Here is a 72,089-nt window from a genome sequence, read left to right on the forward strand (position 1 = left end):
TAATTCTGCTTCCTAAAATATATCAATCAGTTATCTTTTCTTCCAAGAATTCCATTCTTCATAGAATTTCTTCTTCATGCATATATCTTCTTACGTTTACCTCGATCTTCTTTCCTTTCAATCAGCTGCCTTCTTTATCTGAAAGTTTCCTTTAAGTCCTGATATTATCTCCTGATAAATATCTCCTGAACCTTAAGTACTGATCACTTAAGTTCTGACTTCAGTATAAGTGCTGATTTCAGTTAAGTACTGATTTGTCCTATTTAAGTAAGATCTGAAAACTAAACACAAATCATATTAGACATGACATTATCAAATATATCTAACAATCTCCCCCAACTTGTAAATTAGCATAATATACAAGTTTAACAGATATTTGATGATGTCAAAAACATTAAGTATAAATGCATGAGAAATTGACTAGATAACTACAACTTACAGTCCTTAAAGCTTTACCAACTTTAACTTCTGATAACAACTTCAGTCTGTATACATATCAGAATTTGAGCAGTTGAAGATCTTGACTTGGCTTCACTTTCTGATCTCTTTGAGGTCAGGAGTTGTTCTGAGATAGTTCTTTAACAAACATCTCTCAGCATATCTGAGTTCATCAATCATCCTCCTTTTAGCATCTTTGAGTTCTGCAGTATCTTCACCAGTTTGAAAGATAGCATATCTGAGATCATTAATTTTTGCTTTTCTCAACTCCTGATCTAGTCTTATGACATAGGCTTTGTCATACTCTAGATTGAATTCAAGTCCCTTAATACCAAGATATGTTCTGATCTGTGCAGTATTAGGCTTCATATCAACAATATCACGCATGTGATCTCTGTACTTTAGACAGTATGTGCTGTCAGACTTTACAGAATAAAGCCTTTTTTGTCTCTGAATTTGAGTCTTCAAATAGTTTGCAGCACTTTCTGTTATTCTGTCATTCACTTGAAGTAAGAATAAAACATGTTCTAGTTCTTCAAAATACTTCAGTATAGCATTTTCCCTTATATGGTAAACCCTACCATCTGTCATGAAATATAACAAGATATGTTATTTCAAGAAGGTATGATAGACCATCCGTACAGATTCTAGTTGATTCAATCTTTCAGGAGTTGCTCCAACACCTGGTTCACTTAAGGAAGTTGGATCATTGGTTGTGTTCTGCACTCTTCTTTCATCAGCACTACCCAATCCAGATTTATCTCTTGCTTCCTTTCCAGTAACCACTCTTACTTCAAAACCACTTGCTGCAGTCTTCAAAGGTTGAGTCTGTTTGGCTTTCGTGAATCCTGGTAGGAGTAACTTTGAGGATTTAACATGAGCAATGTCAGAGGTTTCCTTTGACTTATCTTCTTATATTAAGTCAACTTGAGCTATGTCAGAGGTTGCTTGCTTCATGGTTATATCAGAACTAACAATATCTTGACTCTGAACAACTTGATCAATGTCAGAGGTTGTCTTAGAAATCTTCCTTGAAGTCAGAGTAAGATCAGCATCTTCAACAGAAATTTCTTCATCCATAGGAGGCACATAAACCTTTATAGGTTCACCAACATTTTCTTTGCCCTTGGACCTTGGATCTATCTGCAATTATGATTTAGGCTTAGTTGCCACATGATTTGTCCTTTCTTTTATCACAATGCCTTTAGCCGTAGGAAGTTTCTTTTTACCAACAGAAGCTTCAGATTTTGAGTTGACTTTTTCTGACTTAAGTCTAGCTTCTTCTTCCATTAGACTTTCAAAGTCCATTCCTGGATTTTCTTTTAGAAATAACTGTCTTGAAATTTCTTCATCAAGATCCAAAAGTTCATCAGAACTTATCCTTTTACCAGTATCAGAAATTATTCTTCTCCCAGTATCAGAACTTGTTCTATGACTTGTAGTTCTAGCTCTTCTTGATGAGAGACCTCTACCTTGACCATGACCTCCACCCATTCCAGAGTTTCCTGGGTCATTACCATCATCCTTTTTCTTCAGTGTCTTATCAGGTTTGCATTTGGACTTAATTACTTTCTCCCCCTTTTTGGCATCAGCAGGTAAAAGAAGAGAGACAAGCAATTCTATTGAGGATTGGATCTCATTGAGTTGAGATTGCTGAGAAGTTTGATTTTGCAAAGTTTCATCAATCTGAGATTGTTGCTTCTCTTGGGTTTTCTCAATGTAGGCAACTCTGTCAAAGGTAGGTTTGAAAAAGCTTTTCTTTTCAAGTTTCATAGTTGTTTCTTGCTTGAGTAAAGCTTCTTGAATTTTATGCACCTCGGCATGAGTTGTTGAGTTCCCTGGAGGTGGACTCCGGTCTTTTTGTGAAGGGCGCGGCCGCTGCCCCAACTTCCATATCTCCCTCTACCTTTCTCTTGAGGTCCCGGAGAGCCCGGGCCATCTGTTCTTATTTGGATTCTTTTTCTGGCTTGGAGTCTGAGGAGACATGAACTCTGCGTGTCTTTCTCTTTTGTTTCGCTTCATCCTCTTGGATCCTTTTTTCGATGTTAGCTTTGGCCTTGGCCTCCTCTTCCTTCCGGATATGGTCCCGAAGCGCGGCTCTCTTAATTTCGTCTCGGGCGTCTTTAGAGGGCCTCTTGGTTTTGCCAATTCGGTCCAGGACTGAGCCCCGAGATTCTCCGGAATGCTCCTCTTGGTCTTCCGGGCGGGTTTCGGGGTTCTTGTGATTCTTTTTGTAAAGCATAATGTAATGTAACATGTAATAGAGGATTTATAACTCAACATGAAAATAGAAACAGATAAACAATATTAAACTGTGAAGCATAGGAACCCTTCAGATGAAGACAGGATAAACACAAAGAACAAAATGATGTGATTGATTCATTAAGTCCTCCAACCGATCATGGAAAGAAGTTCATTGTTATGTTCAAGCAGCCATGAAGAATAAGACATCAAGGGGCTTTAGACATCAGTTGCATGAATTGATTTCAAGTGTTACAGGTCAAGGGTTCAGTGAAAGAAGCAATGGATAAACATCAGTCTGTATCAACTCAGAAACACAAGACAAATTAATGAATTGTGTGGAAAAGAATTGGCCACCTGTCCATTGAATTTTGAAAGACTACAAATCAAATTGAATGAATAATTCATTCAGTTAGTTATCTTCTCCAGCAACACATTTTTGTTTACAAGAGCTACAGTAAAGCTTCACATTTATTATCCTTGTAAACATATTGTTATGCTTCTGAATTTATTGTAGCTAATCAATACATTGATTAGATTGTAGCAACCTCAAGATTTATATTAATAAAACAATATATTCCTCGAATTGTTTTGTATTGTTTTTGATTCCGTACTTTTAACGAAGAACTTGAAACGAATCGAAAAAGATTGTAGGTATCGTATTCAATCCCCCCCCCCCTCTATGATACTTTGGGACTAACAATTGGTATCAGAGCTTGTTGATTGACATATAAATCAAGATCCGGAAAAAGAAACAAGTTCTTGAAAAATTCTTGAATTTTTTTAATTTTCAAAAATTCTCATTTCTTGAAATTTTTGAATTTTAAATAATTTAATTCTGCCAAGATGATGAATAACCAAAGATTTGGAAGTATAAAGGTTCCCCCATTTGACAGAGAGAATTACAACCTATGGAAGAAAAAGATGATGTTATTTATGAAAGCTTCAAATCAACTTTACATTGGGATATTACTGAATGGACCTTATGTTCCGATGGAAGTAGTTGTTGAATCCACAACCGCAACTGATGTGAGAATTCCTTCCTCATCCACTCCCAGGGATCCCTCTAAATATACGAAAACTGATAAGGAGTTGATAAATCTGGACACAAGCCTTCAACTCATAATTGTGGAATCGACCGATAATGATATGAGCCATCAACTTCTAGGATGTAACAGTGCAAAAGATATGTGGGATACCATTGAGCTTCTGATGGAAGGAACAGAGGAAGTCAAAGAAAACAGGATGGATATTCTGACGACTCAGTATGAAGCATTCAAACTTCAACCCGGAGAATCACTGTCTTCACTCTTTGAGAGATATACAAGACTGTTAAGTGAATTAAAGTTGCAAGGGAAAATCTACCCCATACGAGAGTCTAACAGAAATTTTATGCTGACGCTCCCAGTTCACCTGGAATAAAAGAACATATCAATCAGGGAAAGAGCAGATTTTATCACTACATCCCTGGATGTGATCTATGGTAAGTTAAGAACACATGAGCTGAAGCAAGAGCAAAGATCCATTATCTATGGACCTGGTTCCATTGACAGTAAGAGTACGACACTTGCAAAAACCACTGCACTTGTAGTTCGTGAACCAGAATCTCAAGAAAATAAGGTTGCAACCTCCTCAATAATTAAAGAAATTGTCATAGCTGAAATTGCTCATGGTGAGCCAGAGGATGAAAGTGAGTTCTATACTCAAGAGGAACTTGAACAGTTGGAGGACAAATCTATGGTATACATGGCTGCAAAATTTAGTCATGTTAGATTCAGAAGAAAGCCCAACTACAAACCAAGGGGTTCATCAGGGAGATTTCAGAAAGGAAGCTACTCGTCAGGGTCAAGCTCCAGAGGAGGCTACAAGTCAAGTTGGATTGACAAGAGCAAAACCAGATGCTACAACAGCAATGAGTTAGGGCAGTTTGTATCTGATTGCAGAAAGCCCAAGGAAGTTAAATCAAATAATTCCTATGAAAAGAAGGAAACTTATGAAGATCTGAAAAGGAAGAATGAGAAGCTGAAACAGAAGCTGAATGCTTATGTGGTAAAGGAAAAAGGAAGAACGTACATTGCTGAAGGAAAAAGATGGGATGATACTGATTCGGATGAAGAGGAAGAGTATGTAAATCTCGCTCTTATGGCAGACTCTGCAGAGGAATCACCACAATCATCTCAGGTTCCTGAACTTACCACTATAGATATGTCTGTATCTGAATACAAATCTACTGTGCATGGACTTACTTTAGAATTGTATAATGTTCATACAAGCATGCTTGCATATAAAATGGAAAATGATAAGTTAGTTCTTAAATCTGAGAGTTTAACCTCTAGGAATGAAGAACTAGAATTGCTTGTAGTTAGACTAGAAGACCTTAAGCAAAAGAATGAGTATCTTAGAGAATAAGGTTAAGTGCAATGTAGACATAAAAGCCATTCTTAGAACCCAAATTGCTGACTTAGAAAAGAAGTTACAGGCGTTTAAGAATGCAGCTCTAGCTGAGAAGAAGATAATAGATAGTTAAAGATTTAAATCTAAGACTTCAATAGGACTTGACTATTCTAAGCTAAATAGTAAGAAACATAGTGGTACATCAGAGATAAACATGTTTGTCTCATAAAAGGTTTCATATGTTATTAAGGATGATGTATCTACGTTATTCACTGAGTCTGTTTCAGAACCTTTGGATGAAGTAAGTTTACTAATCAATGAGGAATTGATTGCTGAAGATAGAGAGAAGGAAGAGGAATCCCCTAAGACTCCTAAGGCTGCAGCTATAAAAGCCAAATCCAAAGCTGACCTAGGTACTAAGGTGGATAGAAAGGAACCTGAAACACTTAAGAAACCAGAACCATTTGTCAACCCTAAGACTGGTGAGAGTGTTAAGGTTAAGACTAAGAAGAATAGGAATGGCAAGGTAGGTGTTAATAAGAAATCTGATTTTGCATCTTCATCATCTGCATCTAGGAAGCTTTGTAATAATTGCAATTCTGTTGCACATCTTACACATGCATGCACTAAAGGTAAAGTAGAATCTATTACAACTTCTAGTATATCTTCCATACCTAACATGCCTAGTTTTCATGAACCTTGTGGTATAGTTAGATGTATGCCATGTGCATTTGTCACCATGTCTGAATATTTTAAAGCTTTTCATGCAACTGCTAGTACTTGCATCAACACTAAGACAAGCAGGAGTAATAAGCACACACAAGACAAGACTGTTACTCCTATTTTTAAGTCTGACAACTCTATTGAGACTAACACTGAAAAGGAGCCAGTCAAAGTGAAAGCTAATCCTGTTAAGGTTTCAATTATTAATTCTGTTTCTACTCCTAAACCTTTAGGTTCCAAGAAAGCTTGGGTACCAAAGTCTTCTTAATCAATCTGTGTTTGCAGGGTAAGGTAAGAAAAGAAAAGATCACATGGATTCTGGACAGTGGGTGTTCTAGGCACATGACAGGAGAAAAGTCCATGCTCACAGGTGTAGTTGAGAAAGTTGGCCCTATAGTTACCTTTGGAGATGACAGCAAAGGATTTACTAAGGGATATGGCAATTTGAAAATTGGCAATGTCATCATTGAAAACATCTCTCTTGTGGAAGGATGAAAGTGTAATCTTCTGAGCATAAGTCAGTTTTGTGACAGGGGATACAATGTTGATTTCAGAACAGAAAGATGTTTAATCTCTCACAGGAAAGATGAGAAGCTTGCTTTACAGGGAGTAAGGAAAGGTAATCTGTACGTAGCTGACTTGAAGTCTACCTGTGATAGAATAAGCAGATGTTTCTACAGCAAAGCTTCATCAGAACTAAGTTGGTTATGGCACAAGAAGCTCTCGCACTTGAACTTCAAGACTATGAACTCTCTGATCAAGAGAGAACTAGTGAGAGGACTACCATAGATAGAATTCTGTCAAGAAGGACTCTCTGAAGCATGTGAAAAAGGGAAATCAAAGAAAGCATCACACAGAAGCAAGGAAATGACAAGTATAACTGAACCTCTTCAGCTGATTCACATGGATTTATTTGGTCTAGTGAATGTATTGTCACTATCAAGGAAAAGATATGCTTTAGTGATGGTCGATGATTTCTCCAAGTACACATGGGTGTTGTTTTTACAATCCAAGGATGAAGCACCTCAGCTGATAGTGGATCATATAAAGAAGATTAAGATGGAAGCGAAACTACCTGTTAGAAAGATCAGATCAGATAATGGGACAGAATTCAAGAATGCATTTCTAAATGAATTTTGTACGGAGAAAGGTATTTTGAGACAGTATTCAGCTCCAAGGACTCCACAACAAAACGGGGTAGTAGAAAGGAAGAATCATACCTTGGTTGAAGTAGCAAGGACTATGTTAAGTGAATCAAGACTTCCTACCTACTTCTGGGCTAAAGCTGTCAACACAGCGTGTTACACTCAAAATCGTACCCTGATTAATAAAGATCATGAAAAGACTCCTTATGAGATAATGGCTGACAAGAAACCTACACCAAAATACTTTCATGTGTTTGGTGCTAAATGCTTTGTGTTGACGGAAGGAAATGATCATCAAGGAAAGTTTGATGCTAAAGCAGAAGAAGGCATATTTCCTGGCTATCCTCTGGAATCTAAAGCTTACAGGGTTTATATGATTGATGATCAGAAGGTGATTGAAAGCCTTAATGTAACATTCGACGACACCAAGTTGGCAAGCCTGTGGAGAGAAAAAGATTCTGAATCTCTGGAATTTGAAAATATATCAGATGATCCTTTGGATAAAATAGAACCTGAGATTGCTAGAACTGTGCTTGTAGTACATGGAAATGCTGATTCAGGATCAAGTGGTGATAATGGTGGAAACAATGATTATGATAATCATTCAGGAACCCTATCAAGAACCACTAGAAACAGATCAGAATCATCCAGTCATGGTGACATCAACTCAGGAGGAGCGGGAAGAGGATCTACAATTCACACTCAACGTCAGACTGAACAAGGGGAAACATCATGATCATATATGCCTCTTCAAAGAGTTTCGAACATAGACCATCCCTTTGAATTGATCATTGGTGATCCTGACACAGGAGTAAGGACTAGACATGCCACTCAGAATGAATGTCACTTTTCAGTGTTTCTTTCAGAAATGGAACCTAAGAAAGTGGATGAGGCACTGGAAGATCCAGATTAGGTTATTGCTATGCAAGAAGAACTCAATTAGTTTGAAAGGCAGAAGGTATGGAAGATGGTACCCCGACCAAAGAACAAGTCGGTGATGGGCACTAAATGGGTATTCAGGAACAAGCTAGATGAAGATGGCATTGTAACGAGAAACAAAGCCAGACTGGTAGCTAAAGGTTACTCTCAAGAAGAAGGTATAGATTATGATGAAACCTATGCACCAGTAGCTATACTTGAGGCAAACAGTATGTTTCTATCATTTGCAGCACATTCAGAATTCAAAGTTTATCAAATGGACGTGAATAGTGCATTCTTGAATGGGGAGCTAGAAGAAGAATTGTATGTGGAACAACCACCAGGGTTTGTAGATCCAAATCTGGCTGATTTTGTATACTTTCTATTCAAAGCTCTCTACGGTCTTAAGCAAGCTCCAAGGACATGGTATGACACTCTCTCTGAGTTTTTACTTGAAAATGGTTTTACTAGAGGTGTCATAGATAAAACTTTGTTTTATAAAATGCATAAATCTGATATGATATTAGTTCAAGTATATGTTGATGATATTATATTTGGTTCTACTAATGATGATCTTTGCAAAAGATTCTCTAAGCTAATGCAGAGTAAGTACGAGATGAGCATGATGGGAGAGTTGAACTACTTTTTTGGTTTACAAGTGAGTCAAAGGAAAGATGGAATATTCATTTGTCAATCCAAGTATATCAGAGAACTTCTTAAGAAGTATAATCTGGAAGATTCAACTCCAGTAAAGACTCTCATGCCAACAGCCTCCAAGCTTGATCAGGACAAAACTGGTTAAAAAGTTGACATCACAAGCTACAGAGGTATGATAGGCTCATTAATTTATCTCATAGCAAGTAGACCAGATATCATGTTTGCAACATGCTTATGTGCTAGATTTCAGGCTGAACCTAAAGAATCTCATCTAATAGCTGTTAAAAGAATATTTAGGTACCTTAAGGGAACTCCAAATCTTGGAATTTGGTACCCTAAAGGTACAGGTTTTGACCTAGTTGGCTATACAGATTCAGATTTGCAGGTTGTAAGATTGATCGTAAAAGTACATCAGGAAGCTGTCAGTTTTGTGGAAGAAGATTGGTATCCTGGCATAGCAGAAAGCAGCACTCAGTATCCACATCAACTTCTGAAGCTGAATACATAGCTGCTGGAAGCTGTTGTGCTCAAATCTTGTGGATGAGGAACCAACTCGGGAATTATGGTATGTTGGTGTCAAAGATCCCAATATTCTGTTACAATACAAGTGCAATAGCAATCTCAAACAATCCAGTTCAGCACTCGAGAACAAAGCACATTGATATCATGTATCACTTTATCAGAGAGCATGTCACAAATGGCACTGTGGAGTTACACTTTGTACCCACAGAGGATCAAATTGCTGACATCTTCACCAAACCACTTGATGAAAACACTTTATCTAAGTTGGTTAGTGAACTTGGGATGTTAAATATTTCTAATTAATTTTAGAATTCAATAACTGCAATTTATTCTGGTTGAATTCACTTGTTATTTAAATTCTATATCTTAAGGACATCTGAATTTACATGCCATTAATTATTTCTCGTAATTCAATCATTTATGTGCAATTTATATATTTGGTTGAGCACATTCATATTGATAAAGCTATTTAATTTAATTTCAGTGGACTTTAAGTAATTAATATTTGAAGGGGTTCATTGAAATTAATATTAAATATATTGCAGCATAATTATTTTTCAAAATTATAGTGTTATCAATTAAATGATAATATCTATAAAAATAGTGAAATATAATTTTGAATTATTATTTATTTTAAACATCATTTTCAATGAATTTATTTTTAAAAAGGGTGTTTAAAATATATATTGAGCATCTGTGTCACCACAGAGAGATTAACTTGGAAAATTTTCTAAGTAAATCTCATCTGTGTCGCCATAGAGAGATTAACGTAGAAATTTTCTAAGTATATCTCCTGTGTCGCCACAGAAGTAACCCCTAGCTCAAACACTTCTCTGTGGTCGCCACAGAGACACCACTGTGCTCCGTGGTCGCCACAGAGAACTGTCGCCACACAGCACTTGGTGTATTTTTTTTATGCTGCGAGTATATATACATACAGTTCATTCTTGTTCATTCATATATGCACAACAAAAAAATGGGAGAGGGAAAAAATTTAACCTTGATCAAATCAGTAACAGAACTCTGCTAAAATTTTAAATTTTTATAGATTCTGAAAGCCCATTGCATAAGGATCATTTTAAGATCAGTTTCAACTAATTCCCCCGGTTATTTGTTGAAATCGATTTACATTTGTTCTAATGTGTTTTAGGCTTTGTTTGTCTATTTTTAATTGATTTGATTATTAACCTAATTTCTTACTTAAGGCTGTGTTTGGTTAATTAATTAAGTGTGTGTTAGTAGTTCATTTCGATCTATTTTAATCTCATAATTCCAAGGGCACAATTAAATTCATTTTAAAATCTAAATTTTATTCTCATTTTAATTAAATGGCGAATAATATTCAGATTCCAAAAACCAATTTTGTTTCTATTATTGAACGTGATCCAGTGAAAATGGTACACTTTGACACTTAGATCCGTTTTCTAAACGAACACTCCATTGTGCGCTTCGCATTAACTATTAATATGAAATTGAATGTTGAGCTTCTCAGGCATGTACATACAACAGCTACAGATTCTTCTGAAGATGAAAAGTTAGCTTTTTCCTTTGACATTGGTGATGATACAATCAGAATTACAGGGGACGACTTCAATGAACATCTTCAGCTACCTCTTGATAATTTTGATGACACTCCTGAAGACTGGGAATTACTCAGCTTTTTCAGAGCAATAAGTAGCACAATGACAGAGAATGATGACTTATCAAGACACTTCAACAAAAGTCATCTTCCAAAAAAATGGAATCTATTCTTCAATATATTGTCTCACTGTTTGGCTCCCAAGACTTCTGGATTCCACGGACTGACTATCTTCAATCAAGTTGTTGGGGTTGCTGTCGTAAATAATCTTCGCATCAACTTTGGGCGGTTATTCATGAAGCACATTTTGGAGAACCAATCATAACGTCCGAACTTTATCTTATACGCAAGGTTCCTTCAGATTGTGCTCAATGGAAAATTGTCAGAAGCCCAAAAGACATCGACTCACAGTGACATCTTGGAAGATCCTCTTGTCTTGTCTCAACTGTTAGTGACCAAGTTGCACAAGAAAGGGAACTATCCAAATACAGAGGTTGTTTTCCTAACATACCACATGATAGATGTATTTACAACTATCAATGCTCAATATGAAGAAGAATGAGAAGCTGAAGATGAACCTCAAGCTGAAAATGACCCACAGGAAAATATTGATCATGAACCTGAAGAGAAATGTGAATGCAGAAGCAGATCAACCTGATCCTGAGCATGGTGATCAAGCAGAGGCTGAAGTTGAACAAGAACAAGAAGCTGAACTTGAAGATTCTCCACAACCTCAACCTGAAGCTGCTAGTCCAACCCATCAAGCTGTTGAGTCTACTCATTCTAATACATCTGTCTACAAACCAGTTTTCTCAGGTATGGGTACTTCTTCTATGAGTAATACTTTTGAAGCATGCTCTGATTATATTAGCATAGATCAATTCTTGATTCTCAACATACACGGATAATTATTGAACAAGTAGATAGGAGAGGGATTGAATTTGGCATGCCACAAATTTATAACCACCCTTTAGAGCCCAACCAAACACCGTCAACTCTCTTAGCTCAAACCATGGAGTATAAGGACCCCATGCAAATAGAGGGAGAAATTGCACTAGATGCAGCAAATAAGGAAGGTACTTTGAGAGAACCCGCAGCTCTGTCTCCTATGAAGCAAAGTAGTGAACATCTTGAGACAACTGTAAACCTCCAGGTATCTTCTCAAAAGGATTATCTGGCTAAAAAGGCAACTACACAGTTACTAGATCTATCTTCTTAACAAGGTAGATCTATTAAAATTCGCTCGTTAGCCACGGCATCTTGTAACGAGTCAAACACCTTATCCAATATCCAAGCTCTTGAAGCATTAAATGAGTCGATTAGAAGAGTACTATTTGGTGAGGAAGTATTGACGGAAACAGGGAATTCAACCATTTTACAGTTAGAATATCCTGTTCAAGGTCCTTTAATGGATCACCTGCCTTCATAGGTGTTAGGAGAGAGTGCTGTAATTGCTGCCAAACCTAGCACAATACTTACCTCCCCAGGACTAATAAACCTGGATGCATCTGTAGATAGTGGATCCGACGCAGGCACAGATTGGTAACCCATTGGCGATGAACCAGATTTAACTGGTGAGCCTGAGGGGAATGTATCTTCACAGATACAAGGGGAAGCCGGGGATTAGATGCCAAACATGAAGGCCCCAGTGCTCCTCCCAGAGATTCTAACTCTGGATGAGTCATCTCCTGATGACAGGCAACTTGTCTCAGACAAGGATCGGGAATTGTGAACTCCCATTGCACCACTGCTGACCTCCTTAAGGATGGCTCCAGTGTCTTCTGCAGGTACACTTGGAACTCGGAGCTTTGAGCGAAGTGACCTTGTGAGAACGAGTGACACACATGACCTTAAACCGAGTGATAGAGTGTTGAGCGATACACTGTGAGAAGCCTGTGAGACATCTACCATCCAAACTACACCTATAGATCTATCAAACTATGTCACTAAAGATTATCTTAAAGAGCAGCTAGCTTTCAAAGACAGCTATCTCAAGGAATAGTTGGCTCTTAAAGATCAACACTTTCAGACAGAACTATCTCTCAGAGATCATCAGATCGCCAGTCTTTCCGATCAACTTGAACATCAGCAAGCAGCATTCGCCAGTTTACAGGAATTCGTTGAGTGATCTTTCTCTCATATAAGAAAAGGAAAAGCAACTGCCAACACTGAGCCAAAGATATCAGTTATCAAGCAAGCGCCGATCCCGGTCTCATCTGAAGCAGCTCTTGCCAGTGCTGGGCCAATGACCTCAGTCAGCAAGCAACTGCCTGCTTCTCTTGAGATCCATGTCTCGACCTTACATGTTCAATCAACACCAGCTCTGAAGGATAACCCAACTGAGGGGGAGAAAAGGGTAGTAGAATAAGAAAAAGTAGACACTGTTATTACTCTACTTCAAGATGCCTTTCAGACCACTAGTATGTATGATGAATTTGAAGATAAGATGAAGGAAGAGCTAGAAGAGAGAATTGATGAAAGGGTGCTCTTCAAGGAAAGTGCAACATCTCAGGGGGAGCAATCAGGACATCTGATCCAAATCATTACAACTCAGAGAAATCTGTTTTCTCAGATTTATGCTCCAAGACCCTTATTTTCTGAAGAAAAACTAGAAGAAGGTGAAATAGATGAAAGTGATGTTCCGATTGGGTGTGAGCCAAGATTCGAAAAAGCGGCTACGGAAGAAAGAAGGATCATCTCTGAGGATGAAGAATTTAAAGATGAAGATGCTTTCTCAGACGACTGTCTATCCTCTGGAATCTCAGAGAAAATCAATCGCTCTTATTTAGAGATTCAAGAAGAAATAGAAAGATCAAGAGCAAGAATTCAAAGAGCTATTCAAAGAAGAAGGAACAGAGAAGAGATAGAAGCATTTCTTCGAGCTAACAGAAAAGGGAGCAAATGGGAAGAAATAAAGAAAAAAATGGACAAACCAGAAACATATCATTATTCAGATCCTGGAAACTCTAATTTGTTGAGAACTGTGGAGCACTACAAAGAGATATATGTAAACATCCATGAGTTCCATGATCAGTTCAGCAAAGTAATTACTGGAACTACTGTGAACATTCTGAAGAATGGATGGAAGATCACTATCAATCACAGAGATGGTCTACAGATGAAAGTGTCTACCAGTGTACTGAAGAAGTTGAACATTGTTGAACTGTTCGTCTTAGCCTAAAAAATCCCATGGTTGAAATCGAATGAAAATGAATATTTCAGAGACAGACTTTGGAGAATGATGATGGATGTATCTCCTCAAACATTTATGTATCCATTCGTGATCAAACTATTTGCAGGTGGTAGAATGCAAAACATCACCATGTCTGACCAACACATAAGAACCATTCGTTATCTACAACTTACCTTTCTGGAAAGTCAACTAAGGAGCAAAAGAGCTAAACTGGAAGCTCCAGGTGTTAAAAGATCAGAAGCAAATGTCAAAGCTGCTAAAATTTTATATGCGCATAGGCTCAATGACAAGATGATCAGAGACACGGAGAAGGATATGAAGGCAATCACAAGAGAATATCATGAGATGGTGTTCATCAATGGAGAAGCAGAAATTAATCTTCTGAAAGATACTGAACCCATAATCAGCACTGACAGTGAAGGGGAGCTAGTCTTTAGAATCAACAAATGCAGGATCAGAATCAAAGACTTCAGGACAAGTGAATCAGGCTCAATACAACAAGCCTTGACGGATGTCAAACTATCCACATGTAAAGAAGACAAGGTTGCTTTGATCCCTATCTTTAAGATACTTGACGAAGTAATGGAAGAAGAGTCAATCAATGACACTAGAAGAGTAAGTGGATATCCAAAAAGGATAACAGTCTTCGTCATGTCCAGAAAATCTTCACTATTGTTTGATCTTATTCCTAAATGCTCTAAAGTCAAATATCTTGAAATAATGCTTCATGAACTGAATAATCCACCTTCAGTCAATGCACTTGAGATAGAAGCTCGTGATTGTGTACAAGCTAGATTGAATGAGCTGAAAGAGTCTCCTCCAAAACCTTCAGGTCCTAAGAAGAAAGTCTCTAAGAGAAAATCCGATCAGCCTCAAGAAGAAGAAGGAAGCAGGAAGCAGAAGAAGACAAAGACAAAGAAGACATAGAGTATATGTTCAGGCTAGAGGAACACTTCTTTGTAATTTGTATCTTAAGAAATCTGGAAATGAATATGTAATCCAGAATGTATTTAATATCTTTATCTATTTTATAGTTCGTACTTTTTCTTATTATCAGTTGAGTTATCCTTAGGGATTTGCTTGTCTAACTCTAACAATCAAATAGGGGGAGATTGTAAAGCATAATGTAATGTAACATGTAATCGAGGATTTATAACTCAACATAAAAATAGAAACAAATAAACAATATTAAACTGTGAAGCACGGGAACCCTTCAGATGAAGTTAGGATAAACACAAAGAACCAAATGATGTGATTGATTCATTAAGTCCTCCAACAGATCATGGGAAAAAGTTCATTATTATGTTCAAGCAGCCATGAAGAATAAGGCATCAAGGGGCTTTAGATATCAGTTGCATGAATTGATTTCAAGTGTTACAGATCAAGGGTTCAGTGAAAGAAGCAATGGATAAACATCAGTCTGTATCAACTCAGAAACACAAGACAAATTGAATTAGGATCCTCACAATGCTAGTTGTTTGTGAACCAGACCAGTGCACCAAACATCAACATTCAAGAAAGTATTTTGATTCAATTATCAGAAGAAAAATGATTGATACATTGAAGAATGGGTTGACAAATAGCCAAAATACTCTAAGTCATGTCATCTCTCTCTATACTAGTCATCACAGAAGTTCTTGTCACCACAGAGGTGATTGTACAAATGCCCAAGGCATCGGTCGCTATAGAGCTTGTTGCCACAGAGATTGTCACCACAGATGAACACAAGACAACTCTGTCGCCACAGAGCTGTGGCCACAGAGGTTGTCACCACAGATGAACACAACTCTATCACCACAGAGTTGTCGCCACAGAGGAAACACGTGGGAGATCTTGTCGCCACAGAGCTGTCGCCACAGAGGAGACATAGGGGAGATCTTGTCGCCACGGAGCTGTCTCCATAGATGAGTTATTCACAGAAATGCATGCAGCAAAATTAATGAATTGTGTGGATAAGAATTGGCCACCTGTCCACTGAATTTTGAAAGACTACAAATCAAATTGAATGAATAATTCATTCAGTTAGTTATCTTCTCCAGCAACACATTTTTGTTTACGAGAGCTCCATTAAAGCTTCACATTTATTATCCTTGTAAACATATTGTTATGTTGCTGAATTTATTGTGACTAATCAATACATTGATTAGATTGTAGCAACCTCAAGGTTTATATTAATAAAACAATATATTCCTTGAATTGTTTTGTGTTATTTTTGATTCCGTACTTTTAACGAAGAACTTGAAATGAATCGAAAAAGATTGTAGGTATCGTATTCAACCCCCCCCCCTTCTACGATACTTTGGGACTAACACTTTTCTTTCCATAGGTTCACAGCTGTTTGGATTTGCACTGGGGTCATGCTTCCCCAAGGGTTCGCAGAAGTCTATGCATACTTGTGGGCTGCTTCCTCAATGGTTAGTCTCTGGTCTCCGGGTTAGAGCTAAGATGAAGCACGAGTTATGGGGGGGCTCATCTTCTATCTCTTCCATCTCGCCATCCCTGGGTGGGACAACGGTGGGTTGAATAGTTCTCGAGACCGACGTTTTACTCTTTCTCGTGGCCATTTATTTTTTAAACAGAGTATGGAAAAAGAGTTACAAGTGCAACAAAGTGTGTGGATGTGTTGGAACAAAAGATACGAGGAGTGGGTTAAAAAGAGAGTGGAGGTACTCTCCTTACTTGGGAGGGGGTTTTCTTGACTCTTGAAACTGTATAACGTGACTGGAGATGGCACCATTTCACCGGAGGTTCGGCCCCTCGTGACTGGAGATGGCACCATTTCACCGGAGGTTCGTCCCCTCCTTCTAGCGCCAATGATAACTCTATTTCTTCCCAAGTCTTCTCCTTTCTCACGTAAGCTCGAGTCCCGTCCACGTGGTGGATGATGTGTGGTGAAGCTGTGATGTAGGGGACTCTACAAAACAGAACCGGAGGGGGGGCTGTATCCCCACGGTCACTCCGGTGTGAGAATAAGAACGGGGTTTCTCGAAGAAGAAGAAGAGGGAAGAATGAGCTATTCAAAATATATATGTAGTGGTGCGTGTATATGTGTGTAGCAGTCAATATTTTCTAACCCCTAAAACCCTTTTCTTGGGTCCTTTTATAGGCTCCCACATTTAGGGTTTTTGGGGTTTGTACCTCTTCATCCTAGCCCTTCATTCTTGGTTGGTGAGTGATTGGATAGTTTTGATGGATTATGGGGCCCGACTGTCCTTCTTGCACTTGGGTTGTCTTGGGATCCTTACATATGGACGGTTGGGATGTAGTTGTTCCATTTTTGGTAACATGAGACAGTTGACATTTTTGTCATTTGCCACGTGTTCCAGGGACCACCCCGGTTCGGGCCTGGGGTGTTCTCTATATGGGCTTTTGTATCACCTTATTTGGGCCTGACTATTTATGGCCTATCATCGGGAAGTTCAAAAAAAACTCGGTCGAATCGGTTAAAGTTTGAAATTATTATAAAAATATTTTTTAAAGAAAAATTGAAGTTTTTTTAAAATAATAATAATATTTAACATTTATTAATTAATATTAATAATAATATATTAATGTATTGACTCTTTTACATACAGAAATAATCATATATTCTTATATTCCTAAATCATCTACACAAATCCCTAATTGAATTACTCTCAAATCTCAACACTCAACTCGCTTGCTTGATCGATTAACAATCTTAAGGTAGTCTAAATTTATTCAACAATGATTACATCTTTCATATTTGTATTGTTTTGTCCTACCCTCACTCGATTTATTTTAAATCTTAAGGTTTGAACTAGTATGGAGTAATTTTCTGACTACCAAGTAGTAACTAGCGAGTAATAATGCCCGCAAGGGTTGGCTTAGTTCGTTAAAAAGGGGATAACTATCCTCTTGATCACAGGTTCGAATCCCACGGGAGGAGAATTTATGATTACGCCTCCTGAGTCAGAGTCTGTCGCTTAAATGCGGTTTAACTTGGTTCACGTGGTTTGCAAGCTATTGCATGAGCCCGTAGGGTTTACCCAGTACGCACTCGAAGGGTAGCGACTGCGGACTACCTACGATAAAAATAACTAGTGAGTAATCATTAGTAATTAATTAGTATAAACCACTTAACTATCAATTATGTACTGGTGATTGTGGTTTTTTTTGTAAATCTTACCATTCAAACATCAATATTGAATTAATGATATGTGATTTTATTTTTATAAATCTTATGAAAGGTTAGTGACATCTAAATAAAATTATTTATTATTATTTATTAAATAAATTGCTTCCGATTAATGCTTCGATTAATCAATCCGATTAATCACCGATTATCCGATTAATCACTGAAAGGTCACTCCACCGAATAATCCTGATTTCTACTTTTTAGAACATTGTCCATTATACGTAAACATCTATTCATTTATATTCAACACATATTCCTCCGTCCCAAAATATTGTTATTATTTTGACTTTTTGTACTGTTCATGATAAGCGATTGACTACTAATTTACGTCTAATCTAAAAGATCATATATAGTTACGAGTGATTTTGTTGGATTCATATTTATGAGTACTTTAATACAATGATGTTTTTATATTTAATACTAAAACGAAATTAAAGATATTAACAATCAAAATTATGTATTGATAAACGTGTTCAACACAAACATGAAACCTTTTTAAGAACGGGGGAGTACTAGCTGAGAATAAAAAAATTAATTAAAAAAATACAAAATCCAATTTCATTGCATCTAAAGTCGAGGGGTTGGCCCAAATGTACGGAACGGGCCAAGCTATCATATGCGCAAAGCAAAAAGGAAGGCCTACGAAGACCCTTTCTATAAATGGTGGAAAAGTAACATGAGTGAGCAATAATAGAGTAGCAGCAATAATTTGTGCCAATTCATTTTAAGGTTCATATAACTTAGCCCATATATACATCAGGACCACACTTTCAAAGTCCAAAACCAATAGTGGCCGGGTCTAATTCCAGAAAAAGTATTGTGGTCCAATTGTAAAGCTGCCTACCGTAGATAAGTTATCAGCCTTTTATCAGTCTTTCTTATCTTTTCTTGTCTCGGGACTTTGTACAATATACACTCTACTGAGAAAAAGAAAACGGGTTTCAAACAATTGTAACTTTTTATTCGAGGATTTTATATTAGTTCTTTGCAGTCTATTTTCTTCGTGATTTTTTGATTTTGTTAATTAATTATACACGCGTATATTTAGGAGTTGAAGTGATTATTTTTTAACGAGCTCAATTACTTCATCAATTTGTTATTGGTATTTGGTACTTTATCATTATATCATGCGTTAAGACAATACTTTCGGACCGTCACTCATACGAAATCTAAGGGATTTGATACCTAAATTATGTTGAAAGCTATTTAAATACCGGATCTTACCATCTTTTTAATAAAGCTTTTTGCCTCTCAACCAAAAGTAAACTTAAGTGGCCCGGGGGAGTGGGATTTGATTTGCTTTAATTTGAGGTGCTTTATTCTGAGTAATAATCAGAATTTTTTTGTTGTGCCCTCTAAAATTTGTACATTTTTTGGCGGTCCAATATTTGTCCTTTGTTACTTTGCATAAAGAAAGCTCTTAAGTTATCAACTTTATCTCGCATAATTCATACTTAAAGTTTCTTAGTCAACCAACACATTATTTTTTTTTCTGTTCACCTATCTTTCTCATTAACAGTAAATATGAAGAAGGCTCGCAGGTAGTTCTTCCATTGGATATTGTTCCTCGGGGATATTGATCGGAATTTTATATGTTGTGGCCAAGGGCACACAATAGTTACTAACTTTCATTATATGAGTTATTCTTATTGATAGTTGAATAATAAATGTTAATGGCCCTTTGCATTCACATCAATTTCACTAATAAAAAGAGCTCATTTTTATTAGAGTTATTAACTAATTTGTGACAAGGACACACGTTAGAAAGACCAATATGGATTACGACGGGTTGAGAATTGTAATTTCATTATAGTATAATTGTATATGTCTTTGCAACAATAATTAATCTCGATCTCTAAATATTTTAAAATATTGAAAGCTGAAATTGAATTTAAAAAAATTCTGTCTTTTCAGATGTTTAAGCTAATAAGAAATATTTATTTTCGAATAAATCTTGAAAGAAATTTGAATTAAATCGAAAACATATGTTTTAAATCCAACATGTGAAAACCCACCCGATATAACTCATCATTAATTTATTACGGATCAAACATAACTCTGATAATATGATAAAGTGTAAAGAAAGGAGAGAAATGTAGAATTTTATTATAATATAACACATTCTCGATTACAACAGAAGAGAAATTTATATACTCAAATACCAAAAATAATAAAAGAAAACATTCTAAAAAGAAAATTATTATAATAACAAAATTATTCAATAATAAATATATTATATATATTAACAGATACACCCGATGATGGCACCAAAGAAGGGGCAAGAGAGTGTTTGGAATCTCTCTAATCTTCGAAAACACAATATAAATTTATTTTATCACTTACTAAATTTTATGTTTAAGTGAATTTTTAATCTCAGCACCCCGTAAAAAATATGAAATTTATCTAGAAAAAAGTGTTCACACATTATTTTATCAAAGAAAAACAGTGTAAATTTTTTAGAATATAAATGCGTACTTTTGAAATTTGTACATTTTAATTTTTATTGTATATTGTTAATATTAAATATTCGAGTCACGTAATTCTCTTTGTTCCGTCAACACATCCCTCGATATCAATTATTTTATGAAATTAAAGATGCTAATATATTTAATCAACTTATATACCATCTTTAACAATTTTTTATTCTTCGATCCAAAAATTTAAATGCTGAAATATTTTAAAATTAAATTACATACCAGCAGTCCTCAATTTGCTGGTATTGTATTTTTGACGACAAATTGATAGTTGGGATTTAATGTAGTCGTAAGACAAAATGAGGGTATCCCCATATGTGTGTTCACTCATCACTATCTTGTGTCTTTAGACCTTCTTTGTGGACCTTATTAATACACTCTCTTTAAACTTCATGGTTATACACTTGTACTTATACCAAATTATCTAGATTACGGATTTCAATAATGGCCCGTTTGTTAAACTAAATTTCATTTGAAATTCTGGATTTGATCAAATAAGTTATTTGGGAATTTAGATTTGGATTTCATTTGAAATCCAGGATATTCATATATTAGTAGAAACATGAGAATTTGAAATGACAACTAAAATCCTGTCATTTGAAATCCCTTATTTGAAATGAAATCCAAGTTTCCAAACGCCTTGTTTGGGAATTCGGCGACAATCTATAACCATGTTTCGTATAATATTAGAGTGCGTTTGAAAACTTACATTTCATTTCAAATGAAGGATTTTAAATGGCAGTATTTGAGTTGTCATTTCAAATTCTCATGTTTATACTAATATTTGAATGTCCTGAATTTCAAATGAAATTCAAATTCAAATTCTCAAACAGCTGATTGATCAAATCCAGAATTTCAAATGAAATTCAATTTCCCAAACGGGTCATTACTGAAATTTTGTCGGTTCTTATTTTCGCATTAAAAATAAAATCGGTGTATAATTAGGTAATGTTCCTCCACAAATTTTAATCTACATAGTTTAAATGGATTTCCAATCTTTTGGAGGACCACTTTCGTCATTCAAAGAAAACAATGTTTCAATGGGATAGATGAACATTTTTCCTCACTTTCAAACTACTGATGGTAACTGATCATCCGCATTCACATGTTTGAGTGAACGAGAAATGAATGTTGCAAAATTGTTAACTCAAATTGATCAAAAATTTGACAGAAAATTATAATTATTTTATTATTGAATAAACTAAAAAGTTATATTATTAAAGAATATGTTTTAATAAATTTTAATATATACTTTTGAATTTTTTTAAATAATATAAAAATAATATTTAACTCATTTGACATGGGTTCAAAGTTCTTTAAATCCCAACCCCCAATCACATGTGCATAGCAAACCAAAATTATATATTAAGATCATCTCTAACGTTTTAATCCAAAAATTCAAATTTGAATCATCAATTGATCAAATTTATGATCTAAATTTTTAACAAACTTCAACGTGATCTAAATTTTGATCTAAATTATATTTCACATATTATAATACACCAATATTATATTAAATTTATTATTTTTAAATTTAATGTTTAACTATTATCAACTATTTATATTATATTTGATAGATTATTTAAATCAAAGACAAAAAAAAATTAATATACGAAAAAACAATTAAAAATTATATGTTTAATTAACGAAAAACACATTTTATTTCATTAATTAAGATATAAAACATCATTAACAATCATTAATTAATCACAAGTCAATATTAAATCAATTAAATTAAAATATGCTAGTATAAAATTATTATTTTATATTAAACTGAATTTGGATTAGTAAGTAGTAATGATCCAAATTGGATCATTGTTAGAATTTGAATCAACATTTGGATAATACGAGTATTTAGGATAATTTATTTCAAATTTTGATTTTTGTATCAATATAAGAGATGCCGTAAGAAGAGGATTCGGTTCATGAATTCGGTTATGAAATATTAAAATCTCAAATCTCATGAATTGGACATTTGAATTAGTAATTTAGTTTTGTGAAATAAGAATTTCATTTTTTTTTTCATTTTTCTAATTAAACAAATCATTTTTTAATAATCCTTCGACTTTCGTATCATTTTCATACATCCCATGTTTATAATTGGTTCACATTTTCGCTATGAGAATCAGATCACGTTTTGTAACTGAATATAATGTGTACTTCTCACTTTAGTAATAATCACTGACACACTACGTGATCATCATGTTATTTTATCTTTTACCGTAAGCACACGTGAGACCATCTCCAACGTTGTGATCTAAGGATAAATCTAACATTGATCCAAAAATTCAAATTTGGTGCAGATTATCTCAAATTTCATTCTAACAGTAGTGTTTGGATCACTTGATTTAATATAAAATAATATTTTTATTATTTATAGTTTATGAGATTTTGAATTGATTTTTAATTATTTAATTATATAATTAATAACATAATAAAATTAATAGTTAATAAAATTTACTTTTAAAATAAAACTTAAAATAATGAGAAAACATAATTTCATTAAAATTTAAAAATAAAAAATAAAGAGACACGTATTGCACTTACAGATGCATTAATTGAGCATTTGTGGGAAGAATATACTAATTCGGAAAATTAGTATGTATCAATGATTTTTTGTATATTAATTATTTGCAATAAATGTGTTTTTCGTGAGTTAAGTGCAAAATTTTAATATTTTTATGTGTATTAATTTTTTTTTTGATTTAATTAATTTATGGAATGTTATATAAATTGTTAATAATGATTAAATGATAAATTTAAGATAAAATTGCTTAATATGATATTTATATATTATTATATGTAAAAAGTAACTTGGATCAGAAATTTGGATCACACTGTTGGAGTTGGTCAGAAATTTGGATTAGTATTTGGATCAGTTGGTGATCCACATTTGGATTTTTGAATCACAACTGTTGAAGATGGCCTAAAACTTCAAATTTGGATCACCAACTGATCCAAATTTCTGACCAACTCCAACAGTGTGATCCAAATATTTGATCCAAATTACTTTTTACATATAAAAATATATAAATATCATATTAAGCAATTTTATCTTAAATTTATCATGTAATCATTATAAATAATTTATATAACATTTCATAAATATAATTGATATGCACTAATTTTCCGAATTAGTATATTTTTCCCATAAATGCTCAATTAATGCATCTCTACGTGCAATATGTGTCTCTTTATTTTTTATTTTTCTATGGCGGTTCAGAAATTCAAAATCGAGTAAATGAAGATGAAGGTCAAGGATCTCAAAATAATATGAACAACTACGGACAATATTTTGATTATCTCGAAGGAAACATAAATAGTTTGTCCGACTAAATCAAAATTTTATGTTTTATAGTATCGTTTTCGAGTCATTTTGTTTGTTGTAATTTCTTGTATGCATTTTACGTACTTTTTTATTTTATACAATGTACTTCTATATTAATTTTAATAAAATTATGTTTTCTCATTATTTTAAATTTTATTTTAAAAATAAATTTTGTTAACTATTAATTATATCCTGTTATTAATTATATTATTTAAAATTCAAAAATCAATTTAAAAATTCATAAACTACAAATAACAAAACCATTATTTTATATTAAATCAAGTGATCTAAATTTGGATCAGTGAAATTGATCTAAATTTGGATCAATGTTGAAATGAAATTTGGGATAATATGCCCCAAATTTAAATTTTTGGATGGATTTGCCACGAGAATCGCAAATTGCTTCATTTACTATTAAAATCATGCTACTAGATAAAACAACTTAATTAACTAACAAATAATTTAGAATTAAGTACAGTGTTAATCATGAAAATTTAATCAGATTAATAAGAATGGGAATAAGAATTCTATGCAAAAATATATTATAATTTCATTCATATTTTAACAGTGCTAAAATCTCATAATTTAAACAACCTGTATTTTTATTTTATATAACAAAACACGTCATATAAACGTCACGCAATGCTGTTTACCGACGAAACATAATTCACTTTCGAGCTAACAAGTAATTTGATGGCCAAATCAATCATTTGACAACTTGGTTATTTCCATGAAAAAGCATTTTCATTTGTTTTGTGAATGCATCCATTAATTTAAATGAGCAGAAACAGAGCACTTCAATGTTAAAAATTAAACATATATAAACAAAGCATATGATACGGGGAGACATTAAACGTGGCTTCCGCACTTGGTCAAACAATAGAAAACGATGTACAGTTCCAAACTGAACTTGAGGAGACAAGGAGAATGAAGCTAATCAGATGATATTCCCTTGATTCTATTTTTGTTTATATTGAGGTGTATTTTAAATATAATTTTACAAATTTTTTCTTATGAATAAAAATTTAATATTTAAATAAAAATTTGATATTTTAATTTTTATTCAGAAAAATATTTTTTTTTAAATGTATATATATAATTATATTTTATTTGCAACTTAAAATACCTGCAAAATATAAAGTGAAAAGAGAACCAGGACGGAGAAAGGATTTAATAATTATATTAAGGCATTTAGCTGATGAAGTGATGATTAATTATTAGGCTTACTAATTAGAGATAAAATGAAAAATATTCGGTGGAAACTCTGTGGGTAATTAACTATTTATAGAATGTACACACAAACAGCCCACGCCGGTTCTGCCACCCCGTCGGTGATTGTAGTTTACGAAGTGCACGGGTAAACTACTTTATTTACTTCAAGATTCTTCCTGAAGTATAATTGCGCATTTCAGTGGGAATATCAACAAGGGGTTGCAAATATTCAAATAAGGTCCGAACGTAAAGATTCGAGTTTGATGTTGTTACCAAATTTTTGGTTCAATTAGTAAACCGAACAAACTTTGATTTTAGAATTTTTTTCGTAATTTTTTTTATTCCATTATCTTAATAAATGTAAAAAAAATCTGTCGATATATAAATGTCATATGTAAATTTAAGTTTATATCATGCTATAAAAATTAGGCTGACTTCCATTATTTGTATCTGATAAAAATGAATCTTGATTGTTGTTACGCCCAGATTCTTTCGGATGGATAAATAGGTTTCGGCCTCCGTGATAGGTAGCTTCTGCTTAGACCTAAAAATGAAGAGAATGCGGGGGTTTTGTTCCCCCGGTTCACCTCCGGTGTAAGAATAAGAATCTGGTTGTAAAGTGGGTAAAAAATACAAGAAAAACAGAGTATTTTTTGAGAGAATGTGTATGTGTTGTCTTACTTTCCAAGGGGTTTTATACCCATTCCAGGTAATGAATGTTCATCCATTACTCATCATTAAGGAGGGAGTGAAAATAGGGCGTTATATCCCTTCTGTTGTCCAACATTCGGGAAGAAAGACGGGCCTTGGCCTGAGGCTCTTCGTGGCCCTTCGGCTTACGGGCCCCCGGTGGACCTTCGGCCCAATAGCTCGATCTTCCGTTGGGCCTTCGTTCAGTGGGCCTTAGAGCATCTCCAATAGAGGTTGCCAAGGAGGTTGTCAAGTTTACGTGGCATGACACCCTTGTTTGCCTACCTATTGAAGTTGGGAGGTTGCCAAAAGGTTGCCTACCGAGGTTGCCAAAACTTGACAACCCCCCGACAACTTCCTAAATTAGCAAAAAGTCATAAAAAACATCTAAAGTATATATTACTCAACCCACTTTTATATTAAACTAAATATAAAATTAATATAGAAGGACCACATGGGCAACATTTAAAGTTGCTTAACTATTGGAGCAAAATTTTAATAAATGTTGTCAAGAGTGAAATTGATGTGAGAGAAAATTAAAAAATTATATATTTAATTATTTGTCATGGTTTGGCAACTTTGTTAGCAACCTCTATTGGAGATGCCCTTATTGGGCTCATAGCCAACATGTCCATGTCCTTCGGGTGGGCCTTCGGGCGGGTCGATGGACACTAGTCCTGGCCCATATTGGGGCGAATAAACCCTAGGGTGACTGCTTCAGTTTCGCCTTGATCTTCGTTCGTACACGTGGCAAGCTCGTGGGAACTTGTGGTGCATTAAAGTGACAGCTGTTGGCACGTCGTTTCATGGCTCAGTCTCAGTCATTAAATCTCAGCCGTTTTAATCTAGGACGTCTATTCTAAAAACCCCCAAACGTCGCCTTTCTGAATTTATTTTGGGCGCCTATATAAGATCCATTTGTGCTTTTCTTTTTCTTTTTCTTTTTAACACTTCCAGTTTCTCAACAAACGTCATCGAGTTCTCTAATCACGGGCAACAACAACTCAACTTTTCCAGATTACCCCATCTCAATCCAAGTGTATCTTCAAATCAGTAAGTCCCCTTTCTTTTTTTAGTGTTCCCATTTGATTTCTTGACATCCACCATATTGGCTAGCCAGTCGGAGTATTCAATTTCCTCAATGAACTTGGCTTCCAACAGTTTTTCAACTTCGGCTTCTATGACCTTATGTCGTTCGACTGCGAATGTCCTCTTCTTCTGCTTCACTGGTTTGGCCTCAAGCTGCACATCCATGCAATGCTTAGCCGTCTTGGGATCCAAACCGGGCATGTCTTCCGGCCCCCGGGCGAACACATCATGGTATTGCCGAATGACAGCTATTACCTTTTCCTTCAGATCTGCCCCCATGTTTTTCCCTATCCGAACCATCTTTCCCGAATGACCTGCATACAGCGCTACCTCTTCGGTTTCGCTGCGGGTTCGGCGATCGGGCTTGAGAAATCCGCACCAAACTTTTCCAACTCAATGTTCAGTGTTTCACGGCTTCCACTGGGCTCGGCTTCGGCCCTCTTTCTTTTCTCGGTTTCGTCCAGCCCTTCATATTCTTGATCCTTTTCCAGGTCCTCCAGCATTATGATTCGGGCTGTTTTTTGATCGCCTCTCATTTCTCCTACCCCTTTCTTGGTTGGAAACTTGAGTTTAAGATGGGGTATAGATTTCACCGCTTCAAAAGTCGACAAGAAGGGTCTCCCGAATATGGCATTGTATGGGCTCTCAATCCGTACCACATAGAATTTCACCGACTTTTCAACAGTATATGGCAACTTGCCCAGGAGGACAGGGAGCGTGATTGTTCCCTCAAACTGTATGGTGTGTCCTCCAATGGCGTAAAGAGGAGCCTTATTGCAGAGCTTCAACTGTTCTCCAGCCAAATTCATCTTGCAGTAGGTTTTGTGGAACAGTATGTTGGCCGAACTTCCGGTATCCACCATCACCTTCCATATTTTATTCTGCCCAATGATAGGATTAATAATGAGTGGGTCTTCGTGTGGGAGAATGACGTCCTCATAGTCCTCAATGTTGAAGGTCACGGGCATGTGGGGCTTCTCCTAACCAAAATGATAGAGATTGTATACCTGTCGGGCGTACTTTTTCTTGGTTGTCTTGCTATCCTTATTCAGGATGCTGCCCCCAGATATAGTTTTTACTTCGCCCCTAATAATATCCCTTCGTTCCGACTCTCCGCCTTCTATCTCTTCCTCCTGGTTTTCCTTCGGCCCCAGTCTGTCTCTCAGATCTCGGACGAACTGATTAAGTTCGCCGTCTTTGATCATACGCTCAATTAGTCTTTTGAGGTGATAGCACTCGTCGGTATTATGCCCCTTATCCCTGTGGTAGTCGCAGTATTTGTCGACGTTCTTCTTATGATTTGGGACCTTCATTTTTGTCGGCCGCACGAACCCAGGCTTGCCCTTGATTTCAAAAACTTCCTCTTCAGTTGCTCGTAAGATCCAATGGACCTAGGCTTAAGGGATTTGTACCACATCGAAGCTGACCCCTTTAGATAGGTCTTGAACATTTTGCATAGCATGTTATCATTATGACCCATCCCAATCATTAGCAACTCGTACTTTTCGCAGTGGTCCTCAGGGTCTCCCTTCCCACTGAACTCGCTCATCTTAAGGAATTGCCTTTCTTCGCCCGGAGGGGGTCGATACTGTTCAATTTCTTGGGTCACAATCGGTTCTCTGTCGGCCCTATTATCGCCGAACAAGGCCTTTTCTAGGCGAGTGAGCCTGAGGCGGGATCCATCGGGCTCCTCGTCTGAGTCAGATGAGAAGGGTTGTTTTGTCCTCTTCCTTCAAGGATGCGAATCAGAGTCAGACTCATCTTCTTCGTCATGCGCCCTTCGATCTCTCCTATCCTTATTCGTTCTTCCCTGCTCGTCGGCCTGCAATACTTCGCGTAGGTCTTTTCTTGCAGTTAAATTTCTTCTCTTTGAAGCTGCACGGCTTCAGTCGTAGCGCATCGGCCTCCCTTCGCTTAGCGCGTGCTTCTACATCCCTTTGTGCTTGGTCACTTTTGGCCTTGCCCTTCTCCGCGGCCTTTTCTGCCCGGATCTTTAGGAGCAAGGCTTCTTCTTCAGGAGTTAATGTGATGACTCCATCTCCGTCCACCAGGGTGGATGGTTGCCCCTTATCGGTAAAACCAGGTGGTGGTGAGTGCTCATGAATTATTTCTGTCATGCTCTCGTTATCTCGGCTTGTAACTCTCGTGTTCCCATAGACGTCGCCAAATGTTACGCCCAGATTCTTTCGGATGGATGAATAAGATTCGGCCTCCGTGAAGGTAGCTTCTACTTAGACCTGAAAGTGAAGAGAATGCGAGGGGTTTGTACCCCCGATTCACCTCCGGTGTGAGAATAAAAATCTGGTTGTAAAGTGGGTAGAAAATACAAGAAAAGCAGAGTGTTTTTTTAGAGAATGTGTCTGTGTTGTCTTACTTTCCAAGGGGTTTTATACCCGTTCCAGGTAATGAATGCTCATCCGTTACTCATCATTAAGGAGGGAGTGAAAATGGGGCGTTATGTCCCTTTTGTTGTCCAACGTTCGGGAAGAAAGACGGGTCTTGGCCTGAGGCTCTTCGCGGGCCTTCGACTTACAAGCCCGGTGGACCTTCAGCCCGATAGCTCGATCTTCCGTTGGGCCTTCGTTTAGTGGGTCTTATTGGGCTCATAGCCAACAATTGTGTTATACAAAGAAATTTGGAACTCAAATAAAACTAGATATAAATAAACTTTATAATTTTTTAAGTATTGAAAAGGGACGAGAGTTTTTATAAAAAAATCAGAAGATCAAACGAAATTAGAGGTGGTTTAATAAAAAAAATTAGAAGAGCGAACGACATTAGAGGTTTCCAGATTGAAATACCGATTTGGACGTAGTGTACTAATTTTGAAAAAAATATTATAATACTCCTACTTTTTAATATATGACGTTTGACACATATTTAGGAGGATTAACGACATAGCTAAAATTATTATTTTTAAAAAATTCTTTTTTTGAATAAAAATATGAGATCAAAAATTTTATTCATAAAAGAAATTTCCGAAAAAAATTATTTTAACTATACGATCAAATGTGTTAAATATGTGTGATAGAAAGACAAATGTCATATATTAAAAAGTAGATGGAGTATTTTTTAATCACATGATTTAAACATGTCTAGTTAAAATACACATAACTTGTTTTAACATGTTATTGATCAAATTTATTTAAATAAAAGAACAACTATTAAAGGTCACAAATTGATAGGCAAAATTAATCCCAATTGTCTAAATCGATTAAATAAAATTAATTAATAATAGTGAATCCGGTATTCGTGTAAATTTTATCAATTAAAATATTTCTAATTATGAAGTCAATATCACGCTATTTAGATCCAATTTGATAATTCTACTGCTACTCTAAATAAATAACTAAACTTCATAATTTAGTTAAATTATTTTACTTTGCTACTCTAATAAGCGCAAATTATCAAGTAGGGACAGGGTTGTTATAATCTGCATTTCCTAAAAGCAAATAGAGTAAAAAGCGGGGAAAAAGAAATTGAATTAAAGTGCAAGAAATGCATGACCCACTTTATTCACCCCACAACTGCACAGCAGATAGACAGAGAGAAGTGAGAACACAGTTTCAAACCAACTATTACATACACACAATGTGTTTAATAGACCGTATTAATTATGGTTCAAAATAAATTATTATATAAAATTTAGACTAATTTACACTTTGTATCCCAAAACTTTGGCTGAATCTCACTTCAGATTTAATATTTTAAACTAAAACAGTTTGCACCCCAAAATTTAGAAACGCCGTCAATAAGCATCCCTTTAACCTTTATAACGTTCAGACGTTAACGTTATTGTCAGAGGGCTATTTCATGCAAACGTAAATTACAGTCTGTATCCCATATTTTATCTTTAATATCATTTTAGATCTATAACTTTAAACCATAATAGTTTGCATCCCACAATTATTTTAAACAAATAAATAAATTTATCTAAAATAATTCAATTTTCTTTTTTCAAGTTTATATAATTTAAAATGAAATATAATAAGTCGAAGTATAATATTCTCTCTATCCCACCAAATTCTTTACATTGGAATATGAGGGCTCGGCACGCATTTTAAAACTCTTATGAAATATAGTTGCCTCATTTTTTTAAATTCTTTTCTTCTAAATAAAAATTTAATGTTAAATTTTTTATAAAAAAGAAAATTTTAAAAATCAATTATGGTACTATAATTTGTAGTAGCCTCAATTATGAGACGGATGGGGTATTATATTAAGAAAAAATAGTAAATAATCATTAGCTAAATAAAATAAGCGTAACGAGAATAATTAAAGATAGTCTGATCCTAATACTTGAAAATTAATTTAAACGGACAAGATTATATAATATTATATGATATCTACTTGTATAATACTTAAAATATATATTTAAATTCATAAATAACTTATAATTTTATAATTTGTAAATTTTATAAATAAAGTAATATTGTATTATAAAATTCTTAATCATCTTTCTCTCTATTTTCTTTCTGATTTCAGTTATATTATAATTGTGAAAACAACACTGAATTAATTATTATTTTATGAGTTTCGTGTAAGTCATAAAATTTTATAAATTGACTTTTAGAATTTAATATACAACAAATATAGTAAAGATTCCGTGTTAAAAAATTATATAAACTAGACAAAATTAACTATTGGTCCAGTTTTAAAATCCTAGTGTGAACATAAAAAATAGTATAACTCGATTTATTTTTTGATAATTTGTAATTACCATTATCTTTTGATAACTGAATTACAAAATTTTAGGATGTAAAGTAAGATTTGAGGAAAATTTTAGGATACAAACTGAAATATAAAAATATTACCAAAAATGCCCTTCTAATAATTAACGTTAACGTCAAAGGTTAACGGCAACCGTTTTTTAAGTTTAGGATGCAAACTGTTAAGGTTAAAAATAATAGTACCAAAGTGAGATTTGGCCAAAATTTTGGGATGCAAATTGCTAATTAGTCTAAAATTTATTTTTAATGTAAATACGATTATTCTTTTCATTTTATAATGTTCCGTAATTTATTTATCTATCGTATTCATTATTCTCATCACGAAAATTATAATTCGACAATTTAAAGCAATTAGAATTTTTCTTTTCATTGTTATCATGTTCCATAATTTAGCTTTCTATCATATTTATTATTCTCGTCACAAAAATTATAATTCCACAATTATTTTATATATTACCGGAATTTAATTTTTGTAGAATAACTTATAACTTAATACTACGTAATATTTACTCTGGAATAAATTTTGAAAATTAGCAATAATCAAATTCATGTAAAATAATAAAAAATAAAACTTAATATAATAGAAAAATAAAGTTCAATTTACAACGTGCTGTATTTAGAATGCAAGGATGAAAACTTCTATTTACCATTTTCACTATTATTGACAAAAAATAAAATACTATGAATATTCACGTATATATAGTACATTAAAAGTTGGTATTTTTCCAAAAATATCAATGTTATAGAAAATAATTTCAGAAATACGATCTACAATATTTATAAAAATGTATAAAACTTCAAATAATCTTATCTCCGATATTTGTATAAAATTTCAAATAACCTTTATACGTATCCTTGTATATAAAAATAACCCTCTTTTTATAAATAAAATATTTTTGATAAATTCCTTAAAAGGTCTGTATGTACAACTTTCTCTCTCTAAGAGGAAAGACAGAACACAAAACAAACTACCGAAGTTTCAGAAACTAGTCCATCCACGACTGTAACCACACCCCCACTTCTCATCATTACATACATTTTTATTGTATCTATAATTATTACACAACTAAACTTTCCTCAAAACACAACCTCCCCTCCAATTCAATTCAACTAAAAAACAAATGTTTGTCAGTTTTTGAGCTTCTTCATCATTATTATAATTATTATTATTATCTTCTTCTTGGTGATGTGTTAAAAATGGCAAACACCGCAACTAATTACAGGAGTAATGGCTCTAGAACCTCACTCAATTCTAAGTCTTCATCATCTTCTTCACTCAAATCTAAAGTCTCAACTCCCAATTCTGCGTCTTCTGCTCCTCCCAGACGTAGCAGCACTGGCTCTTCTGTTAATTCTCTCAAGTATGATCCTGGAGGTACTTGTCATCTCTCTCCCTCCCTCCCTCCCTCCCTCTCTCTCTCTCTCTCTCTCTCTCTCTCTCTCTCCCTCCTTCTCTCCCTCTCTCTCTCCGTCTCCCCCCTCTCTCTCCCTCTCTCTCTCTCTCGCTCTCTCTCCCCCTGTGTGTGTTTAGTTTATACAGATAGAAGTTACATTAACCTGAATTTTAGTTAATTTTAGTTATGTTGAGTGGTTGCTAGGTTGCGTAAATGTGTGCAAGTGGACCTTTGAAAGTTACTTAATTAATGTTAAATATGTACTGTATTGGCTACTTGTTTGTACTTTGATGATGGAAGTTGTTGAATTATATGTGTAATGTTTGTGGATCAAACTTATTTTTGTTTGCATTAAAAAATTTTGTTTATAAGTGGACTTGAGGTGATACATGATGCAGAATGCAGGTTTAATTTAATGTTATGTGTAAATTAGGTTTATGTTTGTTTTTTGATCTTAAAATAGAATACAGTCATAAGAAAACTGAAGAAGAATTAGCGTGCTGTCCTTAAAAGAATGTGATTTTTGGTGCTGAGTTGCAGTGTTAGGTTTTAGACTGTATCTGAGTTCGTCTAACAAGACTTGTCACTTTGATAAGTGCCTTCTTTTGCTTTAGAGGAGCATGATTTTTATACTATTTTGTGAGAAGGGTTGTCAGCCATTAAACAAAGACTGAATTAATGGAAGGGGATCACTAAAATGAACAAACAAAAGAAGAACCCCTTCAGCAAAATCAGTTAACACAGGATAAATAAGTAGCAAATGAACAAAGTAATACATCAATTAACAACAATATTACCATCATCAAGATCAACACCTTCATCAAATGCAGGCGTAGTTGGGTCTGATGACTGATCCCCCTTCCCAATTCAGCTGGCACCACTTTGCCTAATGTATGACATTAGGTTACCCTAGAACATCACTTTAGCACCATGAATCATTTTCTTGCCTATTCAGGCGTTCTAAAGCAGACTGTGTATTCTAAAACATAATTCAATGATCTTTTTCATCATGTTTTTTCCTAAGGTTTTCCAATATTAACACGTTCTCCCAAACTTTTCTCTCCGGGACTGTAAATCTGGATATGGTAAATAAAAATTATAAATTTCTCCATCAGTTTAAAGTGTTAGATTTAAATGTATGAAATGTGGGTGTAATATATCAATTTGGTTTTGATCTTGCAAAAGTGGTATTGTTGATGGTGTATTGGTATTGTAAAATATCAATTTCTTTTGGTTTTAATTAATGCTAAATGGGTTAATGCAAGGGAGTGAGGGACAAATCATTACTTTTTGTTCACCTGTAAGAACAGACAATTGTTCTTGAAAACTGCATCGGATACTTGATGGTCTAGAGTACTTGGGACAAACTGATTGATTTATTTGGTTTATGACATAAAGAGATTTAACTGCAGAAAACACTTTGTATAAGTTTGTATTGCAGATCATATTGGTGTTGTGGCAATGTAGTTATCTACTGGGCCTTCTGGCTTAAAACATATGCATAATCCACCAACTTATTGTCTTTAGCATGGCTTCCCCGTACTGAACTTGCAGCATTGTTGGGGTTTGATTATATTTGTATGGAATACAAGCACCCTTGCTCATCATCGCAAAGACTATCATATTCAAAGTGGATTTTTAAATAATATCAGCAAACTATGTGATTATCTTTACACTTTATAATAGAAAAATAAAAATGTCAGCTTTGTCATGTGGTGCCAATTAATATATATATCCTGGCACTGACTGCAAGTCAGGACATGACTTGGCAATGTAAATCTTTCTGTGTTAGGATAACACATGGCCTGAAAGGTTTGTGCTAAATGACCAACGATGTGTATCTCATGCTCTAATTTATGTCTGTATTATCTTTTCTTTTATTGTTAATTTATAATAAATTCAGGTCTTTTAAGGGAGAATGTAAGTTTTTTTTATTAGCTAAACTATTTAGGGAGAGGCTGCATTAATGCAGGTCCTCTCCGCAGAAATTAATGCACACCTTGTAAAAAATGCTACATTTGTTGTTATATATTGTTAATATATAATTTCCTAGCTTTTCTTCTGCAGTAAATAGCAGCCATTTTTTAATTTTATTACTTGACAAATTATACTTCTTTTCTTTGATACCTGAAGAATGCATATTATCCTTTTCAAGGCAAAATCATTAAAAATTAATTTATACTTTCTATTGACGTAGTTCCTGGGAGAGTTCGGGTGGCTGTAAGATTACGACCTCGAAATGCAGAGGAGTTAGCGTCTGATGCTGATTTTGCTGATTGTGTGGAGTTGCAGCCAGAGGTACTCATGATACTAAATACATCTGCCTTCTGTATGCTTATTTGATTGATTGAAATACTTCTAGATGGTCAGATCTAATAAAGTGTATGGGTGTTTTTGGTTGATTCAGCTCAAGAGATTAAAACTCAGAAAAAACAACTGGGATTCAGATACCTATGAGTTTGATGAAGTGCTTACGGAATTTTCATCACAAAAGCGTGTTTATGAAGTTGTTGCAAAGCCTGTAGTGGAGGTACTTCTGAAGCAAAGTCTTCCATGCCTGCCATCGAATTCTCTGGAGTTTGTGCATTAGTAATTGATTTTTTCCAGAATCACTTATTTTAGTATTATGAATAAAACGAACTGTTTGTGCTCATTCTATATCCCCTTAAACACCCACTGACCCGCTTACATGATAAATACTTGGCTTCCGTTTCTGGAGTTTGTGCATTAGTAATTGATTTTTTCCAGAATCACTTATTTTAGTATTATCAATAAAACGAACTGTTTGTGCTCATTCTATATCCCCTTAAACACCCACTGACCCGCTTACACGATAAGTACTTGGCTTCCGTTTCTGGCTTCTTAAGCAGTCATCAAAGTGGACAAACTTCAAAAGAATTTATTCATCATAATTGATTTCTTTTTCACGTATCAATGTCTCCCTACAAAGTTCAAGTGTTATACTTGTCAGTAATTTTGGTATAATTTATGATGAAGCTCGTTTTTCATTTAGTAAACTTTGGTATCTCATTGTAAACTTTTTGCTCTTGATATTTGATGCAGGGTTTTGTTCCTCGTTTGTTTACTCATTTAGTAGTTGACTGTTTACTTGGTGTTTCATATTCGTTTGCAGAGTGTTATGGACGGTTACAATGGAACAGTAATGGCCTATGGACAAACTGGTACTGGAAAAACTTACACGCTTGGACGACTGGGAGATGAAGATACTGCTGCTCGTGGAATAATGGTGCGTGCATTAGAGGATATTTTATCGGAAATATTCCCAGAGACAGATTCTGTCTGCGTCTCCTATTTGCAGGTACGCATCATGGCCGTGTTTACCTTAATTGAACTAATTTTGAGCCAACTTGAGATGGATTTTAAAGCCATTCTCAACTTCCTGAAGATATATTTGTATACTGTCCAGCTATATATGGAGACTATACAGGACCTCCTTGATCCGTCTAATGACAACATCTCCATTATGGAAGATCCAAAAACAGGAGACATATCATTACCTGGGGCTACTCATGTAGAAATTAGAGATCAAGAGAGTTTTCTCGAATTACTACGATTAGGTGAAGCTCATCGCTTTGCAGCTAACACAAAGTTGAATACAGAATCTTCTCGCAGTCATGCTATTCTGATGGTAATACTTTCTGCCTTTTGGTGATCTCAATGAAGTAAAAACCATACAGGAATAATTAGTTTCTGTTCAAAGTTATTAGGTAGACCTCAATAATTTTTTCCATGTAGGTACAAGTTAAGAGGTCAATAAAGGGAAGAGATGCTATTATTTCAAATGAAAATGGTGACAAATCCCACATGCATCGAACATTAAAACCTGGCATTGTTCGGAAAGGCAAACTTGTTGTTGTTGATCTAGCTGGTTCGGAGCGAATTGACAAGTCAGGTATCTGTTGGAAGTTAGTAGATAAATGATAATTGATATGCCTTGTTTTCTTTTTGTTGGCAGTTTCACATAAGATACTTAGGAGCACCTTAATGTTAGAAACTTAGAATTACTTTGTGGAACATAAATTTTTTATAAAACAAATAATATTGTATTCATTATTTTCATTTTTTAAACATTTTATAAGAGTGAAAAACAAATTATGTTATGGGAAAACAATTTATTCTCTGACAAATATTATGCAACTCGGGAAAAAAAATTGTGTACTAACCACAGAAATTAACCATATTTTATAATTTACAAAAACTATGTCCTGTGTGCAGCAAAACCAAGAACGAATAAATGGAGCTGTTGATTAAACTATAAACACACATCTAACACCAGGAATGAATATATATGTTTATATATGCATCCTTGAAAAATGCTAGTGCTTTCAATTTTCTTTTAGCAATAGATGTCCAAAGTTTATGTTGCATGAAAAAAGCTTTCTTGATTTAAAAGGGTCTAGTTACTGGCTACAGAACAATTACCTAAATTAGTAAATTAGTTCTGGGATACATGACATATATGCTAGGAAGCACGGACACTCTTCATTTTGGCTGTCGTATGCGAGTCCGACTCTCTGGATTCTCCGACTCGGCCTCGACTCGCCTGAATGCGTATCGGACTCTCCACGTGGCGAGTCTTCACGAAAACAGTGCTGGACTTGCCACCGACTCGGGGGCGACACGCCTCAGACTAGACCCAACTAGAAAAAAACCATCCCAACTAGAAAAAACCCAGCCCTCCACTATATAAACTTTATCACAGGTGGAGGTGGAGGAAAGGGTTCTAGCAGTTGCAAACTTGTATCTCGGCAAACCAGAGATGGAGTCTGTTCATTTTAAACAAGCTCAACATATTGTTGACCGAGTTTTTATTAGTTTTCCACTTATTTTGAAGAATTGAAGTTCATTACTTGTTATTAACTTGTGATTTATGAATGAAAATGTGAAGTATTTCACCTTAACCAATCTTATCATGGATATAGATATATATAAATATTTATTTTACTATTTTATTTGCCGAGTCCTGTATCCAGGACTCTTCGATGATTGGTGAATCCCCGTGTCCCGTGTCCCGTGTCCAAGTCCGTGCTTCCTAGCATATATGATATATGTGAAGTCTGTTGCAATTGATAGCTGTTTTTACAGTTGATAGATTACAAAGCAAAGGTGTTTGTTTTTTTCCTTAAAAACAATTAATGTAATGTTTTTTTTTTTGGTTGCAACACACCGCGAAAAGGGTTTTTTTAGTCCTGGAACATATGTAAGAAATATCTGTATGCGATTTTGTAGGCAGTGAGGGGCACACATTGGAGGAGGCTAAGTCTATTAATCTCTCTCTTAGTGCACTAGGAAAGTGCATCAATGCATTGGCGGAGAATAGCTCTCATGTTCCAGTCCGTGATTCAAAACTTACAAGACTGCTTCGAGATTCATTTGGCGGTACAAAATATTTCAATATATGCTACTCTTACGTTCCTACGAAGATGGATATCATATACATACCTATAAGCACAAACTCTTAAAGTTTTGGCACTATGTTAATTAGTATTGCTTATAAAGTGCATAATCTAATCATAGTCGCGCGTCTTGTTTTTCCCATTTAGTTTAGTATCATCTCTAAGAGCAAGTCCCAATGCAATGCTATAAGTAATGCTATTTCTATAATTTGAAATCAAATGTCAAAAATTTCAATTCCAAAGAAGTTTTATACTTGGATGCAAATATGCATATATGCATCCTTGGTTCTAAATTTGAAACCAATGATGCATTTATGCATCTAGCCACATCATCATACCACTACAAATGAGATGCATGTTGTTGTAGTTTAAATGAAACTTAGGGCAAAGTGACAAAATTTAAGCAAATAAGAAAATATTTGGTTTCAAAATGCATCTAGCATTGGAGTTGAAGTTTTGTTTTAGCGCCAAAAGACACTTTTTGATGCCAAATTATAACAATAACTATAGCTATTTTGCATCTTGCATTAGACTTGCTCTAAATAAGAGCATATTACTAGTAGTGGTGAATCTCTCAATAACGTACTGGCTGACAAGGGACCACGATTTCTACTCAACTAAATCTCCCAAGATCTTGTATTACTAGTTCTATCTTCCAGATCTTCCTAGTAGGAACTAGGAATAATTTTTTTTAGCACTCTGCTTTCCGTTTTGCATCATTGATGGTGTGTATTACAATTTACATGTTCATTAACCTCCAATCTATTTGAGGAACAAGGAATGCAATTTATGAACCTTCATTAATTTTTACAGGCACAGCAAGAACTTCACTAGTTGTTACCATTGGTCCATCTCCACGTCATCGAGCAGAGACCTCAAGTACAATTTCTTTCGGACAGAGGGTAATTTTCAAGATTCCTTTATACCGATGTTCGCTACTTTTGCTCATGCGACCCACTGCGCTTTTTTTCTCTTGCAGTGCTCTCGATTTGTTTTAAAAAGTGAAAATTTTCGTGTAGCTTAACTTAAGAATACTTTAACACGGTTATGAGTAATATTTTTGTCCTACATCTTGGGTCACTATGAGCTAGCTAACTTTTGTGTTTTATAGGCTATGAAGGTGGAGAATATGTTGAAAATTAAAGAAGAGTTTGATTACAAGAGTTTGTCCAGAAGGCTTGATATACAACTGGAAACGCTTGTTGCAGAGCATGAGAGAAGACAAAAAGCATTTCAGGATGAAGTTGCTAGAATATCTGTTGAAGCACAGAAACGTATTGATGAGGCTGAAACAAACTTTGCTGATGCGCTGGAGGTATTATAGGCATCCATAATCATCAGTTGAATAATCTTAAAAATGCCGTATTTTGTTGATGCATTGTAGGTTCTACAGGGATCCATAATATTCAATAGCATAATGCCATAATCTTAGTAATGCCATTGTCGTCAATTGAATGATACTCATAGTTTGCAAAGTAATTTTATCATTTATTTAATCTCGAAGTTGATCCCCACTTGATATCACAATCTGAAGATCAGAATAAACATCTTTTCACGGGTTCTTCAAGTTTGGGTTTTGTGATTGGGTCACAGTGAACTTATCGTAGTTATATGCAGAATATAGTAATTTCATTTTTCTGCCTGTTATCTTTATTTAAGTACAATTACTTGTGGACTAGCTTCTGAGTAATATATATACTGTTCTTTGTTTAGAAGGAGAGACTGAAATATCAAAATGACTATGTGGAGTCGATTCAAAAGCTTAAAGATCAATGGGTTATGCATCAAGAAAATAACGGCAATGAAAGAGGGAAGGTAGTAATCTCGATAATTATTGGTACTGCTAAGATTGTCTTCTATCTTCTGTTGTTATTATAAATTTCCAAAGTGCATTATGTTGTTCCAACTACCGTTCTATAGATCCAAGATCGAACTTTTTAATAATGCTCGACTGCTATACGGTCCTTGTATAGATATGATATATTTACTTGCTTTAGCCACTTAAAACAAGTGCCTACTCTGCTATCTTCTAGATTTTGAGTTCAACACCAGCCAATTATGAAAACAAGGTATTGCTGCATACATCAGGATTCAGGACCTTTTGTAAAATCGACTAATTCTGGAGGCTTATGCACTAAGTGCGACCATAAGTATCTGCGAATGAACCGCCAAATTTTTTATCACTAGAATTATGCATCAAATAGTCACTTGCATAACAATATTTTAGCTCACCTCTTCACGCAATTTACGTGTGTGTCATGACATGCTTTCTGCAATCTGTCAACTTTTGGCCTGTGCCAAATGAGGTCTTTATTCTGCCATAACTTACCTCGTCATTATATTATTGATGTTAATAGCATTAGTTAGCTGGCTTTTAGCATCCCTGCTTGTAGATTTTAACCAGCTCACTGGCACACAGGCTTCTGTTATTTCTGCTTCTGAACAAGTTACCGAGGTTAAATTGTTGCTTGAGAAAGAGGCTTCTCTACGCAAGCATGCAGAAGAGGAACTTAGTAATCTTAGATATCAACTAATGCAACGGGAACGATCGGAGGTAGGAATATACATCATATATATGTTTCATTTTGTAATTTTCTATGTCTACTTTGTACTGTCACTGCACTACTGATGGCATTTGTACTGGTGTGCTAGGAAGCTGGAAGTTTGGAGATACTAAAGCTTCGAAAGACGTTGGAAGCTGAGACGCGGAAGAAAGAGAAACTTGAAGAAGAAATAGCAATACTGCAGAGTCAACTATTGCAGTTAAGTTTTGAAGCAGATAAGGTATGTAGACCTTGCAATCTATCCGACCAAGTTACAACTATACATGTTTACCGTTAGCAATTGACAAATATGTGTCTGGTGACGTCATAGTATTATGTATTCTAGGAAGTGAATCTCCTCTGCCCGTTCACCCCCCATCTCCTCCTTTCTCTGTTTATTTCCGGAAAGCTGAACACTTGTGTAAGAATTACTGACTAAAGGAATTTGAGTAAATTCACCATTGCAAGTTCTAAGCTCACTGAAAGCACACATATATATAACTTCTTTTGCATAGATAAACTATACATAACTTAATGCAGAAGTAATTTTTACTTCAAAAGGGCTTAAATGGGAAGGGGATCTCTAATTAACCTAGCTCGGCATATAAGAGATTTTTGTGTCATTAAGGCATTTAAGCTATACTGCTATAGTCTCCTAGGAGAAAATATATTAGGAAAATAACAAGATATATTAACGAATATCATTACAGTGGCTACTATTTAGCTTGTGAAATGCATGTGTACAACTTTCCTGCTACTAATTTCTTGTGAAATATGTATGTGTTCTGTAAATCAAGCTGATGAGCTGAGCCCTTGTGATCCTTGTAGACTAGAAAAGAACTAGACCAAAACGGGGATGTAAAAGTTCCAAATGGTACCGATTCCCCTGTATCTCAAGTTAGGAATCAGCAGCTGCATGATTCAGGACATGGGGAGAAAGCTTCGGTAGCAAAACTCTTTGAACAAGGTAATGACCAGTTCATATATGATCTTTAGCAGTTGCTTTGATTTCACGGAATTCTGAATCACAAGCTTTCGCCATTTTAATGATGCACTATTTCAACAGTTGGACTACAAAAGATATTGTCTTTACTTGAGGCTGAAGACCCTGATGTGCGTATTCATGCTGTAAAAGTCGTCGCCAATCTGGCAGCTGAAGGTACATTTTTGTTTATCTCTCGAGTTGTTTTTATTCTTAATTCTAATCTCCGTGCCTATGCCTTTAGCGGAGACAAACGGTCTTACACATGTAAAATCTATTGCTTAATACTCCGTTCATTTCAAAATACTCTACCCAAATGATATTGGACGAATAACATATATGCTATCAGTGTGTACAAGCAATGTTTTAAAAGCTATAATTTATAGCTTTCACATATCAAAATATTATGTGAATTAGGAGAATGTTGAAGTCAAGATGCTAAAAAATCGTCTAGTCAACTTATGTTGGATTAAATGCACCTTGATATACTGTTATGTATACAGCTCAATCAAAGTTATGATTTTCTTGCTTGTTATAGATACCTGTAATTATTCTGTTCACTATCGTTTCATAGTCACCAACTCCTGCATAATCTAGGTGTTCAAATAAATCACAGTGCTCGAATGTAATTTGATTTTCTTAAGGACAGACTGGCATTTATGATCAAACTTTCCACAGTGACACCCATGCGCACACAAAGCTTTGATGGAGAAACTAAACAATTGATTATAAAAAGACAATCTAGTATTAACCCCGATGCATATGACCGTCTTAACATATTCTTTAAAAGTACTAAAACTGACCATCATATGCTGCTTCAGGCTTTTTTTATGGGACTTAAAAGTAGATGTGCTAGTTTGCTCTTCTGTTTTAGTTACATGTCGTTCTTTCTTCTTTAATTATTGTTCCAGTGTAAATTATGAAAAATCTGTAACTAATATAACATATTTTCTATCCATATATGTATATATATTTCTATCCTAAGGTGTTGGTAGTGCTTAATTGGATCATATACAGTTATGACTTCCAGATTCGGAAGCCCTTTTTTGGTATTAATGTAACAGCCCGCACTTCCGGACTATTTATTCTAAATCGAAAACTAATACAAAATACAATTTACTAATCAAAAATTCTATTACAAATATTATTAATACAAAAGCGCAGCTAACGGAAGCGGTCCAAAAGTCAATATACTTCAATTCTAAGTCCTCGAACTCCAATGCTATCCAACACGAATCTTAGACGAAACCTGAAATTGTAAAAGAATGAGCGGCGAAGCCCAGCAAGAAACCAATCGATCCAACTAGTAGGCCAAGCAACACACTCACACACATATAACAAAATACGATAAGCTATACGATATACAAAACACACACTTTCAATAAAATTTCATATTCTTATTCTTAGATACACACAATACACATAACACATAAACAACAATAATTTTAAATCCATAATCCATGCCACGACCAATACAACCCGGTGATAACGGTCCTAAATTTTCAGAAAACTGTCACTACAATCCGGTGACTGCGGTCCTAAGTTCTTATTCGATATTTTCACATATCATGACATAAATCAGAGATCTCAAATTATCGTCTAGACATCACATATATATATATCGATACATATTTTATATCACATAATACTATCAAATATATAATCACTCAGTCCAAGTTTTGATAATCAAATATACACGTATCACACAATTTTGAAAATCTAGCAAGACCGATCGAAAACTTATCTCAAATACTGGTCAGATCTGAAATTAGCATTTTTGACCCTCTAAACGATGTTTTATGGAAAAACACGAATCAAGAAAGTTGTAGAGAACGAAAAGTCCTTTCTGAAAAGTCCAGAATCAATAAATTCCGACTTACGATGAATTTTCTACGAATTTTACAAAACTGCTGATTTATGCTGAGAAGAGCCCTACGAATTTTGATATTAAAAACGAGAAAGACGAATAGGATGTATTTATAGCGATACAAAACCCTACGTCTTAACCTACAAGTTATCCATATTAGAATCAAATCCAAGTTTTAGGCCCATTGATCTAATTAAATTTTAAATCCCAGTCCTTATCTAAATTTAATACTTTTTTTTATATTATTCTATTATTAATCAAATTCTAAAAATTACGGGATATTACATACTACCCTCCTTAAAAAGAATTTGGTCCCCAAATTCGCAACAATCCTAAAGTTCGTGACACATCTACCTCTTGATCTACCAAAGGTCAAACTATGGTCCACAAGATCGAATCCTAGGGAATGTACTAGTCCCATACCTAACACATTCCGAAAGGACAGCCTGCTCTGATACCAACTGTAACAGCCCGCACTTCCGGACTATTAATTCTAAATCAAAAACTAATATAAAATACAATTTACTAATCCAAAATTCTATTACAAATATTAATAATACAAAAGCGCAGCTAACGGAAGCTGTCCAAAAGTCAATATACTTCAATTCTAAGTCCTCGAACTCCAATGCTATCCAACACGAATCTTAGACGAAACCTGAAATTGTAAAAGAATGAGCGGTGAAGCCCAGCAAGAAACCAATCGATCCAACTAGTAGGCCAAGCAACACACTCACACACATATAACAAAATACGATAAGCTATACGATATACAAAACACACACTTTCAATAAAATTTCATATTCTTATTTTTAGATACACACAATACACATAACACATAAACAACAATAATTTTAAATCCATAATCCATGCCACGACCAATACAACCCGGTGATAACGGTCCTAAATTTTCAAAAAACTGTCACTACAATCCGGTGACTGCGGTCCTAAGTTCTTATTCGATATTTTCACATATCATGACATAAATCAGAGATCTCAAATTATCGTCTAGACATCACATATATATATCGATACATATTTTATATCACATAATACTATCAAATATATAATCACTCGGTCCAAGTTTTGATAATCAAATATACACGTATCACACAATTTTGAAAATCTAGCAAGACCGATCGAAAACTTACCTCAAATACTGGTCAGATCTGAAATTAGCATTTTTGACCCTCTAAACGATGTTTTATGGAAAAACACGAATCAAGAAAGTTGTAGAGAACGAAAAGTCCTTTCTGAAAAGTCCAGAATCAATAAATTCCGACTTACGATGAATTTTCTACGAATTTTACAAAACTGCTGATTTATGCTGAGAAGAGCCCTACGAATTTTGATATTAAAAACGAGAAAGACGAATAGGATGTATTTATAGCGATACAAAACCCTACGTCTTAACCTACAAGTTATCCATATTAGAATCAAATCCAAGTTTTAGGCCCATTGATCTAATTAAATTTTAAATCCCAGTCCTTATCTAAATTTAATACTTTTTTTTATATTATTCTATTATTAATCAAATTCTAAAAATTACGGGATATTACATACTACCCTCCTTAAAAAGAATTTGGTCCCCAAATTCGCAACAATCCTAAAGTTCGTGACACATCTACCTCTTGATCTACCAAAGGTCAAACTATGGTCCACAAGATCGAATCCTAGGGAATGTACTAGTCCCATACCTAACACATTCCGAAAGGACAGCCTGCTCTGATACCAACTGTAACAGCCCGCACTTCCGGACTATTAATTCTAAATCAAAAACTAATATAAAATACAATTTACTAATCCAAAATTCTATTACAAATATTAATAATACAAAAGCGCAGCTAACGGAAGCTGTCCAAAAGTCAATATACTTCAATTCTAAGTCCTCGAACTCCAATGCTATCCAACACGAATCTTAGACGAAACCTGAAATTGTAAAAGAATGAGCGGCGAAGCCCAGCAAGAAACCAATCGATCCAACTAGTAGGCCAAGCAACACACTCACACACATATAACAAAATAGGATAAGTTATACGATATACAAAACACACACTTTAAATAAAATTCCATATTCTTATTTTATTCGATACACACAATACACATAACACATAAACAACAATAATTTTAAATCCATAATCCATACCACGACCACTACAACCTGGTGATAACGGTCCTAAATTTTGAGAAAAATGTCACTACAATCCGGTGACTGCGGTCCTAAGTTCTTATTCGATATTTTCACAAATAATGGCATAAATCAGAGATCTCAAATTATCGTCTAGAAATCACATATATACATCGATACATATTCTATATCACATAATACTATCAAATATATAATCACTCGGCCCAAGTTTTGATAATCAAATATACACATATCACACAATTTTGAAAATCTAGCAAGACCGATCGAAAACTTACCTCAAATACTGGTCAGATCTGAAATTAGCCTTTTTGACCCTCTAAACGATGTTTTATTGAAAAACACGAATCACGAAAGTTGTAGAGAACGAAAAGTGCTTTCCAGAATCAATAAATTCCGACTTAGGATGAATTTTCTACGAATTTTACAAGACTGCTGATTTATTCTGAGAAAAACCCTACGAATTTTGATATTAAAAACGAGAAAAACGAATAGGATGTATCTATAGTGATAAAAACCCTATGTCTTAACCTACAAGTTATCCATATTAGAATCAGATCCAAATTTTAGGCTCATTGATCTAATTCAATTTTAAATCCTACTCCTTATCTAATTTTAATACTTTTTTCTATTATTCTATTATTAATCGAATTCTAAAACTTACGGGATATTACAATTGAAGAGTATTATTAATTAGAAACTATCCTTTTGGGGCAATATTCAACTTTGTGTTTAAACTAAATTTATGAGAACGTTGAGGGTACCTTATTACGATGTCGAGTATTTCTAATACCTATTTAAGTTACCAACTCATCAACTTTAGGAGTGCTTAATAGGATCATATTTTGTTTATTACATATGTATGTACAATTTGGCTTCCCGAGTAGCCTTTAATGCAGAATCGAATTTACATTTAAGTGATATATATGTTAGTGGATGATTTTAATTCATTATGTGCCTCACTCTGTGCTTTTAGTTTACTGGTTCTTCTGTAACTAATATTTGCATTGCACTTCATATGCAGAAACAAACCAGGAAAAGATTGTAGAAGCGGGCGGTCTTGCTTCCTTGCTAATGCTTCTTAGTAACTCTGATGATGAGACCATTCATAGGGTTTCTGCTGGTGCAATTGCGAATCTTGCAATGAATGGTAATTTTTCTTGCCTTTTATTTACAGGGTGCATTCCTTTTGGAATATAATTCGTGCCAGTTTGAAATGAATTTCTTTTGCTCTTTAGTGTTGTGCTATCTAAATGTATAACCCTGTGAACATCCAAGCAGAAACCAATCAGGAGCTTATCATGGCTCAAGGTGGCATAGGCTTGCTATCTATAGCAGCAGAGAATGCTGAAGATCCTCAAACCCTTCGCATGATTGCCGGAGCCGTCGCAAATCTTTGTGGCAATGGTAAGCCTAGTTTATTTTTATTTATTATTCCAACCTTTGTCGGTCTTGCAAAAACAATCTCATTTTTTTTTCACTTACTGTTATTTGTTCTGTGATTCTTATAATGCATTATATATCCTAAAAGTGTACAGACTTGAAACCCTTACCTTGGTATAGGAAGATCACCTCTAATTTTGAGTGTTAATGGAAAAACTTCATTTACGTGCCACAGGCCAAATATATACTTGGTTAGGTACTGCTGCAGAAATCAGTAGGACTTGTGCTACACTAATATCTCAAAACTAAATTTGAATGTCCTATGGTCACTTAAGCATGCTCTTTCAGTGGGAGGTCCAACCGTTTTTACCTTTTTAGCATTAAATTATAATTGGCAAGTGATTGCACAAATACTAGCAGTTTTACCTTTGTTGTCTTGCTTGTAGCATTTCATTATCAGTGACAATGGTTGGAATGGAATGAAATTTACAGATAAACTGCAGACGAAGTTAAGAGATGAAGGTGGCATAAGAGCATTGCTTGGAATGGTAAGATGCAGACATCCTGACGTCCTTGCTCAAGTTGCTCGTGGAATTGCAAACTTTGCAAAATGCGAGTCTAGAGCATCTACTCAAGGTATAAGTTGCTTAAGCTTGTCGCATAGTAGTGAGTAACTGCAGAAACTAAATTCAGCTATTTATAATTATAATTAAAAACTATCACACAATAAAAATTAAACCAGAGTACATCTATATGTGAAGTAAAAAATTACCAAAGAATCATAAACTTGTAACTGCAGATAATTTATGAATATTGGATATTGTTGATGTGTCCTGATACTTTAGGGTCTAAAAATGGGAGATCTCTCCTTATCGAGGATGGCGCTCTCTCCTGGATTGTGCAGAATGCTAATAATGATGCTTCACCAATCAGGCGACATATTGAACTTGCATTGTGTCATTTAGCACAACATGGTATGTTGAAAATTCTTTGTGAACTTGAAACGTAACGATCAAAATTTCTGCCGCTTAAAATTTCTCATGGATCCACATTGCAGAGGTAAATGCAAAGGACATGGTTAATGGAGGTGCCTTGTGGGAGCTTGTTCGTGTTTCACGAGAATGCACACGAGAAGACATAAGAATTCTGGCACACCGAACACTAACTTCTAGCCCAACTTTTCAGGGAGAATTGAAGCGATTAAAAATAGGTTACAATTGAGAATGTTTTACAAGTAGACTAGAAGTTTGAATATATGTAGTTAAGTTTGTTGCATTGAATTCGTTAATATCACTGAACTTCTCGGCAAGGTGAGTAGTTTAGGAAGGTCATTTCACTCCAGCTTCAAGTTTTGTATATAGTGGGGGTGGCATTTGTTTCTTGTAGCACTTTTAATTTCTTGCTTATGTATACAATCACTGTTTAATATATAGTAATTCGTTGGAATTTTTGATTAACAGTTACATTTGCCAAACTTCTGTCACTTTTTTAACATAGTTTGCATATATCACACGAACTGAGCTTGGGACATGCAATTTGATCAACGTTACTATATATGTACGAATAGAAGAAGAGAAAAATACAGTTGATAACCTCGATGGTCTGATATTTCTATACGTTATTCAGCATATGTTAATTTCTCTGTTTTCTTTTATTGTCGTTTGACTTTCTTACATATAATTCTAAGTCCTTTATCACATGAATAAAATAATATTTTTTAAATTTTCTTTTTGTAAATTAAAATTTTAGTTATATATTTTTATTCACAAAAAGAAAAAATTAAAAATTATTATTTAAACTATGCGGTCAAAAAGTGTGTGCACAGAGGTCAAACGTCATATAATAAAAAATAGAGGGAGTACTAATGTTGGTTCCGAAAAAGCACGTTCCTAAAATGCACTACGAGACTAGGACCCAACATTAGTATTGCTCTCTGAATTTCAGGAGGAAGTCCAGGTCTCTCTGATTCATTGGAAATTGATATTTGATATCGTTGGTGAAAATTTATTGCCAGTCGACCGTCGTGTACGACACCGATAATAGTGCATGGATATAACTCCATTTTGTTCCAAAAACAGGTTATACCAGTATGGGCTGAATATTAAAAGTACTGTTCCCCGGGCTATTGTCGGAAACTCGGAACCACTCGTATGCTTACGTACGTTACCGGCTGGTCAAGTGGTCAAACACATGCTGTTGCAAAAGACCTATTATTAACCACTAAAATGTGTGCTGCCCTAAGTAGCCTAGTACATACTATTGAGTATTAATAAACAAACATATGTTAAGATCAGGAAATATTTGAAGTTGGAGTGCTCCCATCCCCATTTATTTAATTTAAATATTTGTACTGATATTGATGAATGTTCTGTGAATATTAATCATATCGATTGAGTATTGACGAACAAACATATCTTAAGATTAGGTAATATTTGAAGTTCGAGTCCTCCCAATCTCCATTTATTTAATTTAAATATTGTATTAATCGGTACGAAAAGTATCGGGAGTATTGAACATTATAAGATTCGGTTAAAATCTTTCTCCGACACCTTAAAATTTTAGATGAATTGAAGTGAGAGTGTTGAACAGTATAAGATCCGTTTAAAGTCTTTCTCTGACACATTAAATTTTTAGATGAACCAATTAATTAACAAATATTGATCAGATAAATGAGATATATTATCGAAATAGCAATTCATGAATTCACTGCCAGGAAACATAAATTTTCCGACCAAACTAAACCAACCAATATGGAGCGGGTTACTAAAACCAACCCCTTTGTCAGGACAGTTAATTTAAACATACTATTTGTAAAAAAATGTTATCAAGCGATAGTTGGACAAACAATTTGAACTCATTTACCAGAAATCAACTGCAGAAGCATTTGGGTTAGCTGGATTGATGACCTTATAAGAGTTGCTACAATATTCAGCTGGTGCAATTACTAATTAATTATATAAGTTTGTTTTAAATTTATCAATCATTTTCAACAAATGGTGTACTATCTTAGTTATGTGATTATCAATATATATAGTTCTATATCTTGCATATCTTATGACATGCATTTTGTGTGCATATATTAAGTAGATTATCGACTGATCATCACATCTAACAAACTTATGAGTGTCATAAAGCTGAAGTTGCAAAAAGATTTACAGAGTTAATTAGTCACTTCAAATGCTAAAAGGTACACTCGAATGATTATCATCATCGTTCATCATCAAACTTAAAATCAATAACCCTAGCAGAAAGTTACTACTTAATTACTAATAATTAATTAACACACAAACCATAAATATTGCAAGAAACATGAGATTAATCAATAAAATCAAGAATTAAAACCTGATAAATCCTCAAAAGCCCCAAACTCTTCTTTTCTAAATTTGAAACCCTAAATGAGTTTCCTACCTCATTTAGTAAGGCGGCCTTCCTCCGGTGGCCCAGAAGGCCTCCGGAGGCAATTGAATGGAGTTCAATAGATTAGGAGCCATCCCGTGAAACATAGAAGGGTCTCCTAGTAACTGTTGTTGCTGCTGCGTGTTCTGCTGTCCCACCGGTGATTCATTTAATCCTCCACCTTGCATTGGAAGCGGCACGGCCTCTTCTTCCTCTAATGGTAACCTCTCGTAAGCTGCGTTACTAAATGATGCCGCCATTATAACTACCGGTCCAGATGCTAAAAGTATCCCCACCACAGCTCCGCCTACCACCTGTCCTTGTCCTCCGGCTAAGTATATTGTCAGACCAGTAGCTGCTGGCGGTGCTGGAGGCGGCAGAAATGATCCCGAAAGCGATAAAATCTCGAATCTTCCATGAAGTGTCAAAACAGCCCCTGGTGACGTGGGCTGACGGAGAGTGACGTTGTTGATACTTCCAGTGCCACTCATAATGCAAACGCCTCTCTGACGACAGCGTGCGAAAGTAGCAACACTGTCCATGATGTCACATCCGTCAGCGATTTCCATGACGTGTGTTCGGAGTGCGTTAGCACTGTCTCGGGTAATGATGATGGGAGGCTTAGGCTTGTTTTTGGATCCAGCTGGTCGGCCTCGGGGTTTTCTTGAGTTTTCGGATCCTCCATCTCTATCATCACTATTGTTATTGTCATCGCGTTCACGTTTAAGGCCACTAGAGCCACTTTGTTCGTCTTCAGAGTTTTGATGAAGTTGTTGCTGGAATTGGTGTTGTTGGAGATTGAAGTCTCTCGTGTGGAATGAAGAAGGAAGAGAATTATGACCCGCATTTCCGGGATCCATATCTGTTGCTTATATTTCTTAAACCCTAAATTCAAGAAAGAGAGATCAAGGATTGAAAAAGGGCTAAATATTGTAGGGTTTGGTTTGAGGAAAATAAGGTAAAAGGAGAAAGGACAGTGGGAAGGAAGAAAAGTAGCTAGATTTGATAGAGGGTGTTGTATATGTGTGTATTTATTCTCTTGCTAGATGCTATGGTGGATCAGATAATGAGTTATAAAGAACATAGGATTTGTTCAATTATTAGCTAATGAATTATAGGTTTGGTGGAGGGTATTAAGATTTATTTAGTTAATGATGAACTGGATTAAGAAAAGAGTGGACTTTTATGTGTCATCCACCACATCAGTAATAATAGTATGGCCGTAAGAGCCAGCTAAATGATGTTTAATTAAGGTTCAATTTAATTAAGGAGGAAAAAGAATGTTTGGGTTTCACCCAGGCTTCAACAATTATTCTAGCTAGGGTTAGTATCAACATTTTGCATTAGGGTTAGATCTTTGGATTAGATTGAAACTTACTCTGTTCACTATGAATTCTTTGATCAAAAATCTGGATGTGCCTAGCCAATATTTTGTATATATATACCATTCTTTGTTATAAGTTGTCTAATACTCTCTTTTTCAGTGTCTGTGTCACACACGTACATATATGTACAATAAAAATGAAATATCTCTTACATATATATTGGAGGTTACATCAAGTCCCCTAGCTGCATGTCAGCTCTTTTATTCTTTTATTCTTAAATAAATATTTGAAAACGGAGCTACGTACATATAGTAGTCTTGTAGTGAACAGCCGTCACAAAGAAGGTTGACCGCAAGTTTTCAAGCGTTGGCTGTGTGCAATGTCTATGTGTTTGGTATATATTTCTCAACAATTAATCTTGGCATAGAAAAATATATATATTTAGTTACCAAATTTAGTAAAAGTCACTTGCAGGAATCTTGGATCAAAATTCGTGATCGGGAGTATTTAAGATTTTTTAATAAAATAACGATATTTGTAGAATATGATTGATAAACTAATAAGTTTTTTGATATTTTTATCTAATATTTTGCATAATATTTATAGCTTCCTGAAATAACAGTGTTCATAGAACTTAACTCAAGTTATGCATATAAGTATTCGAAACTAATCTGACGGAAGCAAAATTTCTTTAGCATTATCATTCTATCAACATTGCCCTTTTTAATATAAGATTAAAGGAATTAGAAGTTCTCATTCTCTCCCAAAACCCCTAAAAGTTTTCTCCCCATTCAGGGGGTGAACCTTCTGGTTGATGATAAGTCGCATTCTTTATTTTTTATTTTTTATTTTGTCAATTTTATTTACTTTTAAGTACATTGGTTCATTGATTTGTATGGTAGGAAACCGCAATCATGGTCACTTGTTCAAATATGTTTTGACAAAACGGTTATATATAATTCTCACACTTCAATAGATTGTTAGATCGTCTCAAATGCAGCGATATTAGCCAGAGTTTTAGCGGGAGTTTTACCCTAAATGCAGTAATATTAGCAGGAATTTTACCCTAACTGAATATCTGCTCAATGATCGTAGCTTTCACCAAGGAAATCATGATTTGTGTTTTTTCAATAAGTGTTTATTCAATTTTGATCATTATTATAGATGCCGTATGACTTTTGATTAATGGATTAGTTGTCTTTCAAAAAAGTCTTGAAAAGAATTAGAAAACTAAGAGAAAAACAACCGGTCCAAGAGGGAGGGATCTTTGTACAAAGTGCAGACTCTAAGAGTATGAGATGGCGTTTTATGTGAAATGTATGACGTAACTGGCCCGGCTGCTTTTAAAGCTATGAAAAATTAGTGAATGTATGTGAGAAACAGAGAAAGAGAAGTTAAGAATTTTAAATCTAAAGCTCCCTGTGTGCGAGTATACATACACATCATGTCCTCGAGGTTTAACCTATGAATGTCCACATGGTCGACATACGTCCCTTGGCCCCAAGTCTTCACGTCAATTCATTTACATATGATTTGTTCAACACTGATGATAATAATAATATACGTAGTTTTTGAAGTCATTTTTGCGCGAAAGCTACGCAAAACCTAGAATAAACGAATTTACGAGTAGACTTTTCAGTTAAAAATTGTATCCATTTCGATGGATAAATTTTTACGACTGAATATTGAACTCTATAATTAAAGTGCCCAGCATCAGATTCCTGAAAAGATGTAATGATTTCTATTTTTAGTAATTTATATATAGAACACTTAAATAATTTTATATAATAATGTATTTACATTATATGATAAATAACGATCTCGAATGCAAGTTTGAACATGGCTCAACTTTTGAACCTGAGTCCAATTCTAGTTTCGTTTAGCAAAATCTGGAGTTTCGTTCAGCGCATTCTCGAGTTCTAGGTAAATGAACATGAATTTGTGTTGAAGTCTGAGTCTAGCTAGGTATGGTAAAACGAGTTTGAGCAAGCGGCACCAATTACAGCCCTAAATTATATTAGTTTACCGTAAACTTGGTGAACAGGCGGGATCTTGTTGTAAACTTGGTGAATTAGCCAGTAACGTTCATAATTCATGCCAGGTTTAAAGATTGTTTTATTCAAAAATGGCTGGAAGATTTGCTGGCTGTGACCTAGCACACAAAGAGCCGGTTAAAAGTGACAGGAGTACTCCGGAAGTAATTTGCAGATGGTGGTGGGAAAGAGGTACAGGTTGTAAAAGTTTGTTGGGTAGCATAACCCAATGTACGTAGATAAGCATACAATGCGGGCTTTGACCAAACCCTTTCGAGTTTGATGCCAATGGAGAGAGACAGCGCGGAAGGTGCTGACACTCTTGAGACTTGATTTTTTTATTTCCTTTAATCATCATCTATCCTCGTTGTTTGTCCATCTTGCTTTTCTCACGTATATGTATGAGATTATTGTTTTGGGTGTGTGTTGATTATTTAATTCATAAGTTTAGGACCACCAATGGCCTGCCAATTGCCAAACCCTCCCAACCCGACGTGTTTTGAGATTTGAACTCTCGAGCTATATTTTTGTTGAGCTTCATGCCTATATGTTATATATGCAAGGATCCAGATCCGTAACTACGGCTGCAAATGAACGAAGAAGTTCAGGAATAGAACTCGTCATACACTCATTTAATAAGTGAACTCGATTCAGTTTGTGTACTTAAACAAACCGATCTTGAACATGAAAATAAACTCAAATGACTAAACGAGTCGAGTTTCTTTTCGGCGCGAGCTTGGTTCGTTTAGCTCGGACTCGACTCAAACTCGGCTAACTCGACTCGAATAAAATTTATATATATATAAATAATGAATTATTACTAATCATTTAAATATTTTTATTAATACGTTTTTCTTGTCATTTATAAATAATTTAATTATTTTAAATTTTTTGTTTATATGAAAAATGTTCTATTTACACCGGTTAAACATTACCATTTTAGACAATTTAGTATATAATGCAACTATGTATTTTATTGATAATATTACATGATATTATACTGGAATATGAAGTCTGATAATGCAAACTACAATATTGCAGGATAATATAAGTGGTCTAAGGTATAAGATTTAAATGGTTTACACTAGATACAAGTCTTGTTTATAATTCAAAATTCAACACTTAGATTTTTCGTAATAAAACAATCAAACATTTGTTATCACGATCTATTCGTCTTCAATTCTTACATTTTCATAAACATCAATAAATAACTTGTAATTTACAAAATCCAAATTTAAGTAAAACATCATAATATAATAAAATTTTGACATCAACAATTTAAAAAATAATGTAAGATTTCTAAAATTATGAATGTCTCGATAATTTTAAAAAAATTGGATATGATTTTAAAACTCGACTTGAAAAAAAGTGATATAGATTAATAAACAATTATTGTAGAGTGTGGGTATGTATATTATTATAAGATAAAAGACTAGCATTTGATATTGATGTACCTTCTAAAACTATAAATTATACTTTACGCTTAATCGAGTAAAAAATTATATGCAAGCTATTAATGGACACCCGTCTATGTACGAAATCGGCTCGACTTGAATTTTCGTAGCAAACTCGTATTTGGCTCGTTTATTAACAAGCCGATCCTCACATCACTTTTCATTTGGTTATTAAACTCGATTCAGCTTATTTTAAAAAAATTAAGTTCGGCTATGTTCAGATAAAACTCAACTCAACTCTGTTCGTTTGCAGCTCTACCTTTAACAGCCAATTGTTTAAACATATTTTATCTATTTATTATGGATGCTTAAAAACTGTCATTTTAACACGTATTTTAAAGTGTAAAAAAAGTCACACATATAACCTTACAAACACAATGCACGTGATTTCAAAATTTGAACTCGGAAAATATGTGATATAACTATTTTTCAGTTGAGCTATATATATTATGAACTTGAGGATTTTTATACATATACCACTTGACCAAAAGCGGACATTTGTGATCGCTTAAAATTAACCGAAATAAAATAGTCGAAAATAGAAATTTAAAATCGACCAAACACATCGATTGTGTAAAAACACATAACCAACCACTGACAGTCAGTAATCCGCGTTGGGTGACCCATTCCCTAAGGTCCTTGCCCACAACACACTTACACATAAGCGATAAGACTGACCCAATTACACGTCATTGTCATTTTCGACCATAACGTAACTGACCGAGTTGTCCGAAACCGACCGTGTCTTTTGCATTAAACCTTTTCACCTATAAATTGTAAGATGTCCCTCTCCGGTTGGTTGGGAGCATGCACTGGCACGATCAACTCTAAACCGACTGTTGTCGGTTGGTTATGTCATTGCCATTTTTTTAAAAGTGTTTCTACCTTTTTTTTTTTTTACTTTTTAGTATGTTTAAAAAACTTTGGAAAATACAAAGAGAATAACAAACATAAGATGAAGAAAGTATATGGTTTTGGAAATAGTAATTTTAGAAGAAAGTATAAAAGAAGGTGAAGGTGAAGGTGAAGAAGAAGCTTATCTAGAAGGTAACTTTCTTGAAATTATATTTTGGTGATATACATATAATGAGTTGCATACATAGATATATATACACATGTGTTTGCATAGATAATTAAAATGAGTTGTGAAATATATGTATTTTTATATATATATATATGTGTGTTTGCAGACATAGTTAAAATAAAATATATGCTTTTGTATGTAGATGTCAACCGAAGATCGTACATGGATGAATCATCACTTAGAAAAAAATCGAATAACACTGAATTAGGATTACAGAGAATGTGTTGAGAGATTTATTAAATTTGCATTTAAAAATAAAAAAGTGGTGGAGGGTTTGATGATATGCCCTTACGTTAATTGTAGAAATGGAAGTTGTGAGATTATTAAGAATGTCATATATCATTTGATATCTAGCAATATTTGTGTGGGTTATAAAGTTTGGACATATCATGGTGAGTCTTTACCAAATGACAAGAATAAATTTCACGCCGTGTAAAAAGAGTTATTGAACAACCAACTGATATGGAGGCAATGTTAAGAGATGTTGGTGCTCAAAATTTAAGTGATTATAATTTTGATGGTAATAGTAGTACTAATAATTTAGTACTAGTAGAGTAGAAGAGTCTCTCAATTTGAATGTTTTCAAAATTTACAAATAGGTTAATAGATGTGAAACACCCATTTATCTGAAAAACACTAAGTACACAAAATTGTCCTTTTCAACAAGATTGTTGCATTTTAAAAATATATCACAATAGTGAGAAGTATTTTAATTTGTTACTTGAGATTATTTGTGATGTTCTTCCACCAGATCATGCATTACCATTTAATATTATGAGGTGAAGAAAATGGTGAATGGATTGAAACTATCATACCATAAAATTGACGCATGCGAAAATAATTGTAAGTTGTATAATGGGGATGACAAAAGATAAATTGATGTGTGATCTTGTAAAAAGGATAGTTATAAGAAAGCACACGGGAACAAGTGTACGACCATTCCAAATAAGATGCTGGGACATTTTCTTCTTATAAGTCGTCTACACCAATTATTTTTGTCGGAACATACGGCTAAATATATGATACGATACAAGGATAAAGAGGTAAAAGAGGGAGAAATTAGTCACCTTGCGGATGAAGATGATTGGAAATTTTTTGACATTGGACACCTATCATTTGTCAAAGAGTTTCGTAATTTGTGACTTGGACTTTCTGTTAGGAATATGTGTATTAGTTTGATGATAAGTTCAGCAAAACACTTAAGTAGAAATCTAGTGTTTGTAGCCTCAACGGATAAGACCATCTTGGCTATCCGTTGAAGGAGTAGCCTTACTTAGCAATAAGTTTGGTATTGTAGCACATCTCACTCTCTGATTTCAAGCTGTAATTCTTAGATGTTGTTAGGAGATAATCAGTCATGTTGACTACTAATGGATGTACAAATAGGAGGGCTAATTGTAAATATTTCATGTCTTGTAATTTTGTATAAGTGAAGAAGTGTCAACGGATATTGAAGACCTTCAACGGATGAGAAACTAAGCTTCAACGGATGCCTCTAATACTTCAATGGATAATATCCATCAACGGATAAGTGCTTCAACGGATAAAGCTTCAACTGCTAGAGCATCAACGGATAAAGCCATCAACGGATGAAAGCTTCAACGGATGCACTGCTAGAGCATCAACGGATAAAGCCATCAACGGATGAAAGCTTCAACGGATGCTCAGTCTCATAGCAGTTGATAGTGACAGTTAACAAAGCTGACAGAGGCACATGGATTGACAGAGATGTGGTAGCCTATTTCAGGAACAGCAGAAAAAGCAGCCGTTTTTAGTCTGGTTCATAATGGAAAGTCAACAGATAATTCCATATGATACTGGATAAAAATGGAACAGAAACAAGTGGAGAACTATTGTCTTATTGTACTTTATCTTTGTCTTCACTTGTAAACTTGGTGTTATATAAACCAGGTAGTAGCTAGTAATTAGAAGTGAATTTTCCCTGAGCTGTTTAGAAATATCAAGAGAGAAAATCATCTAGTTTGTACTAGGAAGCAGCTGTGATTTAATATTGAATCACAGATTTTCTGAAATAACACATCTCTGGTGGAACAACAAATCCACCAGAAAAGTTTTTAAGTTCCTTGTGTTCATTACATTTGTGTTTGAATATATATCTGTCTGCATCAGCTCTAAGCAATTCACACACATTTGATCACTCAAACACTTAGTCTTACAAACTGCTCAAAACTTGAAAAAGTTTTGAGATTTACATTCAACCCCCCTTCTGTAAATCTCATTGTTAGTCCACTGGGAATAACACTTTCAACATATGATTTTAACTCATTTGCTAGTTTCGGGAACAAAGTATACACATTGTGTCCGATAGTTATTTATTATCTATAATATTCCACCTTCAATGTGTATAAAAAGACCTTACATGTTCATGACTCTCTTAATTCATGGTCCATATAATACAAAAAAAGATCTTAATGTTTATCTTCGACCAATTATCGACGAGTTAAAGATTTTATGGCATAACGAAATTGAGACATTTGATCTATCACAAAAAAATTAATTATCACATGATGGCGGCACTTGTGTGAACTATTAATGAGTTTCACGCTTTAACTCAACTTAAAGGATGGTCAAAGAAAGGTAGGATGGGTTGTCCGGTTTGTCTTTTAAGTGGAAAGGGGTTTCAACTTAAAATTTATGAAAATACATATTGGTTTGGTACTAATCAAATTTTTTTGAATGAAAATGATCATTTACGAAAGAAAGGGTCTAAATTTGCAAGTACATAACGTACATTATTTAGAGGTCGGATGAGCGGTGAATATGAAATATCAACATTTATCATTTAGAATTTCCACCACCCGAAAGTTTGACCATATATCGAGTTTTAGGTTATGAAAAAAAAGACAATTGGACATGCAAGCCAGTTTTCTTTTAACTTGAATATTAGGTGTCACTTGATATACGTCATTACACAATATGAGCGATATTTGTAACAAATATGTGGAGGGGACACGAGCGTTAAGCTTATGAACCCATGTAATGTTATCAACAAATATAGTTTAAGTGTATTGTTTTTAGCCGTACATTTGGTTTGCGGTTAGGTTTAATTAGTTGCTTGATTTATCATGTTAAGTTAATATTTTAAGTAATTTCCGAAATGTGATAGTGATGGACTAGAGATATACTTTGCTAGAACTGTATAGTGTTGTTCTGATTCTTGTATGTTTTGTTTGAGTCAAGATATTGAGGAATCTGCTAAAGAATACATGTTAAATAATGAATCACACACAGGGGGGTGTATGTGTTTTTGTGTTTTTCTGCTTTTCTTGAAGTGTTTATGGTGATGAACAAAGTAATCAAAATCTTGTAGTTAATTGTGTTAGTACTGAATTTAGACAAATAAAACAGTGAACACAAATATTTCAAAACTCACTTAATTTTATATTAAAATTAAGAATGTTTTGCTACAAAATTTCTAGACTCTTTGTTGATAAAAAGCTTAGCTTCTTCCTTGAGAGAATACAAGATTTTTCTGATCTAAATTGTTACTTCTAACAAAGCATTCAGTGTTTACTTCATAGAACAGTAAACACTGGTTATTACACAGCATGCATTAGCATGTACTAAACCCTATTTTTGGATAATCAAATCTTTCTATTTCTGGCTTAGTGTATCTTCTCTAATCTTGCACACCTATGACTTTACTTTGCCAGTTTATATTGGTCTTTGATCCTGTACTCTTCAAGCTGCTTTTGTAGACTTGTCAATCCAACTGATTAGATTATTTGTTGATTGATAATATTGGATATTGAACTGGTCTGCACTTTGTACTTTGAAATTTTACCTCGAGATCTCCAGTTTGGTATATAGAGAACTTGACATCTCGATAAGTATATTGGCTTATCGAGATCTCTAATCACTCTACAGTTTTTTTGACTTATCGAAGTCTTCGAGTTCTCTATAAGAGAATTTGACTTGTCGAGATCTCTCATCTTCATGTCTTCACTTTGGCTTATCGATAACTCTAATTTCTCTAATGACAAGTTGCCTTATCGATAACTCTGAGTTCTCTAGTGACAAATTGGCTTATCGATAACTCTGAGTTCTCTGGTGACAAATTGGCTTATCGATAACTCAGAGTTCTCTAGTGAAGAAATGACTTGTCGATATCTCCATTCTTCATGTCTTCAAATTGGCTTGTCGATATCTCTGAGTTCTCTAGTAGTTTTTCTTGACTTGTCGATAAGTCATTCCGGAGTTCTCGAATGACTTCTCTATAACACTTAATCTGTGACTTGTAGAGATCTTGACTTAGAATATTTTTCCCAAAACAGATTTATTCAACTCCAAACTTCTTCATAATTTTTTTGAGGCATGATTTTCTTGATCTTCTTCTGGATAGAATTCTTAGGCTTGATACTGTTTACAGAAAAAGACTTCAGTCTGCCCTTGAACATTTTTACAGACTTAAGTGGTAAAATATAAAATACAAATTTAGATTACAATACAACTTACTCAGGGTTGTCAATTTGACTTAGTATTGTTATTATACAGGCATGTCTTGTACAACAATACATGAATGGAGAAAATTCGGAAAATAACGGGTTGATGAAGATGGTGATGGTACACACAATGGGGATGACCACGGTGATACTAAAATATAGACTAGTCGCGTGTCATTAATTTTAAGTACTAGTTTATCTCCTTTACTAAGAACATGTTGTTGTCCCGAGTTTTATGAACATGTTGTTTGGAATGTATGTGAGGAAAGCAAGGTAGTAACTGGTATTATGTAAGGTCATTTCTTTTGATTTTTAAAAATTTGGTCTGTTAAGGCCTTACATTAATTTTACGACTAATCTGATCAAGTTTTTAGGATGTATTATAATGAATATTTAAGTTATTGGTTATGTAATGCTTTTGCATATGTTAGATTGAGATAATAGTCTTTCGTATTTTCAGAATTTGTTTGTGTTGGTAGTAGTTTTTCCAAATATTGAGATTGTAAATGGACATATTAATGCCAGAAAATTGACGATACTAAATCTTAAAATTGACCATGTTTTACGTAAAATGAACTATATTCAACAATGGCACAAGCCAAGAAATATGATCAAACTCAGATATACTAGGTCCGAAAGGTAAAAAACGCAGCGTTTTAATATAATCCACCAATCTTTTCTAATCACTGTTGGATGACTCCTTCAAATAAAAAATGCACTGTTTTAATATTTTCAATTAAGATATATTTGACTAAAAATGGTCATTTTTGTATATCTGACCACTTTATTACCGACCATGATTGATTGGTTAATTTTAATTAAAAATCATGGGTGGAAGATTTTGAGTTGACGTGACAATGGACACATCAGTACCACGTCTAAATGTGGAGCAACTTTAAAATGTTTCGGAAAAAGATGTCAGACTGATATATCGGTGGGCCAGTAGTCGGTTTTATTCTTCATATCCGACCGAGGTGCGAAAAATGACTGGGTTTTAAACGACCATCCATGTCGGTTGCTGAATGGTCTGTTATGCTCTCTTTCCGGACCGTTTCTCATTGTTTTCGACCATTTTGGATGGTCAGAATTCCATGCTTTTGACGTAGTTTGCAAGAATCCGGATCCTTAACATGTTATTGTTGAAACATATCTAATTATCGCGCATACTATCAAAATTTTACATGTTTTACTATTCCATTTTATAGCAATTGGAGACAGAATTTTACAATTTTCACTGGGCAGGGCAATGTATGAGTAAGAGGTAGAGATACACAAAAAGCCCGGGCCCGAAAATCTATCCCGGCCCGATCCGGTCAAAGTCCGGTCAAGCCCGGCCCGGTCAAAGCCCGGCCCGGGCTTCGGGCCTCGACGGGCCCTATATTTTTAGGCAAAGCCCGGCCCGACCCGGTTAAAAGCCCGGGATTCGGCCAGGCCCGGCCCGATTAAAAGCCCGAAAAAGCCCGGTTATAATCTGATTATTCTAATATATTTTCTTATATATTTATAAATTCACATTTACTATACATATAAATAATACTTTAAACACATATATATTTACATATTTGTGATTAATAATATTATTTATATACTTTGTTGCATAAATAATGAAAGAAGATATAATAAGTACACTATATATATTTGGATATCATTGTCATGAATATTTGGATATCATTGTTATCATAACAATGATAAAATATATCATATAAACATGTTTATTTTTGTCGAACTTAAATGTTTTCAACGAAGTAATGTTTTCCTAAAATATTCCATGTAAACTAATACATTTTTACGATGATCTAGTTGCTACCACATGTATTCTTCGGAATCTCTAATAATACTAGATCCGATTTAAATTAGAAAAAAGCCCGTCCCGATCCGATCCGGTCCGAAAAAAAGCCCGGTTAGGCCCGCCTCGAGGGCCCAAACGGGCTTTGAAATTTCCGGAAAGCCCGGCCCGGCCCGGCCCGGTCAAAGTCAAAGCCCGAAAAGCCCGGCCCGGTCAAAGCCCGGGCTTTTTAAGGCCCGGTGTGGCGCCCTCCAAACCAGGGTCAGAAGTTTGGGGTCCACACACACACCTTAATTATAACCTGCTTATAACAATAATAAAGATAATAATAATATATGCAGTGACCCTACTTACCAACCACCACGGACCGCAACAGGTTAAAGTATGCACACAAGCCAAACACACTAATATATTACAAACCGTTCAAATCCCAACTATTTCAAACTCAAACTGAGTATTAAACATTATTACAAACTTTTACAAATTTAAATTATCCCAAAAGAAGCCTACTAGCTCAGCTTTCTCGACCTGAACCCCTAGCTCTCGCGCTGGACTGGGGATCCTCTTTACCAACTGGTTCCTTTTTAACTGGAAAGAATATAAACAACATCGCACAAATGAGCTAACTAGCTCAGCAAGTCACAATGACAAAACTGAGAATAATGATCATCAGGTGAATACGATTATGATATCAAGTGAACAATGGATTATGATTTAGAATTGGATACTATACTTTTAATTTAAAAACCAAGGTTAGGCTACTGATCAGTCACGCACTAACCCCGAGCAAGGCACACAACATTGCTCTAACTACTGGATCCAAGGCACACATTGGCCTAACTTGACCATTATATGGTCTGACCACGAATCTGGTCCACAATTTTATAAAAACAATCCAATTCTAACATAATAACAGAATATGCAATAATAAACAATAACCGAAATCATTAACAACAATAAATGTTTAACAATAAAAGGGTTTCACTCCTTGTAAGGATCAATAAGGCAATTTAAAAGCTTGGATGCTGGATAATGAAAGAATTGAATAACAAAGGAATCAACCATTTCAGGGTTTCAAAGATTTAGGCTTTCAAAGCATAGGATACAATGATTGAATATACAAGTAATTCAGTTCAGTGTTTGGGATTTTGTTTACATGTATTTGTGGAGTAGTATCGTATACTTGAGATTTGTGTTTAGGTATACAACAATCAATGGTCTAGAAAGAATAAGGTTTACGGCTCAAGAACAATAACTGAAATCAGGATTTAGGTTTATATACTTCAAAGCACTTGTAATATCACAGGATTATCAAGTACTACAATATCTCGAGAAAGTTCAGAACACTTGCCTGGTATTAGCTTACTACACTGCACTCGCTTCCAATCACAACCGTTTTACTCCTCAACTACCTGTTTCCCTTTTCTACGTCTTGCCTCTTCTGCTCACATATCATAAACATCTATCAATAATTTACTCATGGAATTCTATTCAACACATACTTCTATCTACCCTTCGTTTTACCCAAATCCGATTAACGGATTGAAAGTTATGCAATAATCAAGTAAACACCGAATATATAGACCGATAGTCAATTAACAAGTCACATATAGCACATAATACATCACGTAATCAATAATATATTATTTATAAAGAAGTCTCGGGTCATAAATAGGCTTTCTGGTATTTAAAATGATTTTTAAAATATTTTTTTGGAATTAAAATGGGTCGTTGGATCAATTTCGGGTTAATAAACAGGGTTCGGTTGGCCAATTCTGGCTCCGAAATAATTTTAGAATAATTATCGAGTCTTGGAAATAATTTAGAATAATATTTTAAAGCTCGAAACTATTTTTCAGAATTTTTAAATCATTTTTAAATAATTAAATCTAATTAAATAATTAATTAAAATCAATTAATAATTAATTAAACCAATTAATTAATTAATTTTCGAATTAATTGACTAATTAATCAATTAGAAATTAACTGAAATTAATTAACTAATTAATTTAGATTTATTTGTGAATTAAAAATAATTTTCAGAATTAAAATAATAATTTTTAGAATTTTCAGAATTCAAAAATGAATTTTTATAATAAAAATAAATAGGAAATATGATTTTTAAGCATTTTTAAAACAGGAATCCAACTTTTGCAAACTCTGGAAACTACAGGGACCAAACTGCATCGTTTTCAAAAGTTGGGGTACTAAATTGTAATTTTTACACCCCGTCGCCGGAAAACACAGAGGTGGTCGGAGAACACGTTCCCGGCGTCCTCACTCCACCAACACCTCCAGATCACATCTACACAACACCAGGAATACAACCATGCAATCAAAACAACCCAACAATCCCTGAGTTGGCCGGAATTTGGCCGTGAAGTTTTGCAGTTTCCGACGAACATCGGAAAACTTCAAAACACAACTCCCTTCTCTACAGACCTCGTTGGTTCATGAAACTTATACAACTAGATTGCAAATTTCACAGAGAATACAACCCACTATAACACAACATCAATCTATCACAAAATAAGAAACCCCCAAATTTTAATTAAGAACATTCATACGGGTTATAAACCCTAATTTTAAAATTCGAAAATCAAACTCAAATTTGAACATGTTATTGAACTCCAAATCAGACGTATGACATATGAAAATCATCAGGAAAACAAGCTCTACAACATGCAATCATCAAATCATACAAACAATCATCCGAACAAAAATTCATATTTTTAATAAAATAAATTCGAAAATAAATAAATTTTTAGAAAAATAACCTTGATTTCTGCAGTGAAATAAAGCTCAGAATCTGATAGAACACTTCAAATCCTTCGTTTTAGTTACTCAAGCTTTGAAAACAGAGATCGGTAACGCCTTCGTTTTGCTATTTGATTCTTAGAACAGTTTATGTAATTAGGGCTTTTCTCTGAAAATTATATAATTATCTGTCTGCAAATGATTTTGATACGAAATAAACTACGGAAAAAGGATATTTATATTTACGAAAAATTAGTATCCCGTTGGATCATTCCGGATATAAAACGGTACGTTTATTTGTAAAAACTGATCCAAACGGTATCGGTTTTCGGGATAATTATCCAAATCAGTACAATTTGTACTGCGGTCTTGGTCTCAGCGCCTGGTTACACGTATTACGAAGTGATAATTGGGATAGTTTAATAAAAAGCTCCCGTTTATCGAAAATACGGGTTTTATTGATTTATCGAAATGAATATTGTATCGAAAATGTTGCGCCGGGACCCGCGCAGGACAAACCGTACGCCGGATCGAAAAAGTCGAAACATGGAAAATGCTCGGAATATTACAATTAGGTTAGGAAGGAGTTCTCGAAAGAGTTTCGCGTTCCAAAAACGTAACAACGGTTGACGTCGGTTGGTTCCCGTTTTTTATAAAATAGATTTTAATTACCCAGAAAAAGATTTTAGAAATTTCATATGATTCTTATAAATCCATAAACCAACATAAAAATAATTAGGAAGATATGACAATTATCTATATTTTATTTTGGACATATAAAAATTAAAATACTCAATTAATATTATTTTCGAATATTCAAGTACATATAACACTTAACAATTAGCTCACAGAATAGATACTGAACACACATAATAATAATAGCAAAAATAATTACACGATATATCCCGGATATTACATCCTCCCCCCCTTAAAAGGATTCTGTCCTCAGAATCTCTAAGAAAACAAATGAGGGTACTTTTCTCTCATATCACTTTCTAACTCCCAGGTTGACTCTTCAACCTTTGGGTTTCTCCATAATACTCTTACTAAATTTACCACTTTATTTCTCAATACTTTTTCTCTCTCTTCTAGAACTCCTACCGGGCTCTCTACATATGATAAATCTGCTTGAAGTTCTATTGGCTCATATTCTATTACATGCCTGGAGTCTGGATTATATTTCTTAAGCATTGATATGTGAAAAACATTGTGAATGTGCTCCATGTGCGGAGGTAACGCCAACTCGTAAGCTACTTTGCCAATACGCTTTAGGATTTCAAAAGGTTCGACATATCTTGGGTTTAGCTTCCCTTTCTTCCCAAACCTCGTTAGTCCTTTCCACGGTGATACTTTCAATAATACCAAGCTTCCTTCTTCAAATTCCATATCTTTTCTTGACTGGTCTGCATATTTCCTCTGACGATCTTGTGCGGCTATTAATCTTTTCTGGATAATTTCAACAACTTCCTTTGTCTGCTGCACCAATTCAGGTCCGAGTATTTTGCGTTCTCCTACTTCGTCCCAATATACCGGAGATCTACATTTGCGTCCATAAAGGGCTTCATAAGGTGGCATCCCAATACTGGCGTGATAACTGTTATTATAAGCAAACTCTACTAGGGGTAAATGCTCGTCCCAACTTCCTTTGAAATCAATAGCACAAACACGTAGCATGTCCTCGATTGTCTGGATCGTTCTTTCACTTTGGCCATCCGTTTGGGGGTGATAGGCCGTACTCATATTCAATCTTGTTCCTAAACATTCTTGAAAACTCTTCCAGAATCTTGAATTAAATCTTGGATCTCGATCAGATACAATAGACACTGGAACTCCATGACGAACTACGATCTCTTTCAAGTACATATGAACTAACTTGTCGAGCGAAAATCGTTCATTTATAGGCAGAAAATGAGCTGACTTGGTAAGTCTATCTACTATAACCCAAATGGCATCATGATTAGCTCTTGTCGTTGGTAATCCAACTATGAAATCCATGGTAATATGTTCCCACTTCCACTCTGGAATCTCCAATGGTTGTAGCAATCCGCTTGGTCTCTAATGCTCTGCTTTAACTCTCTGACAGGTATAGCATTTACTAACCCATTCCGCAATTTCCCTCTTCATATCTGGCCATCAATAATTCTTCTTTAAATCTCTGTACATTTTGGTACTCCCTGTATGGATAGAATATCTTGAACTATGTGCCTCTTGTAAAATTTCATTTTTCAGCTCCGTCACTGGTGGAATCCAAATTCTTGAAGAAAACCTAAGAATACCTTGATCATCTTGTTGCGTGCATAATTCCTCACCTGCCAAACTATTTATATCTTGATCCATTACCTCTTTCTGGCATTTCTTTATTTTCTCCAATAACTCCGGTTGGAAAATCATACCGTACACTTTTGCTTCCTCAGACTTGCAACTTCTAATCTCTAATTCCAATTTTTGAAATTCTTTATATATTTCTTCAGGTACGGATAACACATTTAACCTTTCCTTCCGACTTAACGCATCTGCTACAACGTTCGCCTTACCGGGATGATAATTAATCGAGCAATCAGAATCCTTGATCAATTCTAACCATCTCCTTTGTCTCATATTAAGTTCCTTCTGGGTAAATATATATTTCAAACTTTTGTGATCCGTGAAAATCTCACACTTTTCTCCATACAAATAATGTCTCCAAATCTTCAAAGCAAAAACTATAGCTGCTAACTCCAAATTATGAGTAGGGTACTTTTGTTCGTGTGGTTTCAATTGCCTTGACGCATACGCAATCACCTTGTCGTGCTGCATAAGAACACATCCTAATCCTTTGTAAGAAGCATCGCTATAAATTACGAAATTCCCTTGATCGTCTGGAAGTGAGAAAACTGGTGCCGTGATTAATCTCCGCTTCAATTCCTGAAAACTTTCTTCACACTTGTCATTCCATATAAACTTTTCATTCTTTCGTGTAAGCTTTGTCAATGGTGTTGCAATTCTTAAGAAATTTTGAACGAATTGTCGATAATATCCTGCCAATCCCAAGAAACTTCTTACCTCAGTGGGTGTTCTCGGTCTTTCCCAATTCGTAATTGCCTCGATCTTTGCCGGCTCCACTTTGATCCCTTCATTACTGACTATATGTCCTAAGAACTGAACTTCCTGTAACCAAAACTCACACTTCGACAATTTAGCATGATCCTCCTCCGTCTTTGAATAGATCAAAATATCGTCTATAAACACAATAACAAACTTATCCAAATACTCCTTAAAAATTCTGTTCATCAGGTCCATAAACGCTGCTGGGGCGTTGGTCAATCCAAAAGACATCACTAAAAACTCGTAATGTCCATACCTTGTTCTGAAAGCTGTCTTTGGTATATCTTCTGGCTTGATCTTCAGTTGATGATATCCCGATCTTAAATCGATCTTGGAGAAATACTTGGCTCCCTTCAATTGGTCAAACAAATCATCAATTCTGGGTAACGGATACTTATTCTTGATTGTAAGCTTGTTAAGCTCCCTATAGTCGATGCACAGTCTCATGCTTCCATCCTTCTTCTTGACAAATAATACCGGTGCACCCCACGGGGATACACTAGGTCTAATTACTCCTTTCTTTAACAGCTCTTGCAATTGCTTTGCTAACTCTTTCATCTCAACGGGCGCCATTCTATACGGGGCCTTGGATACTGGTTCGGTTCCAGGTGCTAAGTCGATTGCAAATTCAATTTCTCTATCTGGAGGAAGTCCTGGTAAATCCTCGGGAAATACATCTGGAAATTCCTTCACAACTGGAATATCTTCAAGTTTTGCTGGCTCCTGACTTCTGTCAATCACGTATGCTACGAAATGCTCACATCCTTGCCGTAGTAACTTCTTGGCTTGAATCATCGTTAAGAACTTTTTTACCTGCTTCTGTCCCTTGAATGTTACTATTCTTTCATCTGGCGTTTTCACCATTACTTTCTTATTTCGACAATCTATCTGGGCATCGTGCTTAGATAACCAATCCATCCCTAATATAACGTCAAATTCTCCTAACTTAAACGGTATCAAATCTACACAAAACTTACTACCAGAAATCTCAATCTCACAATTCCCACAAACTTTGTTAACAGTTACACGTTCTTGATTTGCTAATTCTACAGTCATTATTTCATTTAAATACCCAACTGGGCAATTTAACTTACTAACAAAATCTTGTGAAACAAACGATCGAGTTGCTCCCGAATCTATTAACACTTTGGCACATAAAGAATTCACATTAAGCGTACCTACCACGACATCCGTATCCTGGATCGCATCCTTCACCGATATGTCAAAAACTCTAGCTCTCGGAGTCTCATTCACTGTTGGGGTAGATCCCATAATCCTTAATGCATTACTAACTGGGGCTGGCGTCTTGCAATCCCTGGCCATATGTCCTGGCTTCCCACATTTAAAGCATGTAAATCCAATGGCTGGAACCTTCACTGCTGGATTCCGGATAGGCTGATCCTTATTTGCTGGCTCTCTTGCTGGCTGATTTCAGCACTCCCTCGAGTAGTGCCCTTTCCGGTTGCATTTAAAACATACCACATTCAACTTGTTACAAACTCCTCCATGCTTCTTTCCACAAACTTGACAATCTGGAAAAGTTAATCTTAACTGATTCGGCTGATTCACATTAATTGGACGATTGCCCTGGCCTCCGTCTCCTACATTTTGTCTCCTGAAATTAAAATTTCTCCCTGGCTGAAACTTGCCCTTCTTAAAATTTGGAAACTTCCCTGTTTGTGACTGACCTTCACTTCCCTCAACTTTCCTTTTCTTGCTTTCCTTTTCTTTCTGGAACATCTCACTCTCTGTCTCTGCGATCATAGCTTTCTGTACAACCCCGGCATAGGAATCCAATTCAAAAATAGCTACCTTCCCTCTGATCCATGGCTTCAAGCCCTGCTGGAATCTCTTAGCTTTCTTTCTATCAGTATCAACATACGACGGCACATACCTTGACAATTCCTCAAACTTCCCCTCATAATCTGTTACCAACATGTTCCCTTGCTTTAATTCTAAAAACTTCAGCTCCATTTGATCCTGAACAAACTGAGGAAAATACTTTTCTAAAAACAATTCCTTAAACCTTTCCCAAGTAATAATATTTGTACCTTCCAATGTCTTCACCATCTCCCACCAATAGGTGGCCTCATTCTTCAGATAGTAACTTGCAAACTCAACCTTCTGTTCTTCCTTTACTTTCACTAAGGCAAATGCCTTCTCTATTTCCTTTAATCACACATTTGCTTCAATTGGTTCTAAGGAACCCTTGAATTCTGGTGGGTTTACTGCCTGAAAAGTTTTGAAAGTTACCTGGGGATTGGTATGTCTCTGCTGTTGTTGTGCCAGGTGAACTGTTTGTTGGGCCAAGATTTGAAGAATCTGGGCTATTGCTGGGTCCATGGGTCCTGGGTTCACATTCTGGTTTGTATCATCTTGGTTGTTATTGTTGTTGTTGGTTTCTTCATTCTGGGTGTTGGTGCGGGTATTTCTTCTAGGAGGCATTTTCTGTAATGAATCAATCAATTTATTTAGCTTTTGAATCAAATCTTTGTAGAAAAGTTTTGTGAAATAGAAATATCTCTTTTTGAAAACATTTGTAACTAAGAAAATTGCATGCTTCTTTACAGAATATAAACAGTTATGGAAAACAGGGTACATGGTATCACAGGGTATACTGGTGCAATAAATAAGGTAAAGTAAAACAGGTGCAATAAAGTAAATGACAGTGTTGGAAAGGAAAAGGTACTTATATATAGATCCAAAGTTTTAGGTAGTACAAGCGTAAAGACGCTTCGAAAGTAAAAGCAAAAAGGGTACAACAACCTACTCACTAGTCAGCATTGCTAGTCTATAAATATAACTCAAAAGTCTACTGATACACACTACACACTACTGTCCATACTACCTAACCATAACAACACTGCTCAGCATCTCCATCTCAAAATCTCTAACTCAGCTCCAAGGAAACACTGGTCCTGCCAGCCTCTCAAAGTCCTCAGCAGTGCATCAGGGCCTCTGCCAGGTAGTGTAGCTCCATGTAGCCTAGCCTCAAGAACCCTCCGTGTCACATGAATCTCCTCTCGAAGCTCCCTCACACCACGATCAACATCTGTAGTCCTAATGATATGCTGTAACTCTCTAATCTGAGCCAACAAGGAATCACGCTCCAATAGAAGAGCCTCATACCGGTAATAAGGAACTGGGGGTAATGTAGACTGGAATGGGGCACTCGCTACTGAATGCCCAGTGGAATCTGAATCAGCTGGTGGGGGTCCTCTGACAGGTGGCCTCATGCCTGGAGGTGGAATAGCCTGCAATAGTACGGGCTGCAACACCGGTGGAGGTAGAATAACCAATGCTGGTGGAATAACAGGACGTGGATCCGATGCTGGTGCTCCAACTGAAGGCTCTGAGTGATCAGCTGATACGGGAATAAAAGAGTCGGCCATCTCTACTATCTGAAATCATATCGCAATATAAGAATCTCGTACCACCACGCAAACTATACTAATACCGGTTATACCATAACACTCAACCTCTCGACGT

At 34.9% G+C, this 72,089-nt stretch overlaps 3 protein-coding genes across 3 annotated transcripts; 1 reads left to right on the forward strand and 2 right to left on the reverse strand.

Annotated features, from left to right (window-relative positions):
- Positions 1 to 27,085: 27,085 nt before the first annotated feature.
- LOC141686357 (uncharacterized) lies at positions 27,086 to 28,072 on the reverse strand. Its single transcript, XM_074491396.1, has 2 exons — positions 27,767 to 28,072; positions 27,086 to 27,640 (listed from the first exon to the last, which is right to left on the reverse strand). Exons 1-2 carry the CDS (start codon positions 28,070 to 28,072, stop codon positions 27,086 to 27,088), a joined length of 861 nt encoding a protein of 286 aa, XP_074347497.1.
- A 4,357-nt stretch (positions 28,073 to 32,429) lies between these two features.
- Positions 32,430 to 48,675, forward strand: LOC141684184 (kinesin-like protein KIN-UA). The gene is made up of 19 exons (XM_074489023.1): positions 32,430 to 32,864; positions 35,081 to 35,181; positions 35,291 to 35,413; positions 36,017 to 36,202; positions 36,311 to 36,532; positions 36,640 to 36,796; positions 38,134 to 38,283; positions 39,114 to 39,202; positions 39,412 to 39,615; positions 40,014 to 40,115; positions 40,720 to 40,854; positions 40,953 to 41,084; positions 41,672 to 41,810; positions 41,910 to 42,002; positions 46,860 to 46,985; positions 47,117 to 47,242; positions 47,711 to 47,854; positions 48,064 to 48,192; positions 48,276 to 48,675. The coding sequence occupies exons 1-19, from the start codon at positions 32,687 to 32,689 to the stop codon at positions 48,437 to 48,439; spliced, it is 2,700 nt and encodes an 899-aa protein (XP_074345124.1). The 5' UTR covers positions 32,430 to 32,686; the 3' UTR covers positions 48,440 to 48,675.
- A 1,790-nt stretch (positions 48,676 to 50,465) lies between these two features.
- Positions 50,466 to 51,634, reverse strand: LOC141686599 (AT-hook motif nuclear-localized protein 24-like). Its single transcript, XM_074491623.1, has one exon. The coding sequence runs from the start codon at positions 51,472 to 51,474 to the stop codon at positions 50,632 to 50,634; it is 843 nt and encodes a 280-aa protein (XP_074347724.1). The 5' UTR covers positions 51,475 to 51,634; the 3' UTR covers positions 50,466 to 50,631.
- Between the last annotated feature and the right edge of the window lie 20,455 nt (positions 51,635 to 72,089).

The sequence above is a fragment of the Apium graveolens genome, chromosome 9 (assembly GCF_009905375.1).
Source record: "Apium graveolens cultivar Ventura chromosome 9, ASM990537v1, whole genome shotgun sequence".
In the NCBI taxonomy this organism is placed as follows: Eukaryota; Viridiplantae; Streptophyta; class Magnoliopsida; order Apiales; family Apiaceae; genus Apium; species Apium graveolens.

Excerpts from the sequence above, each read along its gene's own strand:
- LOC141686357 (XM_074491396.1), bottom strand. The coding sequence starts at position 28,072 with ATGAAGGTCCCAAATCATAAGAAGAACGTCGACAAATACTGCGACTAC. Across the intron at positions 27,641-27,766 it reads AGAAAAAGTACGCCCGACAG|AATAAAATATGGAAGGTGAT; the intron begins GTATACAATCTC and ends ATCATTGGGCAG.
- LOC141684184 (XM_074489023.1), top strand. The coding sequence starts at position 32,687 with ATGGCAAACACCGCAACTAATTACAGGAGTAATGGCTCTAGAACCTCA. Across the intron at positions 32,865-35,080 it reads TCTCAAGTATGATCCTGGAG|TTCCTGGGAGAGTTCGGGTG; the intron begins GTACTTGTCATC and ends CTATTGACGTAG. Across the intron at positions 47,243-47,710 it reads CGCAAATCTTTGTGGCAATG|ATAAACTGCAGACGAAGTTA; the intron begins GTAAGCCTAGTT and ends TGAAATTTACAG.
- LOC141686599 (XM_074491623.1), bottom strand. The coding sequence starts at position 51,474 with ATGGATCCCGGAAATGCGGGTCATAATTCTCTTCCTTCTTCATTCCAC.